This window comes from Pelobates fuscus, chromosome 4 (assembly GCF_036172605.1).
Source record: "Pelobates fuscus isolate aPelFus1 chromosome 4, aPelFus1.pri, whole genome shotgun sequence".
Taxonomy (NCBI): Eukaryota; Metazoa; Chordata; class Amphibia; order Anura; family Pelobatidae; genus Pelobates; species Pelobates fuscus.
In genome coordinates this window covers 15,676,479-15,748,567 of record NC_086320.1, presented here as the reverse complement: position 1 = coordinate 15,748,567, position 72,089 = coordinate 15,676,479, and the positions used below count along the sequence as shown (strand labels likewise).

Sequence of the window (72,089 nt, the reverse complement as noted above, 5' to 3'; positions counted from 1 at the left end):
TATTTCATTGAGAATGAATTGATTGTGTATCCCTTTAAGGTGGAAGTGATGTTGGAGAGTTACTTCTGCACTTAACATCTGATGCAATAGGTTACAATGGTAATCAATTCACACAGCAAAGAGATGTTGCTGTTTAACTAAGGGGAATTTATTATATTCCCTTTGCACATTTATTCATTTTGTGTCATTGTCTTATCGAGCATATGTATGGAGTCAAGATGCAAACTGATCTCCTATTTTCTTTCCCTTTATGTTCATCTATGCTATGTTGAATATACCTATATAATGAGTGAGTTCGGGGCTTGCCAATGACTAATATGGCGGCCACGATCTAAACGGAAGTGACGTTGCGGTATACGCGATACGTCACTTCCGGTATCACGAACTTTCACAACAGCTGATGGCAATATCCCTCGTTGTGTTCGGAAAACCGGAAGACATCATCAACCAATAGAAAAGGACTCTCTGGGTATTTAAACCAGCGGGAAACACAAGCAGGACACCGATTGAAAAAGCCTTTTGTACAAGGTGAAACGCGTCTCGGAAGAGGACTCATTTCTGCACCATTTATTTATGGGAGCTTTTTATTTGATTTTTATGTAAGTGTTTTATAATAAATTTATTTTTTAATTCAAGTCCTTGACCTGCATCCATTTTCCTGCTAACAAGAAGAGTAGTGCCCTCTTAAAGGCACATTGTTCATTAAACTGAGAGCCCAGTTCGGATTGGCTCTTTTAAAGGTGAGCAAGTTTCTGTATTTGTTCAGATCCATTTTTATGTTGAGGATAATACACTAGGACTTTGGTCCATTGTCCTTCTTTCTCCCTTTCTCTGAGGATTGACACACAGCCATTGAAGAAGCCTGGTATTTGCTTTATAATACCCCTGCGCTTATGATTTGAGCCTATCTCTTTCAGGCTCTGTACCATGTGAGTTTGTTATCATATAACTCTTCTCTCCTTATCCACCTAGTCCATATATACTACACCATCATTTCCATTATATCTCATTCCCTCCAGATTTTTTTTTTCTACATTTACATCCCTTTATAAAAGGGTGAGTTGATATATTCTTTAGCGCTCCACTGGGTCCTGTTTGTTGTGACCTTTCTACTCTCATCACCCCACTGTTTTGCTGTCACTATGTATGCCTGTGTGTCTGTATATGTGTGTATGTCTCAGTATGTGTGTGTGTCAGTATGTATGCCTATATGCGTGTATGTCTGTTTCTGTATGTGTGTCTGTTAGTATGTATCTGTGTGTGCTAGGATTTTTAGTTACACAGGCGAAGATGCAATTTGTGCCCCTCACCCTCCTTTAAAAAAATAAAAATAAAATGCATCTTCACCTGTATGTATTTCCTCCCAAGCCACAGGCATCATTTTTCAGTCACACAGTGAAAGTCACACAGATACACTGTCATACAAACACATAAATAATCATACAGAGACATACAGACACAGAAAGTCAGTCAGAGACATACAGACATACAGGCAAAAACATACATGCATACAGATACATGAAGGCATATAAAGAAATGCATACTTACAGAGGCATACCGTCATACAGACACATACATACATACATACAGGCATACAGAAACATACACGCATACAGAGACATGCATGCATACAGAGACATACCGCCATACAGACACATACATATATACAGGCATACAGAGACATACAGGCATACAGAAACATACATACAAAGACATAATACATACATAATGACATACTTACATCTGTTAAATCTTGTCCCCTGGGGTACATGCTGTCTGGCTCTGTGGAATTCCATCCTGCAGCCCAGCCCCATCACTGGGCACCAGCCGCGCTGTGTGGTATACAGGGAGCAGGGATATGATGTCATTCATATCCCTGCCCCCTCCACACAGCCTGCAGCAGACCCCAGGGTAGGAGGTGGGCGGGCAGAGCCTGGGCCACCTTATGGTAGCGCTGGCCCTGTGTATGTGTATCTGTGTCCTTTTGTATCAATGTGTGTGTTTGTGTCTGTGAGTGTATTCCTGTGGGCGGGATTTGGAGGTGGACCCTGTGGGCGGGATTGGAGGCGAGCCCCAGGGGGCCCAGACCCTGAGATGAGTTAGGGACCCGAAAATTTCTGGTGGCGGCCCTGGCTGTTACTATATGGATTGGTGGTTTGCCAGCCCTAAGTACAGTGCATCAAGGTCTATAGGTGATGAGAGTGCTTAGCTGGCCACTTCATCTCTCCAGTACCCACGTCTGCAGCTGTTTAGTGAGTTCTAGACCATTCCGTTATTGTACCTATGATAGGTGTGCAATCTGGTTATAAAATGATCCCACAGATTTTTCAAAGAGCAACATTTATAATTGTCTCATGGAATGTATAGTCTTCTTTAAGCATCTATAATGATGAACCTGTTACAGGGACGGATCCGTGTGTGAATCCATGCATTAAACAAAACAAACTGCTTTCTTTATTTCTCCAGCTTTGAATTATGTGAAGATCAGTTCGAATGAGCAAAACTGAAAACGGCCACATTTAATTCAGCAATCCAAAGAACCGAGCTGAATTTTAATTACAAGGGTTCCTATTGGCAGTTCCCAACCCACACAGCGACAGCTTACTGCCTCCATTGTGTTAGCCTATTGACTGATTTTAGTAGTCCCCGTTTCTGGCAATATAACAGCTAGGTGGGAATTACAGAGCACTTGTAATATTAACTCAATAAGGGTTATTTATGTAAAAACAAGCAAAAGCCAGAGACTGCTAAACAACACGAGGCTATATTAAGGGTTTGTAATTATTGTTTAGTCTTGTAAATGTCTGAAATATGATTTGTTTCCATTTAGAATAAACAGAAGCTGAACATTCCTGAGCTAAAAAGGAATTATTTCTTGTGGAAACATAAAAAGTTTACTTAGTACAAAAATTCGTATTAAGCAAGTTGAAACTGTGCAGTTGTGGAGCAAAATGTTAAATATTAATCAGTCACCATAAAAAAAAACAATGAAATTAATTAGTACACTTAATATCACCATATTTTGCAAAGACTCCTAAAGGTGACTTCACCACTTGCACTGCGGTGGCCTTGGGATGCAGGGAAGGTAACTTTTTCTCATCTGAAAATGTCCCTTTTGGCCAATGGCATGAGCATCCAGTGGATGCTCTTCAGGTCACAGCACTTCATCTACCTGGAGCCCACATCAGTGCTGTACTATTGCGCATGCATACAACACTAATGTCTATGGAGAATCCCTTGAGGCCACAGAAGCCTCTATAGACAGTGCATTTTTCCTCACAGCCTTCTTGGAGGCACTAAACGTCATCCCAAACTTTGCTTCGTTTGTGCGATACATTGGCCCTCACCGTGTACCTTGCGTCATATTACAACTACTATATTACAATTATTAATTACAATAAAGTAGGTATAACAATGCTTGTGTATTTTTTGTTTAATACAAGCTAGGTGTGTGTGTTGCAAAATGGGTTTGTGCTTGGTAGACTTACTGCTGTAATGTTGTTGTGTTTGACATTAAGAAACAATGCACAGTTCTCAGACACTTGCACAGCTCACATTGGACTGAACACAGTCAGAATATATATATATACACTTTTCTTTCTCCAAACTGTTAAAAAAAGCAAACAAACAAAAAAACTTTTAACACCTGCATGTTGGTAAGCTAGTCCCACACTAGGATCAGTGACCAAGGCTGGCAAAATTGTTTTTTTTCCCAACATCACAGTTCCCAATGTAGAAGGATTACGTAGAAGGATTTTCTTTCCTTCAAACAGTTAATAAAAAAAAAAAAAAAACTTTTAACAACTATATATTGGTAAAATAGCTTCCATCTTGGACAAAGACAAAAATCTCTGCCAAGAGCCAATCTCTCATCTCCCACTCAAAGTTTTAAGATCTAAGTTCTCATCTCCCACGAAAGCATTAAAAGCTAATCTCACACTAGAAACAATGTTTTTTTTCCTGATGCCACAGCCCACAGAAGAAGGCATTTCTTCCCTCAGTTTTCAGGTTTGCTACAAAACAGGAAAACTATATTCTTGACACCAAAATGGCAATCAGATTTCTTCTTGTGTCAATAAGCTTTTGTCAGGTCCCCTGTCCCCGTGCCGCTTGCGGCAACCTTGCTTACCTCATCACAGTGAGTGGCGTCATCTGGTTCTTGTCTCCAGACTGGCACTGTCTCCAGACTGCATGCTCCAGAGCAGTTTCCTTATATGTGTGCTCCACCCTGTTATGTGACCCAGCACACAGTGATGACCTCAGAGACCACAAGGGAGGGAAGAAACCCCTCCCACGTGTTGTGGTTAACACTGATTGGAGATTAGCCAATCAGACACACCCTGTGTGTATATAAGCTAACCCCTCCCTTGCCTCAGTGCCCTGTTGTGGTCTTTGGTTTATCGTTGAGCATTGTACTTTATTTTCATTTCCTGCTTACTGATATTTGGCTTTGTCTCTCGTTATTCCATCTCTGTGTTTCCCTTGACCTCGGCTCGTGTTTTGACTATCCCTTTTTGCATAACCCGACCATTCAAAGGATCGTTATTGCAATTCTATGTCCTGTCTGCGTGTTAGGGTTCCATAGTGATCGTTACAGCCTTGTTACAAACAGGATTTTAACCCCTTAAGGACGCGGGACGGTTCAGGACCGTCATCAGCATTTTCCCATTGCCGACCGACGACGGTCCTGAGCCGTCCTTAATTTAAAATGTACTTACCCGATCGCCGTCGTTCCCCCGGCGGCGATCGGCGGTGCTCCCGTTGTGGGGAGACTGCCTGCAGCCCAGACAGTCTCCCCATGGCGAATTAGGACCCCTGTGGCCATGTGATCGCCCAACAGGGCGACCACATGGTCACAATAGGTGTCCTAGTGTCTGCCTGCAGGGGGACTGTCTGTGCTGACAGGCAGTCTCCCTGCCAGTGTAAAATCATTAAAAAAAAATTAAAGTTAAAGTTAATAAAAAAAAAATATTATTATATATGTGTATATATATATGATATATAGACATATATTATACCTATATAATATATGTCTATATATCATATATATAATGTCATGCTAAGTGTATTTTTATATTAATATGTGCATATATTAATATAAAAATACACTTTTAATTAAATTACACACGTATATATATAATATATATAATAACTATATATATTGTATATATATATTATTATAAAATACAAATAATAAGTAAATTAAATTAAATAAAAAAAATTAAAAATAATAATAAAAAATTAAAAAAAATTATATATCTATACGAAATTTTATTCTAACTGTATTTTGATATTAATATATATATATATCTATATCAAAATACACTTAGAATGAAATTGTATATATATCTATGTATATATAAATAAATAAAAAGAATACAAACTATTCATATGTCCATATAAAAAATTACATAAATAATTATATAAATATACACGTAGACTTCAAATATATAAATATGCATATATATTTAAATTCTACGTGCGTATGTATGTAATATTTTTACATAATGAAGTTATTTTATTGATTGCAATTTAAGGGACCTGCCTGCCAACCCAGGCCGAAAGTCCAGAGAATTTAATTTGCTATCACTGTATTTTACCCTGTAACGTTCTACGACACCCTAAAACCTGTACATGGGGGGTACTGTTTTACTCGGGAGACTTTGCTGAACACAAATATTAGTGATTCAAAACAGTAAAACATATCACAGCGATGATATTGTCAGTGAAAGTGACTTTTTTTGCATTTTTCACACACAAACAGCACTTTTACTGATGATATAATTGTTGTGATACATTTTCCAGTTTTGAAACACTAATATTTGTGTTCAGCAAAGTCTCCTGAGTATAACAGTACCCCCCATGTACAGGTTTTATAGCGTTTTTGAAAGATACAGGGTCAAATATATGGGTCAACTATTTTTACATTGAAAATGGCCAGGTTGGTTACGTGCCTTTGAGAGCGTATGGTAGCCCAGGAATGAGAATTACCCCCATGATGGCATACCATTTGCAAAAGAAGACAACCCAAGGTATTGCAAATGGGGTATGTCCAGTCTTTTTTTAGTAACCACTTAGTCACAAACACTGGCCAAAATTAGCGTTCAATTTAGTTTTTTACTTTTTTCACACACAAACAAATATGAACGCTAACTTTGGCCAATGTTTGCGACTAACTGGCTACTAAAAAAGTCTGGACATACCCCATATTGAATACCCTGGGTTGTCTACTTTAAAAAAAATATGTACATGTGGGATGTTATCCAGAGATTTATGACAGATAATAGTGTTACAATGTCACTATTGATACATTTTAAAAATGTATGTTTTGAAATCGCAATATCCTACTTGTACTTATAGCCCTATAACATGCAAAAAAATAGCAAAAAGCATGTTAACACTGGGTATTTTTAAACTCAGGACAAAATTTTTAATCTTTTTAGCAGTTTTTTTATTCGCTTTTGTAGATGAGTAAAAGATTTTTCACATAAAAGTCAAAAAACATGTATTTTTTTTCAATTTTTCATCATATTTTTTCATTTTTTTAAAATTAAATTACATGAGATTATATAAATAATGGTATGTAAAGAAAGCCCCTTTTGTCCTGAAAAAAACAATATATAATTTGTATGGGAACAGTAAATGAGAGAGCGGAAAATTACAGCTAAACACAAACACCACAAAAGTGTAAAAAGAGGCCTGGTCGCAAATGTACAACATCGCAAAAACAGTCCGGTCCTTAAGGGGTTAAGGGGGTCTTAGATAGGTAATTGTTTGGTCCTTGCTTATCACATTCCTCATTTAACCCTGTCCCTTCCTGGTTCAGTTTATTGGACAGGAGATGGCTCTGGGGTAAAATCAAAATTAAATTACTTCTTTTGCTTCTAGTGAGCCCATAGAGTGGTGGCTTCTATTTTCCATCATAGAGCTGATGCATGACAGCAGACAAGGATACGCAAACACACTCAATACATGGATAACTTGCTTGAGTATAATTATCAAGTACCAATTCACATAGAGCTTTCATAATGTATAAACCTTGAATAACACAATGTGTTTTCCTAACATATGGATTTTGCTATGTTACATCCCTTATGTTTGCAAGTTGCTTATAGTGATGTACCGAACGGTTCGCAGGCGAATAGTTCCATGCGAACATAGCGTGTTCGCGTTCGCCACGGTAGGCGAACGTATGCGCGGTTCGATCCGCCCCCTATTCATCATCATTGAGTAAACTTTGACCCTGTGCCTCACAGTCAGCAGACACATTCCAGCCAATCAGCAGCAGACCCTCCCTTCCAGACCCTCCCACCTCCTGTACAGCATCCATTTTAGATTCATTCTGAAGCTGCATTCTTAGTGAGAGGAGGGAAAGTGTAGCTGCTGCTGATTTGATAGGGAAATGGATAGCTAGGCTAGTGTATTCAGTGTCCACTACAGTCCTGAAGGACTCATCTGAACTCTGCTGTAAGGACAGCACCCCAAAAAGCCCTTTTTAGGGCTAGAACATCAGTCTGCTTTTTTTTCCTGTGTAATCTAATTGCAGTTGCCTGCCTGCCAGCTTCTGTGTCAGGCTCACAGTGGATACTGTGCCCACTTGCCCTGTGCCACCACTCATATCTGGTGTCACAATAGCTTGCATTTAAAAACCAAAAAAATGTTTTCACTGTAATAGATTGAATAGCAGTTAGTTGTCTGCAAGCGTCTGTGTGTCAGGCCTACAGCGTGTACTCTGCCAACCTCTGCCAGTGCACAGTGCCACTCATATCTGGTGTCACAATAGCTTGCATTTAAAAACAAAAAAAGTTTTTTCACTGTAATAGATTGAATAGCAGTTAGTTGTCTGCAAGCGTCTGTGTGTCAGGCCAACAGCGTGTACTCTGCCAACCTCTGCCAGTGCACAGTGCCACTCATATCTGGTGTCACAATAGCGTGCATTTAAAAAACAATTTTTTTTTCTCTGTTATAGATTGAATAGCAGTTAGTTGTCTTCAAGCGGGTGTGTCAGGCCTACAGCGTCTACTCTGCCAACCTCTGCCAGTGCACAGTGCCACTCATATCTGGTGTCACAATAGCGTGCATTTAAAAACAAAACATTGTTTTTTCACTGTTATAGATTGAATAGCAGTTAGTTGTCTTCAACCGGGTGTGTAAGGCCTACAGCGTGTACCCTGCCAACCTCTGCCACTGCACAGTGCCACTCATATCTGGTCTCACAGTAGATTGCACGCATAGTACCACTAATAAAAAAAAAAAATGACAGGCAGAGGCAGGCCACCCCGCAGGGACCGTCGTGGTTGTGGTGCTGTGATTCCCTTTTGCCCTAGAATAATGCCCAGTTTTCAGAGGCCACGTACCCTGAACTTGAAAAGTTCTGAGGACATAGTTGACTGGCTAACACAGGACACCCAATCTTCTACAGCTTCCGCTCGAATCCTTGACGCACCATCCTCCTCCAGCTTAGCTTCAGGCACCTCTCAAGATACCACTCACCCGCCTGCCGCCACCACCAACACTAGCACCACAGCCGCTTCACTTTATCTGTCAGAGGAGTTATTTACACATCCGTTTGAAGAAATTAGTGATGCGCAACCATTACTGCCAGAGGATGTAGATAACAGGGATATGTCTCAGTCAGGCAGCATTACACACATGGACGTACGGTGTAATGATGATGATGTTGTACCCGCTGCTGCTTACTTTGCTGAGTTGTCAGATACAAGTGAAGCGGTTGATGATGACGATGCGTCCATGGATGTCACGTGGGTGCCCGCTCGGCAAGAAGAAGAACAGGGCGAAAGTTCAGATGGGGAGACAGAGAGGAGGAGGAGACGAGTTGGAAGCAGGGGGAGGTCATCGCAAGTAGCTAGTGGCACAGTCAGACAGCATGCATCGGCACCCGGGGTCAGACCGCCAGCACGCCAATCAACGCATGCTGTGTCCACCACCAGAATGCCGTCATTGCAGAGCTCAGCAGTGTGGAATTTGTTTTGTGTGTCTGCCTCTGACAACAGCAATGCCATTTGCAACCTGTGCCAAAAGAAACTGAGTCGTGGGAGGTCCAACACCCACCTAGGTACAACTGCTTTGCGTAGGCACATGATCGCACATCACAAACGCCTATGGGATCAACACATGAGTACAAGCAGCACACAAACCCAAAGCCGCCATCCTCCTCCTGGTCCAGCATCTTTAGTCAAATCAACCACTGCTGTCCTCCTTGCCCCCTCTCAACCATCCGCCACTCCGTCTCTCGCCTTGAGCAGTTCCCGCTCATCTGCCCACAGTCAGGTGTCTGTCAAGGACATGTTTGAGCATAAGAAGCATTGTCAGAAAGTCACCCCCTTGCCCGGCGTCTGACAACTGGCTTGTCTGAACTATTAGCCCGCCAGCTTTTACCATACAAGCTGGTGGAGTCTGAGGTGTTCAAAAATCTTTTAGCCATTCGGACACCGCAGTGGAAGGTACCCGGACGAAATTTCTTTTCACAAAAGGCTATCCCCAACCTGTACTCGATTGTGCAAAAGGAAGTAATGGCATGTCTGGCACACAGTGTTGGGGCAAGGGTCCATCTGACCACTGATACCTGGTCTGCAAAGCATGGTCAGGGCAGGTTTATCACCTACACTGCGCATTGGGTAAACCTGCTGACGGCTGCCAAGCATGGAATGCGTGGCTCTGCAGAGGAGTTGGTGACACTGCCACGACTTGCAGGCAGGCCTGCTGCCACCTCCTCTACTCCGCCTACTCCATCCTCTTCCATAACCTCCTCGGCTGAGTCCTCTTCTGCTGCTGCGTCTTGCTCCACATCAACGGCACCCCCCCAGCTCCCCAGGTACTATTCCACATCCCGGATACGGCAGTGTCACACCGTCTTGGGTTTGACTTGCTTGAAAGCAGAGAGTCACACCGGACAAGCACTCCTGTCCGCCCTGAACGCACAGGTGGAAAAGTGGCTGACTCCGCAGCAACTGGAGATCGGCAAAGTGGTTTGTGACAACGGAACAAATTTGTTGGCGGCATTGAAGTTGGGCAAGTTGACACATGTGCCGTGCATGGCACATGTGTGTAATCTGATCATACAACACTTTGTGCATAAGTACACAGGCTTACAGGATGTCCTGAAGCAGGCCAGGAAGGTGTGTGGCCATTTCAGGCATTCCTACACGGCCATGGTGCACTTTGCAGATATCCAGCGGCGAAACAACATGCCAGTGAGGCGCTTGATTTGCGACAGCCCGACACGTTGGAATTCAACACTCCTAATGTTCGACCGCCTGATCCAACAAGAAAAAGCCGTTAATGAATATTTGTATGACCGGGGTGCTAGGACAGCCTCTGGGGAGCTGGGAATTTTTTTGCCACGTTACTGGATGCTCATGCGCAATGCCTGTAGGCTCATGCGTCATTTTGAGGAGGTGACAAACCTAGTCAGTCGCACCGAAGGCACCATCAGCGACATCATACCATTTGTTTTCTTCCTGGAGCGTGCCCTGCGAAGAGTGCTGGATCAGGCCGTAGATGAGCGTGAAGAGGAAGAGGAAGAGTTGTGGTCACCATCACCACCAGAAACAGCCTTATCAGCATCGCTTGCTGGACCTGCGGCAACGCTGGAAGAGGTTTGTGAGGAAGAGGAGTCAGAGGAGGATTGGAGGAGGAGGAGGAGCAACACCAAACACAACAGGCATCCCAGGGTGCTCGTTGTCACCTATCTGGTACCCGTGGTGTTGTACGTGGCTGGGGGGAAGAACATACCTTCAATGACATCAGTGAGGAGGAGGAACCGGAAATGAGTAGCTCGGCATCCAACCTTGTTCAAATGGAGTCTTTCATGCTGTCGTGCCTGTTGAGGGACCCTCGTATAAAAAGGCTGAAGGAGAATGACCTGTACTGGGTGTCCACGCTACTAAACCCCCGGTATAAGCAGAAAGTGGCTGAAATGTTACCAAATTACAACAAGTCGGAAAGGATGCAGCATTTGCAAAATAAATTAAAAAGTATGCTTTACACAGCGTATAAGGGTGATGTCACAGCACAACGGGAATCTAACAGGGGAAGAGGTGAAAGTAATCCTCCTCCTCCCACGACCACGCCGGCAAGGACAGGACGCTTTACAGACATGTTGTTGATGGAGGACATGCAGAGCTTTTTAAGTCCTACGCATCGCCACAGCCCTTTGGGATCCACCCTCAGAGAACGACTCGACCGACAGGTAGCAGACTACCTCGCCTTAACTGCAGATATTGACACTCTGAGGAGCGATGAACCCCTTCACTACTGGTTGTGCAGGCTTGACCTGTGGCCTGAGATATCTCAATTTGCGATAGAACTTCTGGCCTGCCCCGCTTCAAGTGTCCTGTCAGAAAGGACCTTCAGTACAACAGGAGGTATTGTCACTGAGAAGAGAAGTCGCCTAGGTCAAAAAAGTCTAGATTACCTCACCTTTATTAAGATGAATGAGGGATGGATCCCGAAGGGACTGACAGTGGGCGATACATTCGACTAAAAAAGGCCTTATGAGATGAGCTGCCTTGGGCTAAAAATGGTCCACACGCTGCTGTATTTTAGCTCTGAATGTCAGTTGACTTGCGTGACTTATCCACCACCAACTAGGGTTCAAGCCGCAATGATTTAGGGCACTTTCTGCCTGGGAAACAAACATTAATTTTTATGGCCGCTGCTATAGCAGCGGCTGCAACAATACCTAATTTTTCAGGCATGTGTACATGCCTAATTTTTCAGCCCTCTGGTGCTGCACTGTGGCTTCAAAAACCAAACAAAAAAAAAGGCACATAATAGGGATTAAACTGATAGGAATAGTACTACTTAACACACCACTCCTATCTGGTGGCACATTAGATTGCACGCGCAGTGCCCCAAATTTGAAGTAGGAGGACCGACCAAGCATCTGTTTCCATCTCCCGGTTCCTAAAATCGATGCCATATACACGTCCCCTGATAGGGCGCCAGCTCGTTATTCTCTTGTGCGCCAGCTCGTTATTCTCTTTTTCACTTCACTAGGGACACTTTACTGCACTATGGGCACTTAGACCCACTCTTTGTCTTGCACAGTGTTATTCCTAGCCAGCATCTGTGATGGGAAATCAGGCAGTCATCTAAACGTTTAGATTGAGCTTTAGCTTAGAACACCTTTGAAGGTGTTTAAGGAGATTAGGGCTAGTTTAGAGGATTCTTCTTAGACCTCTCTGAGTCTTTATAGCCCTTCTACCTATCCAGCATTTCTGGAAACTAGCTAAGAGAAAGGGTGGCTGTGTGTCTGTGATACATTTAACTTTATATCACCTTATTGACACTTTTTATGACAGCATCACTCCGGTCTCCATACTCTCTGCCTATACCCATCTATTTAGAGGGAATTTCCTTGCCCTTGGCAATATTATATGATAGGTAATAGTATTACCATTATTACACAATTAGCCACTATAGGGGAATGAGTATAGTATCCCTTTGTTATTTATAAATCATACAATAAAGACTTTTGTCCATTACTCAATTTACTTTAACAAAGGGTACTAACCACGGTATTAGGAAGCATTACTTTGCTTTCCCTTTCTCCCTCTATTATACACCTATGCTCACTAGGATTTGTAGGTATCACTTTATTATAGTTGTCTCACCTTTTCCTATGCCAGTTTTAGATCTCCTTCTTGGGAGATTTTTTATTTTTTCAGTTTATTAGCATACCTGGGTACAAGCCCTCGGTGGGGCTGGCACCACCACCTGACCACATTTCCTCGTTTCTTCCACTCATACCGCTTTTTCCATCTTTGAAAGGGTTTGGCGAAACAAGGAAATAGTCCTCTACTAGTAACAGGGATTAAACTGATAAGAATAGTACTACTTAACACACCTTATAATAACGCAGAGAAAGGCAACGCAGAGAGAGGAGTCTGAAGAAGAGGAGTCAGAGGAGGAAGGTGGCTTTGAGGAGGTGGAAGACCAAACACAGCAGGCGTCCCAGGGGGCTCACCTTTCGGGGACCCTTGGTGTTGTACTTGGCTGGATGGAGGAAGAGACCTTTAATGACATCAGTGAGGGCAAGGAACGGGACATGGCTAGCTTGGTATCCAACCTTGTGCAAATGGGGAGTTTGCGGTTGTGCAAATGGACTGTTTGCGGTTGTTTGCGGTGCGTTAAACGGGGAGTTTGGTCTGTCACTGTGAAGCGGGCGTAACCCTTACACTACCTGATCGATACAACATCATACAGTAGGTCCCCCCCCTCATTATTTTTATGGCCCCCACCCACCGCTCACGGGTGGGGGCAGGCGGGAGGAAAGTAGGTCCCCCCCCATTGTGATTTATGGCCCCCACCCTTATCCCCCCTCCCTTATCCTTATTTACTGAATATTCCCCTGTATAACAATGTTTGGCATTTAGTGAATATTCCCTATTCTGCTCTGTGTCGGTGTGTATCAGAGTCTCTAAGGACAGGTGTCAATGCATATCTGCCAAGTGACCCTATGTAGGGGGAACAGTCCCTATTCTGCTCTGTGTCAGTGTGTATCAGGGTCCCTGAGGACAGGTGTCAATCCATATCTGCCAAGTGACCCTATGTAGGGGGAGCAGTCCCTATTCTGCTCTGTGTCAGTGTGTATCAGGGTCCCTGAGGACAGGTGTCAATCCATATCTGCCAAGTGACCCTATGTAGGGGGAACAGTCCCTATTCTACTCTGTGTCAGTGTGTATCAGGGTCCCTGAGGACAGGTGTCAATCCATATCTGCCAAGTGACCCTATGTAGGGGGAACAGTCCCTATTCTGCTCTGTGTCAGTGTGTATCATGTTCTCTGAGGACAGGTGAAAATCCATATGTCAAGGTGTCAATATGTCATATGTCAGGTGTCAATCCATATCCATTGTGATTTAGGAATGTTAGGTGATTTATGCCCTTTATGGATTAAAACCAGACTCTGCATCAACTGTGTAATTTTCCATGGGGGTTTTGCCATGGATCCCCCTCCGGCATGCCACAGTCCAGGTGTCAGTCCCCTTGAAACAACTTTTCCATCACTATTGTGGCCAGAAAGAGTCCCTGTGGGTTTTCAAATTTGCCTGCCCATTGAAGTCTATGGCGGTTCGCCCGGTTCGCCGGTTCGCGAACATTTGCGGAAGTTCGCGTTCGCCGTTCGCGAACCGAAAATTTTATGTTTCGACATCACTAGTTACTTAGTTCCATGGTCAATCCATCTATTTTATAATTGCAGATAATAGCAGACACACTGTTCTACACTCCCGACATGTTGCAGGGAGTACAGGTTATAAAAATGTTTGCATTGGCTCAATTGGTCTCGGAGATTACATATTCATGTATTAGGTTGAATAAATAAAAAAGAAGGTCCAAAGAATAGTGATAATGATAATATTCCCCAAGATTGTTTTAATAAAGCATTGATGTATAGATTACTAAAACTTAGTGTATTAGTAATGTCAGTTGTCTATGGATGCCACACCTTGTGTTATCATTTATTATCGTGTTATTATCGTGAAGATGAGGGGGGTAAACTTTGAGTGCTGGGGAATCTTCTGTTTTTGTCAAACTGCTTAAAGATGCTTTGATAAAATCTAGAGGGTTTGGAATAAGCTGTTATAGTACAATGCACTTGAACTTTACAACAAGCCATAATTATTAAAATGATTTAATTTTTTAACATTACTGTGATGGTGGAGCCCACGTATCAGACTGCCCTTCCAGTACCAATCGTTCGTTTGAAAATGGCGCAGGTTAGTATGATTATTAGAAATTCACAAGCCCAGTCCATGCTCCAGCCACCCAACGGTAGTCAAAACACTGATTATCCCCATGTTATGGTTCATTAACCACAGGCAAAACTGTTTTGAAAGATTCTTCAATAATATCCTGCAGGGATGGAGCCATACTGGACTCTCCAAAGTCAGATATCACTTTCCATATTCACATTGCAGAATGGTTCATTGTAAATTATTCGTGTAACACTTTAGTTTTACACTGTCTCAGCAAAAAGAAAGGGTAATTAGGAAACAGATGTACTATGGGACTGGCAGAGAATTCGTCTCCACACAGCACCTATAGAACAATGGGTTTCTGTCCCTCTCTGATCAGATTTAGTAAACATTTAACAGAAATAATGTCCTTTATAAATAAACCATAGCTGTGCTTTAAACATTATTACAGCTAATTAAAATGTAAAAAAGTTGTTTTGCCAACTAAAAAGTAAATACGTAATTACAGCAAAGGAAGACTGCGAGAGAGATGAGATTAGATTACGTGCTTAATTGTCTACAGAGTATAAAATATAAATGATATACAAACAGCCCATACTGGATCGTTAAATGCAGCATTTATTTGAACAGAATAGAATCACTTTGAAACATGTCCCAGATCCTTTGAGTACAAGTTGGATAAAGAATGGACATTGAAAGCAGTAGTGGATGTTGAAGCTGTATGATGGTGGAGATTCAGACTCCATTCCCCAAATTTGACTCCACCCTTTAACTCTGTAGCCACCATCTTCTGATCCGTGGGATATGTCAATTTAACCTGATGTAATTGTATTCCCCATACAATACACAGAGCTGCATACAATACCGAGGAGCCCATACCATGCTCAGAGCGAGGTATAGAATAGGAATATTCATACAATACTCATAGCTAGGTACATTACATAGATACCTAGACAATACACAGACAAGTACAACACAGAGATACCCATTCACCACACAAAGCCAAGTACGATACCTGTAGATAGATATCCATACAATACAATTTACTCAGTACAATAAAAATATATGAATACAATGCATAGAGCTAATACAAAGATGCACTGCAATGCACTATAGCTGGGTAAACTACAGATACACGCATAAAACAAGCAGAGCTGAATAATAACCTGGATAAGAGAAGAACTGGTCAACATGGATTTCAAGACCCATTAATTACTCATTATTAATGGAGGATTCCACACGAAATCCTGCACCAGAGACTATACACCAGCCTGAAGGAAGGAGGTTGGAGCGGGGCCTGATAAGTTTTAAGATCCAGACACACAAGCAGTTACTGACCAACATTGACATTGTGGTGGTAGACAAGGAACGGAAGATATTGCAGTGGTGGTGGATGTGGCAATACCCAGTGACAAATAGGACATATGAGATCGCTGTCAAGAAGAGTGCAGTTCTAGGGACAGCTAAGATACTCTTTTAGAGGACCCGAGAATGAGGAATATATAAAATAAATGTAAACATTTAAAAAATATATATATTTATATATATGTGTGTGTGCGTGTCAATATTAGTAAATTTCCTTGATTAATCAGGCAGACACTGAGGCTATCAGGTGAGAAAAAAAATTATATTACGCACTTAAATTTGGCAATGGCCACGAGCTGTCACTGGTGTACTCTTTGTGCTATTTACAAGAAGGCTACTTGTTTCTTTCTCCTGTGGGAACTGTAATCACACACTCTAGTGCTATGAGCCAATGATGGACATTGAATAGAGAGATTAAAGAATTCCCCTTCTCTTGGGCAGCTGGTAACTCAATGAGAGGCCCCTGGAATGCTTTCCTAAAGGAGACCAGACGTGCAAAACCTGCTGAACGAAGACAGATTTTCAAAGCTACCCCATATTTTTGACATGCCTACTTTCTCTAAAAAAAGCTTCTCCATGGATCCATCAATCACTATGCTGCAAGTGGGGGTATGTCTGATAAACGGCATTTAACCAGTGACTGCTTACTGTGATAAAATACTAACATCTAGACTGTTTCCCAGTCAGTAGTGTACAACTCCCCGGGGCCCCGTATAAAAAGCAGGGGGTGGACGGTTCACTGTGGAACTATTAATGAAATCATGTGGGGAGGGACATAGTGCCCCCGTGTACCGCCATGGTGGGGCTCTAGAATACCAGAGGAGCCGAACTCTGACGCAGAGACTTTTTTCCAGTTTGATCTTATATTTGTTATTCAATATGAATTCCCACTTTAGTAAACAACCTATGCCAATTTTAAAGTCAAAAAAGATTTTATTTAACATTTTGGTCAAATTAGAAAATTACTTTTATTTAATTTTTTTGTGTGTGCGGGAGGGTGCCTTTTCAATGTTCAGCAGTAACAGATATGTGAAAGACTGAACTTGATGGACTTAAAGGACAACTGTCACCTCAATGCTATTTTTAAAGGACCACTATAGGCACCCAGACCACTTCAGCTTAAAGGTGGTCTAGGTGCCAGGTCCCTCTAGGATTAACCCTTTTTTCTATAAACATAGCAGTTTCAGAGAAAATCACAGTGAGAAGACACCAGTGTCCATAGGAAAGCATTGTAAATGCTTTCCTATGAGATTGGCTGAATGCGCGTGCGGCTCTTGCCGCGCATGCGCATTCAGCCGAAGAGGAGGAGAGGAGGCGGAGAGGAGGAGAAGAGTTCCCCGTCCGGCGCTGGAAAAAGAGGTACGTTTAACCCCTTCCTCTCCATCCAGCCAGGTGGGAGGGGGACCCTGAGGGTGGGGGCACCCTCAGGGCACTATAGTGCCAGGAAAACAAGTATGTTTTCCTGGCACTATAGTGGTCCTTTAATATAATGGTCCTTTTATCAAGTTTTGAACGGAAATAGATTCTTTGTTAGGTACTGTCTACTACAAGGCACCTCTAGTGGCCATTTGCATAACTGCCATTAGAGGTGAAACTAGGAAGAAATGCAAACGCTGCTTTTTCTCTAAAAATGCACCGTTTACATCAAAAGGTCTGATATAGACACCAGAACCACTACATTAGGCTGTAGTGGTTCTGATGACTATAGTGGCCCTTTAAGTCAGGAATGTCATTCATTCGCAGCAGATGGAAAAGATTTGTCTATTACATAGTCTATTATTTACCTCCTGGGCTAATTGGTGTCCGGGGTTTGTAAAGACAGATTAGGGGGAGGAGACCATATATTTTATATAAGGGCTGGTTTCCTAGTTTGCTTTAGTAGCAGAAATTTAGTTACTTACTAACAGAAGAAATGGTGATATATAAAGTAGAGGTGATTACAGACCATGAGATGCACGTTGGAACAACAGATTTAATGTTTATCTCTATTGTTGGGGTGCATGGAGAGAGTTCTAGGCAGTGTCTTGGAGATTACTTTGCGGCTGGGTCTGTGAGTATTGTGGTTTACTGGCATATTGCTTGATATATAATCTCTATAATACTGTGTTCTTGCATGTTAATCTTTGTACACCTGTGAGGTAAATTTACGCTCCAGCTTGTTCGAAGTTACGAAGTTTCTGATGCATGTGTCAGGGAGAAACTTGCTTTGTGGAAAGATTGTGTTCTGGTAACATCTAGGTAATGTGTACCTCCCAATAAACCTGTCACGTTCTGTTCCTGGTTGCGGATCATTCTGGTAATGGCTTCTGGTATCCAGTACTCCTTTTGCTATTCTTGTTTAATATTTCTTGGTTTTTGGTTTTCTATTCTGTGTCTGGTTTTCTTTATGCTGGGATTTCTGGGTTCATTCCTATAGTTCGTCCCTGGATTTCCCAGTCTCCAGGTTTCCTTTAAATGTTTGTTTTATGTGCCACACCCTTATGTTTCCAGCTTTCATTATGTGTTGGAGTTCCTGCAGGCAGTGGCTCAAAGCTTCTGTCCTTTCTTGCAGGTAAGTGCTATATATGTGTTCTTAATCTGTGGTTGTTTTAGCATACATTAGGCAGTGTAGGACCTGCCAGATATGGGGTACATTGGCGTTGTTGGCAGGCTTATGCAATGTATGATCATATAGTGTGACTAAACCCCCATGATTTCCATATGTAGTACTTAGTTATTTCTCCTCTTGTTTTGCCTATGTTATCTTGTCGTGTCTTAGTTTGTATATACCTGTCCATGTTCAGCCCTGTCCCGTCATGCCCATGTTTAGTTAATGTTCCCTTATGTATTGTCATGTTCTGGGTTTAGCTTCCTATCCTTCTCTGGTTCTGGGTTCTACTAGTTATGTCTTGTTTTCATGTTTGGTGCCTGTTCTAGCTTTGTCTTGTTTCTAGTATTGGATACACCCTTGCTGCAGAGCCTCCCTATACAGCTCCTGGGAGGTCTGCTTATTTCCTAGCTCCTAGTTCCTTGGATCCGCAAAAGCTGAATCAGGGTTCTGGTTGTGGCTGCACAAACGCTGGTGCTCAACACCAGGGGGCGTGCGGTTACCCTGCACCAGACCCTGCTAATCCACCTCCACGCTGAAGACTCCCACTTCATCAGGCATTATGGGTCCCGGTCCATGCCCCGCCACCTGGACACTGTGTCTGGGTTCCGGGCACCGGACTACCACCCTGACAAAACCTGATTCTGGTGGGGCAGTCTTGATTTGGACTGGAATTTTGCAAGCTCAGAATGTCTTCATGCATATAAATTGCTTCTACATACCATGAGCAGCACACATGTGAAGCAGCCCACTCATATCTAATCCTTCACTTATTGTGTGTGTGACCTCGCTTAGTTTTATTTCTAGCACCTGTGATTATCCAGGTGTATGTAGCATTTGTATGCTTCAGGATTCCACTCACTGTTGTGAATCTTTCATTTTTAGACCAAAGTAGCTGAACTAGAGGCATAGCAGTCTTGAGACTTTTTTTTTTTTTTTTTTTCAATTTAGTTCTTTTGGCCTTAAATTTAAAATTCATTATGAATTCACTTTGAACTTGACATTTCTCAGTTTAGTAAACCCTAAATATATTAATGGATCACTATATCAAACATGTATTCCTGACCCTATAGTGAAAACCCAATTCAAACATAGTTACATGGTGTACTGCATCGAGTGACACCAGGGAGCTCTCCTTGGGCAGCTCAGCACAAGTGCATCTTAATGTGCTCACTGAATGGGCACTAGAACCTCAGAGCGCTTCAGCAGAGCTCCCTGCATGGTCCTGTAGGTTTGTTGGAGAACCATACAGGATTTCAGTCATCTTGACGATGGGCTCGGATGCCCCTTTTCTGAATGTACCCTCTTTGTGGGTGTCACCAGGGATTTGAGTTGTCATTGGTAATGTGACCTGTCCCCATAATTGTTGCATTGTCCCCAAATGTTGGAAGGCATGGTTAACTAGTTATCTCGGGCCACGTAACACTAGTGGCCTAGCCACAGTATGGGCTTGTGCAGCCCCTAGCTTGGCTTTTAGGAGGGGAAAGGCGACATATTGTGCAGTATGCTGGCAGATGAAGCGCTACTAAATGTTAGTGTCTGGCTCTGTGACTAGCAAACCTGCCTTTTCATATGACTAGCATGACCATGCCTGAAGACTGACTTATGTCTGTTTATACTGAACAATCATGTGGCTGTCTAGTGAATATTTTTTATAATTGGGTAATAATGTAAAACTTCAAAATAGTTTAGCCTTTCTGAACTTAAATAGTTCAATTGTGTTCTCTGGCAACACTTGTTGTTGTAGCAGGGCTCTGATAATATTATTATATTATTTATAGAGCGCTGTCAAATTCTGCAGCGCTTTACAATGGGTGGACGAACAGACATGTAGTTGTAACCAGACAAGTTTGACACACAGGAACAGAGGGGTTGAGGGCCCTGCTCAATGAGCTTACATGCTAGAGGGAGTGGGGTAAAATGACACAAAAGGTAAGGATAGTATTAGACTAGTGACAGTTGCAGAAGAGGATACAGTCAGTGTTCGTTGTTGTGGCAGAGCTCTGATACAGTGGCACACTGCACGTTATTGTAGCGGGTCTCTGATACAGTGGCACACTGCACGTTATTGTAGCGGGGCTCTGATACAGTGGCACACTGCACGTTATTGTAGCGAGGCACTGATACAGTCACACGCGGCACATTATTGTTGTAGCGGGGCTCTGATATGGTCACACGCGGCTCATTGTTGTTGTAGCGGGGCTCTGATACGGTCATACGTGGCACATTGTAGCGGGGCTCTGATACGGTCACACGCGGCTCGTTGTTGTAGCGGGGCTCTGATACGGTCACACGTCGCACACTGTTGTTGTTGCGGGGCTCTGATAGTCACACAGGGCACACTGTTGTAGCGAGGCTCTGATACAGTCACTCTGTTACCGGAGGAATAACCGGAACAAACCGCAGAAGCCACACATAGAGATAAGGACACAAGTCTTCAGGAAGTAACAGGTCTTTTATTTACACACCGATCGGGTCTCACACTGAACTTGTGTTCAAAAGGTATGAGCCCAGAGCATAGTTTGCACAGGCTATTTATTAACAATAACTCCTCCCATTCATAGCTCCACTCACACATACCCTTAGACCAATCCGTGAACAGGATATTCAGGATCACCTAACATGGGCAGACCGTATGACTCCTTTTAAGGACAAAGGAATGTGACTACAGTTGATGCACATGCTCAGTACATTGATTACCGTATCTTAGCTACATGTAACTAACAGATACAACAAACACCTGTACTTGTATATGCCACATGGAGATTTCAGGCCTACTAAATTTTGAACCATGTTGAAATTCCATCACGGCACGTTGTTGTTATAGCGAGGCTCTGATACAGTCACACGCGGCTCATTGTTATTGTAGCAGGGCTTTGATACGGCACATGTGACATGTTGTTGTAGCGGGGTTCTGATAGTCACATGCTGCATATTGTTATTGTAGCAGGCTCTGATACAGTCACACGCTGCACGTTGTTGTAGCTGGACTGTGATAGTTACACACTGCGTATAATTATTGTAGAGGGGCTGTGATACTGTTGTACATGGTGAACAGGAAACTGGTAATTCTGTAGTTCTAGTGAGGAACTCGAACAGACCCAAAACAGCTTTTAATGAATTTGTATCTAAACTGTAATCAACATTCATCAATACTCTGTCCGAGAACATAGAAAATATGCCCTATAAATGTTGCTTGTGCATGGGGTCAGCTCAAGACATTGTGCTCCTTGGGTCCAAAGATGAAACGCTGCCCCCACCTAAACCACGTCAACATCAATTATGTTATGCAGTGTGTGTTTTTTCATATTAGAGGTGAACATTTTTAACCCCCCTCCCCCTCTCCCTACCTCTTGTCTGTGAGCAAGGAGTGGGTAACCCACGGCAACACTCACAACTCGCGAGAGGAGAGGACGGTACCTGCCGCCACTTCTGGAGAAGATTAAACTTCTGGGCCCCCTCTTAATTAGTAAAGTCTGAAAGGGTCCCAGAACTGCATATATGCATAGCAGTAATTGCTATAGATGTATGCATAGGCAGCCCGGGCCCCTTACAGCAAATTTGTTAAATATACAGGGGTAGCAAATGCCACTGCTGTGAAATTGTTGTCTGGAGCCTTAATCCCATGGAACTATGGACAGGCTGGCCTGGCTTATGCATAAAATATTTATATAAAATGTTAACTACTTGTTTGTATTGAGATTACCTGCTGTCCAGAGATGTCTCTCACAGTACCCCCATTTAGAGTATTTACCTTATCTAGTTTATTTGTAAACCTCTTTCTTTAGCTTATCAATTTGGGTAATTTTATCCCACTCATGTTAACTGTCACTGAATGTTCAGTTCATTTAGCCCATAGTAAACGTCTCATAGAACATAAAACGGAGTTTGTATGATTTTTTTAAAGGTTAGACATCGCCCTCCTCTGATGTAAGCCATCCACTGCTATATTCCAGACACATAATTTGGTTGTATTTATTGTTTTGTTTTTTTCCCCCTGATCTAACTCATTTTAATAAGCGTTATTATAAGCTTACTTGCCATTTATTCTTGGCATGCAAGTGGTCAGAAGTCAGTTTGAATATAAATTACAGCATTGATTCCAAAAGTCATGCTGCAAGAAAACAGTGTATAAAATCTGCTCTACATGCCTCTTGCAAACAAGTCAATAGCTGGTTATTTGAGGCCTTTCTTTACTTGCCCATATAATCTACTGAGTTTCTACAAACGAAACTTGGTTGAGTAAATTTAGAAAATGTTGTTCCATCCACCCACTCCAGAATGTTAGTTAGTTCAATAATATTTTGAAAATGGTAGACATTGTACATTAAAGGGAGTCAACCTTAAGGTTATACTGACATGTAACTCTCTCAGTCCAAACTGCTGACGACATTGAGGTAAAGTAGATTCTAGTAAACGATTCCCAGTTTCATTAAAACCAGCTAAATGGATTTAATCAGCATTTCAGGGATTTTTTTTATTCCATATTGGAATAACCAAACTGCTATTTGTCTCTGTATCAAACTCAATAATGGCCAATATGACTTATGTTTGAGCATTTGCTTTGAGAAGAACTTTGATAACTCTCTAAACTAGCTGTAACTCTTCGTAGCTCTGATTTTGTTCAGGTCAATTATTATGACGTCTGCAGTAAAGAAGACCTCGGAGATCTCCTACTGGTTCGTTTGTGCAAGGAGAAGACTTTATTAATAGAGACTCCCTGGTGCGTACACAGTGTGACGGTGATCGGTCCAAGTGGCAAGACCAACAAGTTCCCTTGTTACCTTGAGTTCTATGGATTCACAATCTTGGAGATCCCAGAAGGGAAAGGTAAGTCTTCTAGATCTCATACATTTACTCGGGATATGTGTCTTTCATCTCTCCTGATACTTGCTACAGAATCATATTATTTAAAGGTCAACTTCCCCTTCCCAAGATTTGTAATATTTACTTATTCCCTATAGTATGCATTTTGTGAGGTCTGAAAAAAAAGTAAATGAAGAAATCCACACGGTGTCCTGGAACAAAGAGGCTCTATCCTTACAATGCTTTGCAAGAAGCTGCCGTTGATCATCCAGTTAGGTAGTCTGCTTGTGTACATATAAAGATTTAATCCATCCTGAACTGGTGTGCAAGGTTGCATATGTCAGAAACACATAAAGCATGCATGATCACATGCAAGGTCCTCCATAAAAGTGAGAATTCAAATTGCTTTTTTAGGTTTTAGGAAGGATAGCTGACTGATTTGCTTTAAATTCTCACTTTTAGTGAGCAACCCAGACTGTGTGATTCAGGCCAGTTATAGGACAAGGCAAAGCTGACCATGGCAAACTCTTGCACTGGGAGTTCTGGAGGTGGTAAGGAGAAACAATGGACAAGGAAAGGGCTAGTGAAGTATGACAAATATGGACTCTACTCAATGCATAGTATCTCCCTGTCCAGACACTCTACCAGTGGAAAGGGGGCCCACAAATAAAAGTTCCACTCTGGGGTCTATTGTAACATTAAAACTGCCCTGTGTGCATATATTGAAGGCAATGTCCACATATTGGAAACTAAATAGATTCTTTAAAATGGACCTTAAGAGGCCAGAAATCATGCATACAATACAGTGTAATGTTAAGTCTGTTATTAGATTGACATGTTTTTTGTTTCAGGGATAATCTTGAAAGATGATATAAACCCTGTCATTCTACAGCAGAGAAAAGTCGAACTAGAGAGGAATAGAGAACTTTATAAGTAAGTATTGGTAAGTCACCCAAACTTCTAGTTACTGCTCTGCACCATCTGGTTGACTGGTGTAATGATGAAATAATTTGTAATATTTTTATGATTTATTTTTTGGTTTGGAGTAACCATTCTTAAAATGGGGTGATGGGACAGAACATGCTCCTTACATTATGTTTCGGAGTGTATTATGCAGATATGCATGTATATGAATGTGTACATATTATAGGCTTAACACACTTTAATATATATTCTAGCTGGAAAAATCTACTACGAGATCTCTTGCATGTCAATTAAGTCTTTGACATAGACTCCTGTGCTGAACAAGGAGAAAGAGGAGAGCAGTTCTGCTCTCCAAGCACAACAAATACTGTGCATGAGCTTTGCTATGGATCCCCCCTGGCCATTGCTGCTGACATTGGTTAGGAAGTATAGGTTCAGGTGCCAGCATGCTGATAAAGCTAGTCTATTGTCATGGTAGAGGATGGTCATACTGGAGAAGTGTCCGAAGCAGGGCAATTGTATAGGAGGTGGGTTTGTGATATCTATTGTGGCAGCGATAAAGGCTGTAATGTAGGGCACGTTAAAACATTATTTCGTGTGGGGGGGGGGGGGAGGTAGGGGCAGTATAGTGGGGGGATTTAGGTCTTTGGTGTGGGACATAGTGGCAGTATTGTGGAGATGCTCAAGCCATGTAAGAATGTCCACGTATTAGTTTTTGTTTTTAGATCAACCCAGTCCTACCTTTAGGAGAACAGAAGCAGATCCCAAGCCACAGCTCAGTACAGGTAATGTTCATATGGATTGTAGCCTCCACCCTCTCCCCCCCCCCCCCACTGGCCATACCCTACCCCATAAAAATATTTGAAGCAGGCAAGTGACACTTAACACCAAGAAGCATGTTTCAAGTAGAGTAACACAGTGCTGCACAAAGGATAGGCTGTAGAGCAACTTGTATAGTGCAGTAGGACAGGGTTGAGTCACCAACAAATATTATTGTGGGAGAGTCTGACAGGTGGCCCTGGACAGCATTTCATTTGTGGGGGGCACAGCTTGATGTGAGTATTATGGCCCCCCTAGCAATGTCACTGACTCTGCATCAGCACGGTTTTAAGCTAAAACTCTGCACAGCCTGACTGCTTCCTCCATGATCACTTCAAAAAGCAGAAGTAGTCATGGATGTTGGAGTAAACCTTTAATAGACAAATGTAACAAACAGGTGAACACCACAGTCCAATTACTATCTAGTACCAGTCTTTCAAATGGCCACTGATTTACTCTTAAAGCTACAACAGCAATAAACGGTGGTCAAATATAACTCAACTTGAGAGGTAACTTCCAAAGGATAAAAATGATATCCAAATCCAGGAGGGGGACAAACTTGTTAAGTACAGCCATTCAAGGTGCAAACTGACTGGGCTGTCAAGAGAAAAAAAGCTTTATACTGAAGCCAAGCATCAAATGACAACTGAGTGAAACCCAGTGATCTGGTCAATGACCTGTCAGAAGGCAGAATGCAGCAGAGACTGGCTTCATACCATCTGTTAATTTTCATATATTCAATTGGGCTGTTGATATGTCAAAAGTGACCTCGCCACTGGTTTTTAGAGAGGCCTGCTTGCCAGCATCTTACCCTGGGACTGTGTTCAAAAGTACTGTTTCTGCCCCTTGGACTTTGAACTGGAACAGATTCAAACATGTTATGGCAGCCATCTTAAAAAGTCGAGTGTATGGAACTGTTTTAGGCATGGGACCATGTGCACGGTGGGGCAAAAATAAGACTTCCAGGAAATTCATGAACCAACCTGGGTGATTTTTGGATATGTTGTTCACCAAGATCGGGGCTATCAGTGATTTTGTGGGGCTATGTTGTATTTTGGGGTACATTTTGGGATTTGTAAAAGTTTTTTTTTTTTTCTGCTTAGTTAATAGAGTTAGTCCATTGTCTTTGTTAATTATATCACAGGCAGAGGGAAGGGTTTTTATTGGTTTATGTTCCTTTTATCCATGTTTTCAATCAGGTCCAGGGGGTGTGCCTCTGGCCTGAGAAAAAACTGTATGTATTCCAGGCTGTGGCAATAAACCTGCAGTTCTACTTCACCCTCAATCTAGAGTCCTGTCTCTTATTGGGTGAATCTGCTACAAGGGATTCCTATGCTCTTCATACTCCCTTGAATAATCACTAGGCTCTTGTAAGAGCTTGTTCCTGCTTTGCTCTCTGGGGAAAGAGGCTCACCCACTGCAACCTGGAGCCTTGTTGTAGGTTCAGGGTGGGTAGGAAACGGCAAGGCACCAACCAAGCTGCTGCTGTTCGTGGGGTCTGCAGTGCTTATGGTGTCAAGTAGAGTGCCCGGAGCTCTTGGGAAGCACTAGGAGCATCTGTCAACGGAGGTACCCAGTCGGGGTGCCAGGTGATCCATTACAATATAAATCCCAGAATTTCTTTCTGGCTATTAAGAGTTGAGCTTGCTACTGCTCACCTGGATACCTGGGAAGACTTTGTTCTGCTTAATACCCAATAGGTGCAGGGTGAACTAAGCTGCAATTGATATCTATTCCAACTTGACTTGGGCCTTTATTGCCTTTCTACCCAGAGATGCTCATTCTTGGTCACCTACCTTCTGTACTAGTCTGTTTTCCTGGATGCTTCCATTCTTATTCTTCTCCCTTTGACAAACTATGTACAGGGAAGAAGTTTAATATTGTTACTCTTTAATCATCTGATGTACTAGTTTTTGCTTGTTTTTTTCTTATGTTTAGTTATTTAATTTTAATCTACTATATATCAAATGTACAAATGTGTATCAAGACCACACTTGTGCATTTTCTTTTTGTACAATTACTGAAGTGATGGGAACTTCTCAACTTTTTCCTTGCAGAGGTCACATTTTAAACCTATTGCCTAATGCACTGTGAATTTAACTGCTTAACATCCGAGTCTTACTCTACATATGTCTCTGGCACCCCAATAAAACACCATGCAGGTCAAACCTTCTATCCCAAGTTTAAATATACAAATCCCTCCATGAGTGTATCCACCTAAAAATCCTTCATGTTTTGTGTTGTAACAGTATGTCTTGGTTCCATAGCTGCGATAGTTCTGCATGTATCAGAATACTGTAATCTACTTATGACTTCTGCTTAAGTGACTACTGTAACTTTTTCAACAAAACTCACACTAGGGAAGTATCCAGGCAAGGTTTGTATCTTTATTTTATTTTTTACCCCTTTAGAACAAGCTGTATAGCATTTTGGATCTGGAAAATGACATTGGATATCAAAGATGACCTTTTGATTCTGTTCTAGAAGTCTGTCCTATACAGAATTTGAAAGTATTTATGTAGTTACTATAACTGCAGTAACCTGGAATTGGTAGTGTTTGACAGATGTGATCTGTTTCTGCATGAGGCCATTTTGCCATTCACATAACCTCTTCACCATGTTGTACAGGTGGATAGCTTATAAGGAAGGTACTCCTTACAGTACTGAAGTGGAAGAAGACTATGACCGATATTGGATGCAGAAATCCACCAGCTTTGGCTATACCGTGGCCTCAACGTATGTATTTAATAAATAGTGCTTGTATAGTTTTAATCTGTTTTCACTACTTGCTTACTGAGCTATTGACTTAATAGGAATAAAGGTATTCCAAGTAAATTTTTACATGAATGATTTCCCAACATTGTAACTATAGGAAAGACAAAAGGGAATTGGGGAGGGGGAGGGGGAGGGGGAGGGGGGGAGAGACAATTAAACATGGCGTTTAGATCTTATTTAATTGCCTAGGCTTTATTTCAGATATCTGGATACAGAGCTTAAAGACTTCATAAAGTGTGAAGATGCATGGACTGATCTGAATGATATCAAGAAAGTCTTGTACTTTGAAAAGTCCCATAGCTCCGGTTTGTCTGACTAACAGCCTTTTTTTTTTTTACTGAATATTGCAAAAGTTTTTGGCTCGCTTTCCTTAATGTCATACTGTATATAGATCCGCAACTGTAGTTATGGCTATAGTTGAGAAAGATTGTGATAGACTTGGATAATCTGTTGTGATCTGTAACTTGCTGAGTTTTGGCTGATCACTTGATAGAATTCACAAACCGGGAGTCAAAGAGCAATGGCAGCACATGTTAATTGGGATTTGAGATTCTGAATTCTGCCCATGGCACTAAAAAGATCATTGATTGGAAGGGGAATTTGTTAGAGGACCAACACTAAATATTGTGGTGACTTTTTTTTGTTTTGTGTTTATCTTCCCGCCTCCCATCATTGTACCCAACTTCCATGCCCATACTAGAGATGGTATCTCAAATGTGGAAGGAGGATACTTTCTTTGGCTACCAGTATCTGAATGGACCAAATCCTGTAACTATCCAGCAATGTCTCCAAATCCCTGACAATTTCCCTGTGGATGAAGAGATGGTGGCTGCATCTTTGGGAACATCCACAAACCTCCAGACTGAACTAGAGGTGAGCAACGTCTGAATGGGGTTAACCTGTGTCACGCTTGTTTTCCACATTCGTCCATTTCCCTTTAACAATATAAATTGTGACTCTGGTGGCTGTCATTTCCACTATGTTTAATGCTCCTGTGAGCTGAACTAGTTCATTAAATCAACCAGTGCTTTGTTAGCGGATATGGTTCTCTGTGTATTACAAACACATCTAGACTGTGTAAGCTTATTTGAATAGGATCCTCATCACCCTATTGTTGTAAAAATGGTTTCTCATTTGTTACATTTTCCCTTAATACTTTAAAGTGCTTCATAATAAGCTGGAGCTTCATAGATGCGTAATATAATCATCACAATGATATCTATCCAGAGGAGCGGAAACCAGAAGACCATTCAAAGACTTTTTTGATCGTTTTTTTTATTTATATTTTGAATCTCCCCTTCCCCTGTCAAAGAATGCCAATTCTAATATCCATAGAACAATTCAGATTGCACAAAAATGCCACTTTTTCTGTGCTGTGCAATATCCATGAAAAATGTAAATGTAACTTCTCCCAATTTGTGCCAGGGGTCAAGTCGTGTGGGAACTTACCCAAGATCCACCTGTATGGGGATGATGCACGAGTCGGGGGGAACTGTGAGTGGGTAGGGGTGCTCATACACACACTGTTTTTCATTTTAATTTAAATCCACCCAGCCTGCCTACCCTTGGGAGAGCTGCGTGGATTTTTTATGTGGGGCTGCTGGGCGGGCGGCGAGTGAGCACTGATTTGGAAGTTCTCCCTGCTCAGCATGCCGCAGAGTGATGCCGGGATCATTCCGGCTCCCGGCATCACTCTGCTGATTTGTGAGCAGCCACCTGCCTGGAGTTCAACTGGCCATCTACCCGGCGGCAAATGCCATGTTTGCCTCAAAGGTAAACAAGTTCTGCACATAATGGGAACTGCGTTCCTGCTGTGGAAAAGTGCAGAAACACCGTTCCCACACCATATTTTTCTTTCTTTAAACTACATGTCTTCTATGTCTTGTATCCAGAACACACATGTGCTAACATGCAGTTTAATAAGGGCTTGGTGAGTCTGGGACATGGGCAGTATTTAATTTTTCCTTTTATGGGGGCATCACTAATGGGAAAACTGATACAGCTGCAAAATCAGACTTCCAAACACTTCAAATGGACAAAGAGGGACTGGGGGTGTAACCAGGCATAGGGCTGGCCAAACAGAATATTTGAGTAACTTTCTAATTTATAAACTAAAATATAATTTAGAAATAAACAATGTATCTTGGTTACACAGACTAGTGATGTCGCAAACATAAAATTTTCGGTTCGCGAACGGCGAACGCAAAGTTCCGCAAACGTTGGCGAACTGGGCAAACCGCCATAGACTTCAATGGGCAGGCGAATTTTAAAACCCACAGGAACTCTTTCCGGCCACAATAGTGATGGAAACGTTGTTTCAAGGGGACTAACACCTGGACTGTGGCATGCCGGAGTGGGATCCATGGCAAAACTCCCATGGAAAATTACACAATTGATGCAGAGTCTGGTTTTAATCCATAAAGGGCATAAATCACATAAAATTCCTAAATCACAATGGATATGGATTGACATATGACATATTGACATGTGGATTGACACCTGTCCTCAAAAACCCTGATACACACTGACACAGAGCAGAATAGGGACTGTTCCCCCTACATAGGGTCACTTGGCAGATATGGATTGACACCTGTCATCAGAGACCCTGATACACTGACAGAGCAGAATAGGGACTGTTCCCCCTACATAGGGTCACTTGGCAGATATGGATTGACACCTGTCCTCAGGGACCCTGATACACACTGACACAGAGCAGAATAGGGACTGTTCCTCCTACATAGGGTCACTTGGCAGATATGGATTGACACCTGTCCTCAGAGACCCTGATACACTGACAGAGCAGAATAGGGACTGTTCCCCCTACACAGGGTCACTTGGCAGATATGGATTGACACCTGTCCTCAGGGACCCTGATACACACTGACACAGAGCAGAATAGGGACTGTTCCTCCTACATAGGGTCACTTGGCAGATATGGATTGACACCTGTCCTCAGAGACCCTGATACACACTGACACAGAGCAGAATAGAGACTGTTCCTCCTACATAGGGTCACTTGGCAGATATGGATTGACACCTATCCTCAGAGACCCTGATACACACAGACACAGAGCAGAACAGGAAATATTCACTAAATGCCAAACATTGTTATACAGGGGGATATTCAGTAAATAAGGAAAAGGGGGGGGGGCTACTCTCCTCCCCCCTTACCCCCACCCCTGCGCGGTGGGTGGGGGCCATAAAACTTCTCACGACTCAGTTTCTTTTGGCACAGGTTGCAAATGGCGTCGCTGTTGTCAGAGGCAGACACACAAAAAAAAAGTCACACTGCTGAGCTCTGCAATGACTGCATTTTGGTGGTGGACACTGCATGCATTGATTGGCGTGCTGTCGGGCTGACCCCGGGTGCCGATGCATGCTGTCTGACTGTGCCACTAGCTACTTGCGACGACCTCACCCTGCTTCCAACTTGTCTCCTCCTCCTCTCTGTCTCCCCATCTGAACTTTCGCCCTGTTCTTCTTCTTGCTGAGCGGGCACCCACGTGACATCCATGGACGCATCGTCATCATCAACCGCTTCACTTGTACCTGACAACTCAGCAAAGGAAGCAGCGGCGGGTACAACATCATCATCATCATCACACCGTACGTCCATGTGTGTAATGCTGCCTGACTGAGACATATCCCTGTTATCTACATCCTCTGGCAATAATGGTTGCGCATCACTCATTTCTTCAAACGGATGTGTAAATAACTCCTCTGACAGATAAAGTGAAGTGGCTGTGGTGCTAGTGTTGGTGGCGGCAGGCGGGTGAGTGGTATCTTGAGAGGTGCCTGAAGCTAAGCTGGATGGTGTGTCAAGGTTCCGAGCGGAAGCTGTAGAAGATTGGGTGTCCTGTGTTAGCCATTCAACTATGTCCTCAGAACTTTTCAAGTTCAGGGTACGTGGCCTCTGAAAACTGGGCATTATTCTAGGGCTAAAGGGAATCGCAGCACCACGACGGCCCCTGCGTAGTGTTGTCGCGAACCCGAAATTTTCGGTTCGCGAACTTCCGCAAATGTTCGCGAACCGCCATTGACGTCAATGGGCAGGCGAATTTTAAAAACAGGGACTCTTTCTGGCCACAATAGTGATGGAAAAGTTGTTTCAAGGGGACTAACACCTGGACTGTGGCATGCCAGAGGGGGATCCATGGCAAAACTCCCATGGAAAATTGCACAGTTGATGCAGAGTCTGCTTTTAATCCATAAAGGGCAGAAATCACCTACCATTGACACCTGTCCTCAAAGCCCAGCCCTGGTACACACTGACACAGAGCAGAATAGAGACTGTTCCCCCTACATAGGGTCACTTTGCAGATATGGATTGACACCTGTCCTCAAAACCCCTGATACACACTGACACAGAGCAGAATAGGGACTGTTCCCTGTCCACAGAGACCATGATACACACTGACACAGAGCAGAATAGGGACTGTTCCCTGTCCACAGAGACCATGATACACACTGACACAGAGCAGAATAGGGACTGTTACCCCTACATAGGGTCACTTGGCAGATATGGATTGACACCTGTCCTCAAAACCCCTGATACACACTGACACAGAGCAGAATAGGGACTGTTCCCCCTACATAGGGTAACTTGGCAGATATGGATTGACACCTGTCCTCAAAACCCCTGATACACACTGACACAGAGCAGAATAGAGACTGTTCCCTGTCCACAGAGACCATGATACACACTGACACAGAGCAGAATAGGGACTGTTACCCCTACATAGGGTCACTTGGCAGATATGGATTGACACCTGTCCTCAAAACCCCTGATACACACTGACACAGAGCAGAATAGGGACTGTTCCCCCTACATAGGGTCACTTGGCAGATATGGATTGACACCTGTCCTCAAAACCCCTGATACACACTGACACAGAGCAGAATAGAGACTGTTCCCTGTCCACAGAGACCATGATACACACTGACACAGAGCAGAATAGGGACTGTTCCCCCTACATAGGGTCACTTGGCAGATATGGATTGACACCTGTCCTCAAAACCCCTGATACACACTGACACAGAGCAGAATAGAGACTGTTCCCTGTCCACAGAGACCATGATACACACTGACACAGAGCAGAATAGGGACTGTTCCCTGTCCACAGAGTCCATGATACACACTGACACAGAGCAGAATAGAGACTGTTCCCCGTCCACAGAGACCATGATACACACTGACACAGAGCAGAATAGGGACTGTTCCCTGTCCACAGAGACCATGATACACATTGACACAGAGCAGAATAGAGTCTGTTCCCTGTCCACAGAGACCATGATACACACTGACACAGAGCAGAATAGAGACTGTTCCCCCTACATAGGGTCACTTGGCAGGTATGGATTGACACCTGTCCTCAAAGCCCCTGATACACACTGGGGGGAGCTACAGTCCTCCCCAACCCCTGCGCGGTCGGTGGGGGGCATAAATCACAATGGGGGGGCCTACTTTCCTCCCCCCGACCCCCATCCCTGCGCGGTGGGTGGGGGGATTAAATCACAATGGGACGGACCTACTGATAGGAGTGGAGTATTGTTCATATCAGTTTAATACCTTCTGCGTCTCCTATCAGTGGACGTGTAAATGGCAGAGATTTTTAATTGTTGAATCACCTCCCCTTTTTAGGCCAAGGTGGGAAGATGCTTAGACCACTGGTATATTGGTGCCATCTTGGAGGATTTTAATTTTTGGTTTGGTTTTTGAAGCCACAGTGCTGCACCAGTGGGCCTAAAAATTAGGCATGTACACATGCCTGAAAAATTTGGTATTGTTGCAGCCGCTGCTGTAGCAGCGGCCAGAAAAATTGTTTGTTTCACAGGCAGAAAGTGCCCTAAAACATGGCGGCTTGAACCCTAGTTGGTGGCGGATAAGTCACGCAAGTCAAACGTCATTCAGAGCTAAAATACAGCAGCGTGTGGACCATTTTTAGCCCAAGGCAACTCATCTCATCAGGCCTTTTTTAATCGAATGTATCGCCCAGTGTCAGTCCCTTCAGGATCCATCCCTCATTCATCTTAATAAAGGTGAGGTAATCTAGACTTTTTTGACCTAGGCGACTTCTCTTCTCAGTGACAATACCTCCTGCTGCACTGAAGGTCCTTTCTGACAGGACACTTGAAGCGGGGCAGGCCAGAAGTTCTATCGCAAATTGGGATAGCTCAGGCCACAGGTTAAGCCTGCACACCCAGTAGTCAAGGGGTTCATCGCTCCTCAGTGTCGATATCTGCAGTTAAGGCGAGGTAGTCTGCTACCTGTCGGTCGAGTCGCTCTCTGAGGGTGGATCCCGAAGGGCTGTGGCGATGCATAGGACTTAAAAAGGTCCGCATGTCCTCCATCAACAACACGTCTTTAAAGCGTCCTGTCCTTGCCGGCGTGGTCGTAGGAGGAGGAGGAGGATGACTTCCACCTCTCCCCCTGTTAGATTCCCGTTGTGCTGTGACATCACCCTTATACGCTGTGTAAAGCATACTTTTTAATTTATTTTGCAAATGCTGCATCCTTTCTGACTTGTTGTAATTCGGTAACATTTCCGCCACTTTCTGCTTATACCGGGGGTCTAGTAGCGTGGACACCCAGTACAGGTCATTCTCCTTCAGCCTTTTTATACGAGGGTCCCTCAACAGGCAGGACAGCATGAAAGACCCCATTTGCACAAGGTTGGATGCCGAGCTACTCATTTCCGGTTCCTCCTCCTCACTGATGTCATTGAAGGTATGTTCTTCCCCCCAGCCACGTACAACACCACGGGTACCAGATAGGTGACAACGAGCACCCTGGGATGCCTGTTGTGTTTGGTGTTGCTCCTCCTCCTCCTCCAATCCTCCTCTGACTCCTCTTCCTCACAATCCTCTTCCAGCGTTGCCGCAGGTCCAGCAAGCGATGCTGATAAGGCTGTTTCTGGTGGTGATGGTGACCACAACTCTTCCTCTTCCTCTTCACGCTCATCTACAGCCTGATCCAGCACTCTTCGCAGGGCACGCTCCATGAAGAAAACAAATGGTATGATGTCGCTTGTGACGAACCCTGCTACCTAGACCTGTATTGCGGGTTCATCTGTTTCCATTGGATTCGTGGATTTCCTGTCCGTACGCTGTTGGTTTTTCGTTTCCTAAAGTACCGAGTAAAACTACCGAACATCGGCCACCCAGGAGAGGAGTGTGCGGCTCATTAACACCTTGACCACAAATTAGAACGCTGTGGTTAACCGCAAACACCTCTCCATTCCATCGTACGGGTGGTCGCCGTTCGTATGCCGACCACGAGGCGGCGGCCATTTTGGACACGAGGCGAATCAGCGGTGTTCGGTGCAAAACCCATGGATATAAAACGGACTCTTTATCTACCGAACACCGCTGGAGACGGCCGTCTCCCCTTCTATTCCCTTGGAGGCATACGAACACTGTCCCGTTCGGGGGTTTTCGTCATCCGTATGAACTTACCCAGATAGCCGTCCCATGGAGTCATTCGTACACCGAAAGACTTATGAGAGACTTTGACTCCATGGCGATTGGACTGTGTACTTCGGATCTGAGCGCTATTCGGCAGGAACATGCCCTCAGATTTAGGCTATCTGGGGATACGTTGCACGAACACTATATCTTCGGTACTTCGGATTTTATGTATTTTATTGCATTTTGTGTGTTGTGTTTAAAATGGCGATGGTTCCTATCCTCGGAGTTAATTAGGTTTCTCCCTAATTATCTCCGGGATAGGCAGAGATGTATTATGGGTAAAATGGGGAGGGCTTGTGTTATAGCCACTGCGATTGGCTACTGTTTAATATATTTTACAGTCTTCCACCAGGTCCCCTAGGGGAGTGTCTACCTGGTGGAGACCTGCATAAATACTGGGCAGGTAGCCCCCATTAAACACATTCTGCTTGACCTTCAAAACGGAGCTTTGTCTCGTTTGTGGAGGGATTGACTATTGGGACAGCGTTTTCGTTTATTTCTAGCTGTGGAAGGATTTCGGATGGATTGCTGATCGGGAGAGACCGTGTTCGTATGCTCCGGTCGGGAGTCTTATGATCGGTTATGCTGGAATTGCATTTCAGGAGAAAGGGGACTATCGGCTAAACGGCGGCTTCACTCTCCAGGCGGCGAGTGTCGTAACAATTGGTGGCAAGCGGTGGGATGGCGTCCTAGTGCGAGGAGAAGCAGCTCAGAGACACCAGTAACTTGTGGAGTTGTGCAGCGTCCCTATCTTCAGCAACATAATGGAACCAGCAGTGGCTACAGCAAGCATGGCGTATAGCTACTCCGTACTAGAGTTTGGCACGATGGTAGGGTTGCGCCTGAAGTTTTACGGACCCAATCCAGAGGAGAAATACGTGCGGTTTGTGTGGGACATGGTGACCCGGAACCTACAACACAGGGCGTTGAGGGAAGGCCAGTGGGCACGTTGGGAGAAACTCCAGCCACAGGTAGAGTGGGACGAGGAAGAAACCGAGGTGGCCGGTGGAGATGGGACCGAGGTCTCTCTACCGGCCCTACAGGGATGCTGGGCACCCGGCCCAGATCCCCAGCGGCAGTATGTTTTACAGGGAGGGGAGACAGTCGGTCTCACTCCCCAGCGGCAGAATGTGTTATTGGAGGAAGAGACAACCGGTCTCCCTCCCCAACAGCAACCAGAGGTACCCGAGGTAGAGGACCTCATAGACTGGTCCTGGGAGGACCCCCTGCAGGCAGGTGGAGATGGGACCGAGATCTCTCCACCGGCCCTACAGGGATGCTGGGCAACCGGCCCAGATCCCCAACTAGAGCTGGAGTTACAGAAAGTGGAGAGCATCGACCTCCCCCCCCAGCAGCAGCCGGAGTACCAGGGGGAGGTAAGTGATATTTCTCCTCCCCAGTCAACTCCTTTGTTCCCTGACCCCCCAGCAGAAGAGCTGGCAACTGGGCAGAGCACCGCTGGCCTCTGTCCTCCCTTGTTTCCTTCCCCTGAGCCTGACTTTCTACAGGCTGCCTCAGCGGAAGAGCTGGCAACTGGGCAGAGCGCCGCTGGCCTCTGTCCTTCCTTTTTTCCTTACCCTGAGACTACCCCAGCTCTGACCCCGGAGCAGAGCACATCGGGCATCTGGCCCCCAAGTACTCACAGCCATTTGCCCAGCAAGGCCGAGGGTGCCACAGTTTCACCCCACAACTTGGGACCTACAGGCCAGTATGACTTATTGTTGGGGGGCTATTCTGTGAATTCTTTATTGTGGGGGGGCTACACTGCTAAATTTGTTTTGTGGGTTAGACCCTCTGTGAACTATGTACCGGGGGTGGGCCATTCTGTGAATTCTTTATTGTGGGGGGGCTACACTGCTAAATTTGTTTTGTGGGTGGGCTACTCTGCTAATTTTGTTTTATGGGTGGGCTGCCCGACTAATCTAGGTACTGACCGGCAGAAGGTCAGGTACCTGGTTAGTCTACCCCCGAATGGGAAGATATGTAGCGAAAGCCACTTCGCCACTGTGTTTTGGAGGGGGCTGCTTGCCCGCCTCTTACCGTGTGACTACGGTCCCTGGGCGATTTAGCCCTTTATGCACGGTATTTGGGCATACTGTGTTTTATCGTGCGGCTACTGGCCCTTTAAGCACAGTGAATGGACTTTTATTGTACTGTGCTGGCCTTTTAAAAACAGTGTATGGACATACTGAAACTTTTTGGACACTTCCTCTTCCCCTCCCCCGGATCCATTGTTCTCCAGCAGGGTGTTGTCCCAGGGACAAGGAAAAGCCATGCTTGCAAGTGAAAACAAAGGACTTCGACCTAACCGTTAAACCCCTGAACCTATTCAAGTGAATTTTGGATATGTTTGTCCCCAAGTTATACTGGTTAAAATAATATAAGTTTTATGTATGTACGATGTTAACTCACAAAGTTATAAAAATGTATAAAAAGTGTAACTTTTCAGCTTGGAGATAATTGAGTAGATACAGTAATTGACTCAATTATCTCCTAAGCAGAGGGGAGGAATATGCTGGGTGTGTTTCTATTGTCCCATTGTGTCTGATTGGCTGCTGTACTTGCATTGTATGTGTTGTAATGTGTTTATTGGTTGTTCTGCAAAACCCTGTGAGCAGTACTAGGTTTTGTGGATTGTGAATAAAAAGGGCTGCAAGCTAGCAGCCAGAGAGTTCTATTTTTACCCTCAACTTGAGTCCTGTCTCTTATTGGGGGAATCTGCTACAAGGGATTGCTATGCTAGGCATATTCCCTTGCTATAATCACTGAGCTCTTGTAAGAGCTTGTTCCTGCTTCGTTCTGAAGGGAGATAGCTGCAGCCTGCGGTGCTTATGGTGTCTGGTGGAGTGCTTGGAGTCCTCTGGAAGCGCTAGGAGCATCTTTCAACGGAGGTACCCAGTCGGGGTGCCAGGCGATCCGTTACATTGGTGGCAGCGGTGGGATCACCCAAAAGGTAGGCTTATGTCGATGCCTATTATTGGGGAGCCCTTTGCCCGCATAGCCGTTGATATTGTGGGTCCACTGGCCAGGGCTAGTCCATCTGGTAAGAAATACATTCTCACCGTGGTGGACTATGCCACTCGCTATCCAGAGGCAGTAGCGCTGTCTAACATAGAGGCAGAGACAGTTGCTGACGCCCTGGTTAGGATTTTTACCAGGGTCGGGTTCCCTCAAGAGATTCTCTCCGACCAGGGAACCCAATTTACCGCTGTGCTCACCCAGCAGCTGTGGAGGGTATGCGGCATTAAACCGATACTTAGTTCCCCATACCATCCACAGACTAACGGTCTCTGCGAGCGATTTAATGGCACCCTCAAACAGATGCTGAGGACCTTTTCTGACACTTGCCGAGACTGGGAGCGATTCCTGCCTCATCTGTTGTTTGCCTACAGAGAGGTGCCCCAGGAATCTACTGGGTTCTCCCCCTTTGAGCTGCTTTATGGGAGAAGGGTCCGCGGACCTCTAGATCTCATTAGAGGCCACTGGGAGGGGGAGACGGAGCAGGAAGGTACCCCCATAGTACTGTATGTTCTGGAACTTCGGGACCGCATGGAGAAACTGTCTCTGATGGTAAGAGAGAATCTCCAGGTGGCCCAGGGGAGACAGAAGGAATGGTACGATCGGGGTGCCCGACAGCGAGTATTCCAGGTTGGGCAGAAGGTACTAGTGCTCAAACCTGTGAAGGCGAACAAGATGCAGGCATCTTGGCAGGGCCCGTATAAAGTATTAGCCCAGGTGTGCGATACTACGTACCTTATAGCCAGCTGTTCAGACGACAGGATCCAGCGATCCTTTCATGTGAACATGCTAAAGGAGTATCAGGAACGACCTGAGGATGTAGCCGCAGTGTGTGCCCCCGCTGCAGACGATACCGAAAGCTTACCCTTACCCGACCTATTAGCCAGAGGTGCCCAGACGGATCTGACCGAGCTCGTACAGCTAGGGGACAGGTTAAGCCCCGCGGAGAAGGAACAGGCGAAACAGCTTCTGTGGGAGAAGCAGGCGACGTTCTCCCAAGAACCCGGCTACACTACCCTAGCTGTACATAAGGTAGAGACCCCTGGACAGAACCCCTTACGACAACCCCCTTACCGTATCCCTGAAGCAGTCCGAGAAGGAATGCGGAAGGAGATAGAGGAGATGACCCAGCTTGGGGTCATCGAGCACTCCGATAGCCCTTGGGCCTCCCCTGTAGTCCTGGTGCCTAAGAAAGATGGGACCACCCGGTTCTGTGTGGACTACAGGAGGCTCAACGAGCGGACCACCACTGACGCCTACCCGATGCCACGGGTAGACGAGCTATTAGACCGCATTGCCAGGGGACGCTACCTGACCACCATAGACCTGTGTAAGGGCTACTGGCAGATTCCCCTGGCCAAGGACGCCATCCCCAAGTCGGCCTTCGTCACCCCCTTTGGCTTATACCAATTTAAGGTTATGCCATTTGGGATGAAGAACGCCCCAGCTACCTTCCAACGGATGGTGGATAGGCTCCTTGATGGCTTCCAGGAATTTGCTTGTGCATACCTGGATGATATTGCGATCTACAGTGAGTCCTGGGAGGAACACCTGGTACACGTAGGGGTAGTGCTGGATAAAATTCGGGCTGCTGGCCTGACGTTGAAGCCAGAGAAGTGTCATCTAGGCATGGCTGAGGTACAATACTTGGGTCACAGGGTGGGGTGTGGGAGCCAGAGACCAGAGCCGGCCAAGATAGAGGCAGTAGCGAACTGGCCCACACCTATAACCAAGACCCAAGTATTGGCCTTTCTAGGGACTGCAGGATATTACAGACGCTTTGTCCCCGACTATAGCTCGATAGCTAAACCCCTGACAGACCTGACTAAGAAGAACCTCCCTAAGCAGGTCCTGTGGTCTCCAGCTTGTGAAGCTGCGTTTCGAGCACTTAAGCAGGCCCTCGTGAATGCCCCTGTCCTGGCTGCCCCCCTGCCTAACAAACGTTTTCTCGTCCATACAGATGCTTCCATGTATGGACTGGGGGCTGTGCTAAGCCAGGTCGGGGAAGATGGAGGAGAACACCCTGTCGCATACCTCAGTCGAAAGCTGTTACCCCGGGAAGTGAGTTATGTGGCAGTGGAGAAAGAATGTTTGGCCCTGGTCTGGGCATTGAAGAAATTGAGCCCCTATTTGTATGGACAGGAATTTTCCCTTATCACGGACCACAATCCCCTTGTTTGGCTTAACCGGGTCTCGGGAGACAATGGTAGACTGCTGCGGTGGAGTTTAGCATTACAACCATATAACTTCACCATCAGCTACCGACCCGGTAAGCAGAATGGGAATGCAGATGGGTTATCCCGGCAAACCGACGTCCTTGCTACTTCCTAGTCCGGTCATCCCCACGTTGACCCGCTAAAGGGCCAAGCCGGGTCTGCCGGAGTGTTCCACAAGGGGGGAGCCGTGTGACGAACCCTGCTACCTAGACCTGTATTGCGGGTTCATCTGTTTCCATTGGATTCGTGGATTTCCTGTCCGTACGCTGTTGGTTTTTCGTTTCCTAAAGTACCGAGTAAAACTACCGAACATCGGCCACCCAGGAGAGGAGTGTGCGGCTCATTAACACCTTGACCACAAATTAGAACGCTGTGGTTAACCGCAAACACCTCTCCATTCCATCGTACGGGTGGTCGCCGTTCGTATGCCGACCACGAGGCGGCGGCCATTTTGGACACGAGCGAATCAGCGGTGTTCGGTGCAAAACCCATGGATATAAAACGGACTCTTTATCTACCGAACACCGCTGGAGACGGCCGTCTCCCCTTCTATTCCCTTGGAGGCATACGAACACTGTCCCGTTCGGGGGTTTTCGTCATCCGAATGAACTTACCCAGATAGCCGTCCCATGGAGTCATTCGTACACCGAAAGACTTATGAGAGACTTTGACTCCATGGCGATTGGACTGTGTACTTCGGATCTGAGCGCTATTCGGCAGGAACATGCCCTCAGATTTAGGCTATCTGGGGATACGTTGCACGAACACTATATCTTCGGTACTTCGGATTTTATGTATTTTATTGCATTTTGTGTGTTGTGTTTAAAATGGCGATGGTTCCTATCCTCGGAGTTAATTAGGTTTCTCCCTAATTATCTCCGGGATAGGCAGAGATGTATTATGGGTAAAATGGGGAGGGCTTGTGTTATAGCCACTGCGATTGGCTACTGTTTAATATATTTTACAGTCTTCCACCAGGTCCCCTAGGGGAGTGTCTACCTGGTGGAGACCTGCATAAATACTGGGCAGGTATTCCCCATTAATCACATTCTGCTTGACCTTCAAAACGGAGCTTTGTCTCGTTTGTGGAGGGATTGACTATTGGGACAGCGTTTTCGTTTATTTCTAGCTGTGGAAGGATTTCGGATGGATTTCTGATCGGGAGAGACCGTGTTCGTATGCTCCGGTCGGGAGTCTTATGATCGGTTATGCTGGAATTGCATTTCAGGAGAAAGGGGACTATCGGCTAAACGGCGGCTTCACTCTCCAGGCGGCGAGTGTCGTAACATCGCTGATGGTGCCTTCGTTGCGACTGACTAGGTTTGTCACCTCCTCAAAAGGACGCATGAGCCTACAGGCATTGCGCATGAGCGTCCAGTAACGTGGCAAAAAAATTCCCAGCTCCCCAGAGGCTGTCCTAGCACCCCGGTCATACAAATATTCATTAACAGCTTTTTCTTGTTGGAGCAGGCGGTCGAACATTAGGAGTGTTGAATTCCAACGTGTAGGGCTGTCGCAAATCAAGCGCCTCACTGGCATGTTGTTTCGCCGCTGGATATCGGCAAAGTGAGCCATGGCCGTGTAGGAACGCCTGAAATGGCCACACACCTTCCTGGCCTGCTTCAGGACGTCCTGTAAGCCTGTGTACTTATGCACAAAGCGTTGTACGATCAGATTACACACATGTGCCATGCACGGCACATGTGTCAACTTGCCCAACTTCAATGCCGCTATCAAATTTTTTCCGTTGTCACACACCACTTTGCCGATATCCAGTTGCTGCGGAGTCAGCCACTTTTCCACCTGGGCGGACAGGAGTGCTTGTCCGGTGTGACTCTCTGCTTTCAAGCAAGTCAAACCCAAGACGGCGTGACACTGCTGTATCCGGGATGTGGAATAGTACCTGGGGAGCTGGGGGGGTGCCGTTGATGTGGAGCAAGAAGCAGCGGCACAAGAGGACTCAGCCGAGGAGGTTATGGAAGAGGATGGAGTAGGAGGAGTAGAGGAGGTGGCAGCAGGACTGCCTGCAATTCGTGGCGGTGTCACCAACTCCTCTGCAATGCCACGCATTCCTTGCTTGTCAGCCATCAGCAGGTTTACCCAATGCGCAGTGTAGGTGATATACCTGCCCTGACCATGCTTTGCAGACCAGGTATCAGTGGTCAGATGGACCCTTGCCCCAACACTGTGTGCCAGACATGCCATGACTTCCTTTTGCACAATCGAGTACAAGTTGGGGATTTGTGAAAAGAAATTCCGGCCGGGTACCTTCCACTGCGGTGTCCCAATAGCTACAAATTTTTTGAACGCCTCAGACTCAACCAGATTGTATGGTAAAAGCTGGCGGGCTAATAGTTCGGACAAGCCAGCTGTCAGACGCTGGGCAAGGGGGTGACTTGGTGACATTGGCTTATTACGCTCAAACATGTCCTTGACAGACACATGACTGTGGGCAGATGAGCGGGAACTGCTCAAGGCGGGAGACGGAGTGGCGGATGGTTGAGAGGGGGCAAGAAGGACAGCAGTGGTTGACGTGGCTGAAGATGCTGGACCAGGAGGAGGATGGCGGCTTAGAGTAGGCGTGCTGCTTGAACTCATGTGTTGATCCCATAGGCGTTTGTGATATGAGATCATGTGCCTATGCAAAGCAGTTGTACCTAGGTGGGTGTTGGACCTCCCACGACTCAGTTTCCTTTGGCACAGGTTGCAAATGGCATCGCTGTTGTCAGAGGCAGACACACAAAAAAAATGCCACACTGCTGAGCTCTGCAATGACGGCATTCTGGTGGTGGACACAGCATGCGTTGATTGGCGTGCTGTCGGGCTGACCCCGGGTGCCGATGCATGCTGTCTGACTGTGCCACTAGCTCCTTGCGACGACCCCCCCCCTGCTTCCAACTCGTCTCCTCCTCCTCTCTGTCTCCCCATCTGAACTTTCGCCCTGTTCTTCTTCTTGCCGAGCGGGCACCCACGTGACATCCATGGACGCATCGTCATCATCAACCGCTTCGCTTGTATCTGACAACTCAGAAAAGGAAGCAGCAGTGGGTACAACATCATCATCATCACACCGTACCTCCATGTGTTTAATGCTGCCTGCCTGAGACATATCCCTGTTATCTACATCCTCTAGCAATAATGGTTGCGCATCACTCATTTCTTCAAACGGGTGTGTGAATAACTCCTCTGACATACCAAGTAAAGCGGCTGTGGTGCTAGTTTTGGTGGTGGCGGCAGGCGGGTGAGTGCTATCTTGAGAGGTGCCTGAAGCTAAGCTGGAGGAGGATGGTGCGTCAAGGTTCCGAGCGGAGGCTGTACAAGATTGGGTGTCCTGTGTTAGCCAGTCAACTATGTCCTCAGAACTTTTCAAGTTCAGGGTACGGGCTTCTGAAAACTGGGCATTATTCTAGGGCAAAAGGGAATCACAGCACCACGACCACGACGGCCCCTGCGGGGTGGCCTGCCTCTGCCTGTCATTTTTTGGGGGATTAGTGGTACTATGCGTGCAAGCTACTGTGAGACCAGATATGATTGGCAATGTGAACTGGAACAGTTCTGCAGAGCACACGCTGAAGGAAGGACTGACAGAGCCGCTTGAAGACAAGTAACTGCTATTCAATCTAGAACAGTGAAAAACTAATTTTGGTTTTAAAAGCACGCTATAGAAACACCAGATATGATTGGCAATGTGCACTGGAACAGTTCTGCAGAGCACACACTGTAGGCCTGAGACACCCGCTTGAAGACAAGTAACTGCTATTCAATCTATAACAGTGAAAAACAAATTTTGGTTTTAAAAGCACGCTATAGAGACACCAAATATGATTGGCAACTGTCAAAGCACGCTGGAACAGGTCTACAGAGCACACGCTGAAGTAGGCCTAACACCCAGACGCTTGCAGACAACTAACTGATCTTCTATTACAGTGAAAAAAAATGATTTCTTTAAAATCTAAAGCTTAAGCTATTGTTAAAACAGATATGAGTGGTGGCACTGACTGTGCAAATGGGCAAGGCATCCAACCTGACACAGAAGCTGGCAGGCAGGCAACTGCTCTTCTATTACAGTGGAAACAAAATTTTGGTTGTAAAAGCATGCAATAGAGACACCAGATATGAGTGGCAACTGTCAAAGTACGCTGGCAGGGTTGTGCAGGGCACACGCTGAAGGAAGGCCTGACAGAGCCGCTTGAAGGACACTGACTGTCTGCTATTAGCTTACACTGGAAACCTTTTTTCTTTGTAAAAGCACGCTAAAGAGACACCAGATATGATTGGCAACTGTCAAAGCACGCTGGCACAGGTCTGCAGAGTACACGCTGAAGTAGGCCTGACACCCAGACGCTTGCAGACAACTAACTGCTCTTCTATTACAGTGAAAAAAAAAAATATTTATTTTAAATGTAAAGCTTAACCTATTGTTAAAACAGATATGAGTGGTGGCACTGGGCAAGTAGGCACAGTATCCAATGTGAACCTCACACAGAAGCTGGCAGGCAGGCACCTGCAAATACATTACACAGGAAAAAAAAAAAAAGCAGCCTGATGTTATAGCCCTAAAAAGGGCTTTTTGGGGTGCTGTCCTCACAGCAGAGATCAGATGAGTCCTTCAGGATTGTAGTGGACACTGAATACCCTAGCCTTGCTATCAATTTCCCTATCTAATCAGCTAAACTTTCCCTCCTCTCACTAAGCATGCAGCTTCAGAATGAATCAAAAATGGATGCTGGGAGGGAGGTTGGAGGGTGTGGAAGGGAGGGAGTGCTGCTGATTGGCTGTAATGTGTCTGCTGACCGAGAGGCACAGGGTCAAAGTTTGCCCAATGATGACGAATAGGGGGCGGATCGAACTGCGCATGTGTCCGCCCGCCGCGGCGAACGCGAACACGCTAATTTCGCCGGGAACTGTTCGCCGGCGGACAGTTCGGTACATCACTACCCCTGCGGGGTGGCCTGCCTCTGCCTGTCATTTTTTCTGATTAGTGGTACTATGCATGCAAGCTACTGTGAGACCAGATGAGTGGCACTGTGCACTGGCAGAGGTTGTCGGAGTACACGCTGTAGGCCTGACACACACGCTTGAAGACCACTTACTGCTATTCAATCTATAACAGTGAAAAAAGTTTTTGGGTTTTAAATGCACGCTATTGTGACACCAGATATGAGTGGTGGCACTGGGCAAGTGGGCACAGTATCCACTGTGAGCCTGACACAGAAGCTGGCAGGCAGGCAACTGCAATTAGATTATACAGGAAAAAAAGCAACCTGATGTTCTAGCCCTAAAAAGGGCTTTTTGGGGTGCTGTCCTTACAGCAGAGATCAGATGAGTCCTTCAGGACTGTAGTGGACACTGAATACACTAGACTAGCTATCCATTTCCCTATCAAATGAGCAGCAGCTACACTTTCCCTCCTCTCACTAAGAATGCAGCTTCAGAATGAATCTAAAATGGATGCTGTACAGGAGGTGGGAGTGTCTGGAAGGGAGGGTCTGCTGCTGATTGGCGCACAGGGTCAAAGTTTACTCAATGATGGCGAATAGGGTGCGGATCGAACCGCGCATATGTTCACCCGCCGTGGCGAACGCGAATTCGCTATGTTCGCCGGGAACTTAGCCGGCGAACAGTTCGGTACATCACTAACATAGACTGTCTAAACATTTATTGTATACACATTACGGGGAGTATTATTGCTGTGGAGCTCTGTTATATACCAACAATATAGAACTCCTGGAAAAGCAATATTGGGATACAAAAGATATGGACACTTGGGAGGTTGGGGCGTACAATCCCTGAGAAATTGGTGTCTATGCATGCTTGAGTTTGTTGCACCATAGAGCTGTGTAGTTAATAGAGATGTTTGGTAAATTGGGTATGTGTGGGATGTTTGGCATGGTGGTGGTTGGTGCTAGGAGGGCTTTGGAACATGGATTTTTTTTTACCACCTTTTATGGGTTATGCCAAAGTTGGGGGCTTTATTCTGTTAACGTACCAGAAAGTCCTAAAATGTTTTGGATCTACCCGGCTTGGTGTATGTTTTTACAGAATAGAAATATCTTCCTAGCAGACTATAAGATTCTAGATGGAGTCCCTGCCAATACCATTAATGGCAAACCGCAATACCTCACTGCTCCTCTGTGCCTTCTGTGGAAAGATTCTAAGGATCAACTCGTCCCAATAGCCATCCAGGTAAATCTCCATCTACCCAGTAAAAATTATACATTCCATGCAGTACTAAAAATAAACAGCTTAAACCTTTGAGAGAGAGAGTTGCCTTTATAATAGCAGGCTTTAATAATGTCTCCTGTGTCACCAGCTGGGTCAAACACCTGGACCTCAAACCCCTATCTTTCTACCAAATGACCCAGAGTGGGACTGGACGCTTGCCAAGATATGGGTGCGCAATGCTGATTTTCAGGTGCATCAAGTGAGGTTTCATATACTCCTCACCCACCTGCTTACTGAGGTATTCTACATTGCAACCTGCAGACAACTTCCTATGGGACATCCAGTATACAAGGTAACGATCGTCGGTCCAAGGAACAATCCGACATTGTTGGACCCCATGCTGTTACTGTGAGAACATTATGGAGTTGTTGTATTGGCACACTTATGAAATAACCTTATTTATCCTGTCCATTCGAATAATCTTAATAAAAACTAAAATCCGTTTTGGATATAAAGCGTTTTACAGCTGACAATAGGGAAATTTTAAGAAATCCTCTGCACCAAAAACACTTTCTGAAGCTGCTGGAATAGGTATTTAAGCACCTGAACACTTCAGTCTGACACAATGGTTTATCAGTTACAGTACTGTGTACATTTTTGTAAAATCACCCCGTGTGGTGGTCCATTAGACTCCCCATTCCACTAAGATGATTTCATCTCTGCACCTTCAGTGTCATAATGCACCGCTCCTCTTGGCTTTGGAGAAAGTTTTGGGGTTGTCTCTTGCTTGGCAGGAGTGCCTGTGTAGTATTAAGTACATCTCTGAGAAACATTTGAATGGACAATAGTAATAAACATTGTTGGGAGCATTTTTACATCTGTCCAATCCAGGGGTCCTCAAACTCCAGCCCCTCAGATGTTGCTGAACTAAAACTCCCATGATTCTCTGGCTATCTATGTAATTCAAAGAATCATGGGAGTTTTAGTTCAGCAACATCTGGAGGGCCACAGTTTGAGGACCCCTTGTCCAATCCATTGAATCTCTCTCCATGCATTTGTACACCTATCTATGGTATTCCTGTTTAAGTCAACCGGCAAATTTATGTATCATTGTTTAAAATGTTTGCAATGCCTTGGGATTCTCAGAGGCTAACTCGGGTCAATAAAATATTGCTCTTAATGTTCCCATAGCAACAGAGTCTTTAAGCAGGTAAATTATGCAACATTGCTTATTCTAGATGTCCTACCAATGGCTGCACAGCTGTATGACTAACACTTTATAGAACAACTTTAGCTCCCAAAGATTATAGGTAATTCTTGTTAATGGACTATATCCTCCTGCTTGGGGGACTAAACAAAAAACCTGCCTGGGATTTCTACACGTAGCCACCAGTATTGCTGTTAGATCACCTCTTTCAAACACTGAAGTAGAGCCACTTAAAGGCACACAAAGTAATTTTACCACTTTAACCTGGCTCCCTTCCAAAGTAGCCAAACTGTTAAAGAATGAATGTACTACTTACCTAGGGTCGGCTTTTAGTAATGGTGCTTTATTTTTTTTAATTTTTTTTTTGCTTTCCTGAGAAGTGCATTTTCCCACAATACAGAGATCAGATGAGTCCTTCAGGACTGTAGTGGTTCATGGTTTAGAATTGTTGTTTTTTTTTTTTAATACCTTATGCTGTGACTTAACTTCTCTCCCTGTTAAATTTAACTTTTCTCTTTTTAGCTCATTATCCCTTACCTTCGTTTTATCTTGGAAATAAATCCCCTTGTTAGAAGTCAACTTATCGGTCCAGGAGGCCTTTTTGACCAGGTAAGTCCTCTCCATGGTCATGGCTCTGCCTGTAAGAGCCAAGAAGCATTGTCCCTTGTGGTGGTCTAGCTAGGATTCTGCTGAATCAAGAACACACGATTAAGAATAACCTCTTCAGGTTAAAAGCATTTTGATTTCTTGCACAATGGCATCCTACTGAAATGATATCGCTAATGCTTTTGATCTACATAGTACCAGCAATGTACCTTCCTGTGACCTGTAATACACATTGCCATAGTACAAACCGGTTTTAATCACCCAAATAGTGGGTCGTGAGATATATATTTTCTTTCTTCAGACTGTTGCTATTGGAAATGAAGGATTGCCAGTTCTCCTAAGAAAAGCAACAGAAGACTTGACTTACAGCTCCCTGTGTCTCCCTGATGATATCCAAACCAGAGGAATGGAGGCTATCCCAAATTACTATTATAGAGAGGATGGTATGAAGATATGGTCTGCCGTGGAGAGGTAGTTAAAAATCAAGACCTGTTTGCATTGTATAGCTTTTCAGATAAGTATGCAGAGCTAACGTTTTTCTATTGGTATTGCCTTTCCAACAGTCAGGCACAGGGAAATGAAGAAGACTCTGTGCCTTCCTTATTGTATGAGCACTGTACTTGCATACTGTAACGGAGCTCCGTGTACTCCGACCGAGTACCCTCCGTTGATGGATGCTCCTAGCGCTCTCAGAGGACTCCAAGCACTGCAGACGACACCACAACCACCGCAGGCTCCACAACCGCCGTAGCTTAACTGGAGCCGCGCCGTCTTCCTTCCACCCTGGATTGGCTTCTGTCCTCCAGGACCGTGTGGGAAAGACCTCTCCTCCAGGATAGCGTAACAGGAACAAGCTCTTAAAAGAGCTAAGTGATTAAGAGCTCAGGGGAATATGCAGCGCATAGCAATCCCCAGTGTGATATAGCAGTTCCCTCCAATAACGAGACAAGGCTACGTATTGAGGGTCAGAAGAGGTCTGAGATGCTGGAACACCCAGACTGGCTTTTATTGAGGTTACATGCAAATAGGACACTCCCAGGGGGAGGCATAAAATCACCAATCACACATCTGGTGCAGCCCACATGTTCCCTCCCCTCAGATAAACAGTTAAACCAATTATTACATACAATAAAAATACAGTTTTTACACACACACTGTAACTTTAAAACCATACATTCAATTTCAATAAAAGTTGCATATTCAGACTCAGCATACATCAAACATAAACCCTTCCAAAAATCAGCCAAATCCCTCCAGTGGATCAAAAGTTAGCTGGAAGTACTTTATGACCGACCGCAAGCATAATTTCCTGCCCAAAACAGTTCCATAGATTTGGGCTGTGCGGCCGATCAATTTCATGCCGAAAAACGACTAAGTCCCATTTCGAACGGGAGCTGCAAGTTCAGTATGGGAGAAGGTAAGGGTCAGCGGTGTTCGGCAAAATGTGTAGCCGATTTTGGTTCCACAGAATCTTTAGCATACACCGCTGACCGCATTCGAATGACTAAAATGGCCGCCGCCACGTGTTCGGCTGCCGAATGGCGGCCACCCAGCGCTCGGCAATTAACCTGCAGTAACCTCACAGCCTGGGAGGTAAATTGCCTGCACACTTTAACTTCTGGGTGGTCCGCCTGTGTGGTACTTGGTTCAGTAAGCCCTATTTACTGAACCAAGTGGGAGAAAGCCAGGGGCAAGTTATTTTACAGGTCTGGGGACATAGTCTTAAAGGGACATTGTTCAGCAAAGTCACAATATGTCCCCAGACGGTTCTTAAAGGGCCATACACACCCAATAAATGTTAATAAGTTTTCAGGGGCACAATCTTCCAGGGGCCATAGTCATGAGGCAGGAGGCTGGCAAACATGCTTCTCCACAATCCAGGGAAGCAGGGCAATTTCTCATTTAAAGGGCCAGTTACAAATAGCGATTTGTAACACATACGATTGATGTTTTTAACATATTGGTGTCACTGGCAATAAGGCTTCCTAAAGAGCAAAGTCTTGTTTTTGTTTGTGTGTGGGTGGTTTTTGTTTTAACCTGTGATTAAAATGTATTTTTGCTAGTTATGCGCGCAATGTTTCAAAAATCTTCTGCTAAGAGTGCTAATGAATAGGATTAGTGGAAGGCGATCTTCTAATTTAATCTTCCAATTCTTTCTTTGCCTTGAGCCAGACTTGTATTTGACATTGTTCAATACTATTATAAGAACGATGATCAAGTGAGTGGAGACCCTGAACTACAAGCCTGGGTGGCAGAAATCTTCACAAAAGGCTTCATGAAGAGGGAATCCACAGGTAAGTGTCTGTGTTGTGACGTATATCGTGTATTCAATGATTCAGTGCATCATGGTGAGTGCCGTGCATGCAACTACAGTCCTCAATGCGCTTACAGGAAGATCATTGCATTGAACACCTCCAGCATCACATCAGATGAGGCTTCAGCATGGCCGATGACAACTCTGTCTGGAGAGAAAGGGAGTTATTTTAGTTTTCATAACAAACATGGTGGGGGCCCTGAAACTAAGGAACATCTAGAGTGTAGTGTTGGATATAGATGTGTATTCCTAACTAAAGTGTTACTTCGATAAAACATGTTATCATTATGCCATAATGTAACTGATGTAAATGATCTTTGAAGATGATTGGGTAACATTCCAAGTTTCAGAGCTTAATAGTTTCACAAAGAGTACAGTTTGGTCTTTAAAGAAATTTCCTCTGGTATGAATTGCATCTTTCTCCCCATTCCTCCAAACCAGCTGGTAGCCCATGTATGTAGTGCAAGTGAGATCTTTGCCTCATGTGGTTGCTACAAGTGTCACAACCTTTATTTTAAGCTCCTCACACTTCATCCACCAGGAGTGAACGTCTGTGCACTGTTGCATAAGTGTGAGAGTATAGCACTGATGTCTATGGAAGATCTCATAGAAGCCTCCACAGATATTGTCTCAATTGTCAAGAAAATTCATTATGAAATACTTTATGAAGGGGGTAGGGTTGACAGCCATTTGCAGCAGACATAACCATAAATGTTAGCGGGTGGTATTTTTGCCAATAACCGGACAAATTGATTCATTAGCTGTGATGGAAATAAAGTTAGGTGCAAATATGCTAGAACTGTAGGTTTATCATACCTCTGTGCTCACACAGGAATCCCATCTTCCCTGGGGACCCGTGATGAGCTGATTAAATACCTGACCATGGTGATCTTCACATGTTCTCCACAGCATGCTGCCTTTAGCAGCGGGCAGGTAAGTGAAACAAAAGACTATCAATCTACAAAGTTTATTATAAAAAGGAGGGGAAATGGTTACACCAGCTAATGCAGTATATTAAGTAGATATATACTGGATTATCCTGGTTATGGGAGGGTTGCTTTATGTATTTTCTTACAAAAGTGTTTTTTGCAAGAAATTAATGCATTTAATTTATAAAGTAGTAACATCTGACACCCTGTGGCACATGGATACAACTTGAAACTACAAGGCCGGGTCCCACTTTTCAGTCCACTAACAAACGATCATCCAGCACAAGTGTCAGTGTTTACGTTTAAGAAAATGGACTGTAAAGAGTTGAATTACACTGGCAAATGGATAAAACTAGGAAATGTATAGAAAATCCCTCAAATAAATCCATATTCTGTAAAATCCAGGAAAGTCACAAATACTGATCCTTCTTTCACTCTCCCTTCAATTTAGTGGTAGCCACATCAGTCCATTCTTGCAAGCGCACGATCTTGGTGTTGGATTTGATTTTGGCCTCACCTTTGAGCCGCACAGCCAGTATGTTGCCAAATCCTGTAAATTTTACCTTAAAAAAATTTCCCTAACCCTAGAAGTGTTAGGGGTAGGGAATTACCAACGTGCCTGATTTAGTATGTGCTGAACACAATTTTTTGCCCATGCACACCCCTAGCTTGCACCCATATGGCCAACTCACACTTGCAAGACTTCCTTTGGAATAGCCTGCCTAGCCTTGGAATTGCAAATGTTGTGCATTGAAGTGGAATCCTACCAGAGCATTCCTGGCTTTCAAGCCAACCTATCGGAGTGCTCTGAGAATTCTAAGCTTGGGAAAGACTTTATAAATATTGAAGTATATGCTGCACTTTGCCTTATGGGGCAAAGATGGAACTATCTTTGATTAAGCTGGATTTCTTTTTAGGTTTGTCACAGTATTGTTTTTAATTTGGCCTTTCTTGGGGGCTGATGAAAGATTTACAAGAAGACTTCTGATGACAAGTAGCTATATTTTTAATTTTCGGGTATTGGTTTAGTGCCCACCCTCAATATTGAGGCAAGGAGGGAGGATAGACTAGGTTGATGTATTTCAATGGAGTTGTCTAGAGGATTGAGGACCCCTAGAATGGCATGTACACCCTCCTTCTCTAACTATTTAGAGCCCCCATGGGTGGGAGCTGGTAGACATTAAAGAAATTGAGTAGATAAAAAATTCCTGGCCTGGCCGTGTGTTCCATAAACTTAGGCTTGTCCCAATACCTGATGAACTGAAAGGATACAAGACATTAATGAATCATCTGCTTAGATTATTTCAACTCACTCTGGTCATTTTTGGAAGTGCGTTTGGGTGTATCCCCAAACATCTCATGGTGGAAAGCTTAAACTGAAACAGGATTTTCTCTACCTAGTGACACTGGTATCCTAGTTTAACCACTTAAGGACTCATGACATGTGTGACATGTCATGATTCCCTTTTATTCCAGAAGTTTGGTCCTTAAGGGGTTAAGTTAGAATTGCGGGAAAGTAAAAGTGCCAAATTAGCTAAATTGGAAATTCTCAACTATGTTTCCAGTTTAGATATTTTGGTCTAAAATTTGAAATTTTCTTTAACCCTATGTGACAGAGCTCCAGTACTCTGACAGAGTACCTCTGCCCAATTCACTTCTTAGCCACTTGCAGGAACCCTGGAATGCTTCAGCCCCAGTCACTGGTGCTTGACTGGGGTCTCAGGAGCTCTTCTACCCAACCAGGCTGCAGCTCTCCTTCCAGGCAGGTATTGTCTCCTTTGCCTGTTCCACACAGGACAGAAGTTCCAAAATGAACAAAGATACTTTTACTTGGGACTAGCCCATACGTTAATTACATAAACATTGCTGTGAGAAACATAATCAAATAACCAAAACATGTCAACGAAATATACAGGAAATTATAATATATTTAGAAAGGGGTGGGAAAGACTATTAACAGAAAATCTCTTCTGCCTTTATAATTTGCATATCCGGGTAGATTTGCAAATTGCAAATTAGCAAGCCTTGCTATTCAGGTAGTTCAGCCTCCACAACCAAATTCACCTAGTTGATGTCAAGTATTGGCAAGACAGAGCACAATAACCAGTGTCTACATAAAATGTCTATGAAACCCCAGGTGATGACTGTCACACCCTACAACTTTCACTTTAGCAGAAAAAAGCTTGATATTGTCCAAAACCTATTCGTGCTTCCACAGTATTGTGGTAAATGCCTGTTATCTGGACCAAACTCTAGTTAAGGGAACCAACAGAGTTGCCATTTAGACGGCTTGGGCTTTCACTCTTCAAAATCTATCTTAGACCTGCACATTAGAGACCGGATGCATTTTAAGAAAGTAATATTGGCTTATATTGATTCTGTTTTAAGTTAAATGCTCTCCAGGATGGTTTGTTAGATAATCTGCTGCACACATCTCGGCTCTCTCCTATACACCATCCATTAAATTGAGCCTTCTATGTTGTCCTGAAATGCTAAATATATAGTTAACAGTTCTCACTCTGTAGTTTGACTTCTACTCCTGGATGCCTAACTCTCCGTCATCCATGAGGCAGCCACCTCCCACAGAGAAGGGTGCCACATCCTTACAGACCATACTGGATGCTTTACCAGAAGTTAATACAACCACCACAGCAATAACCATGGTTTGGCTGCTCAGTCATGAACCTGATATGGTAAGTACTTCAATGGCTGCAGTCATTATGTTGTGGTTTGGGACCACTTCCTACAGCTTGTGTGATGTATCTAAAGGCTAGGCTGGTAGTTGGGTGGGTTTCATTTTTTTCTAGCTCATTTAGAGCCACTTGTGCTCTAGAACATTCAATGTGTCGTGCCTTATAATCATTTAGGGCAAGTGGCTACTTGTCTTCAAGGAGTGGTGGGCAGTAACGAATATGACTCAGTCAAACAAGGACAACCTCTGTCCTTAACTCAAATGTAAAGACCCACTAAAGCTATGGGGCATGAACTTCAATCCCCACATCGCACCACACTTCTTAGGATTACAGGGCCAGTAAACTAAACGATTTTAATTGTTTGCAATCACCCAATAGTTTGTGGTTTGTTTTTTTGAGTTTTTACACAACTTAGTTGTACAGTGAGGGGAAAAACGTATTTGATCCCCTGCTGATTTTGAATGTTTGGCCACTGACAAAGAAATGATCAGTCTATAATTGAATTTTAAAGGAATGTATATTTTAACAGGCAGGATAACAAAGTGAAATTGTCAATGAATGGAATAAGTATTTTACCCCTTTGACTTGGCAAAATCCTTGTTGGCATCAGAGGGCAGATGTTTCTTGTAGTTTGCCACCAGGTTTGCACACATCTCAGGAGGGATTTTTTCCCACTCCTCTTTGCAGATCGTCTACAAGTCCTTAAGGTTTCGAGGCTGACGTTTGGCTCCCACCATAGATATTCTATGGGATTAAGGTCTGGAGACTGGCTATGCCACTCCAGGACCTTAATGTGCTTCTTCTTGAGACACTCCTTTGTTGCCTTGGCTGTGTGTTTTGGGTCATTGTCATGTTGGAATACCCATCCACAACCCATTTTCAACGCCCTGGCTGAAGGAAGGAGGTTCTCACCCAAAATTTGAAGGTACATGGCTCCATCCATTGTCCCTTTGATGCGGTGCAGTTGTCCTGTCCCCTTAGCAGAAAAACACCCCCAAAGAATGGCACTTCAGATATATGCTGTTGCATATGGAGGTTTAAACAGACTGGGTACCTCCATCAGCGACCAGGAGTCCCTCAATCAGGGGATGAAAGCGGTCCACTGCATACATGAGGCCTAGCTGAGGCTATGCCTCTTTTCCCTGAAGACCCAGTAATCAGTACTTCCATAAGGTGACTACCTGGGTATAAAAGAAACTGAAACACTCGCACACCAATTAACTTGATCTGTAGGTGTTAACTGGAAGGATAATCAACAATGATGGATTATGCCAAACCGTATAAAAGGTCAGGTGTTAGAAATCCAAAGTCCCTAGGCTAAGCCTTGGACTAATAGAATCTTTAAAACAGAACCCCCTATATTCTTTGCTTTATTAATGATTGCCAGTCTATGGGAATTAACTAGAGATAGTATTCAAATAGTCCAGATCGCTGTGCTATTACAATTAGGAGATGAAGCTATGTCTACTTGTCACATTTGTGTGAGCAAAAATCTCCAATATGTGGATAAAGATTATGGATTTACATTTGAGAGCTGATATGCTAGAGTGCTTGCTCATAGGTTGCAACTGTATGTGGTTTAGGATAGACAGAGCGAGGTAGCGTTTGATCTTAAATAAGTAGATCTTAAGTCTATCTCCTCTGTATATCCACAAAGTTGGAAACTGGTTTACCAATTACCGTATTTTTCGCTCCATTAGACGCACCTAGTTTTTAGAGGAGGAAACCCAGAAAAAAATATTCTGAACAAACTGCCCCATGTGTTTCTTACTATGGGACAGTTTGTTCAGAATATTTTTTTTTCTCCCATGTCACATAGTGTTCCTTACCACCCACTCCCCTCTCCTGTCCCATAGTGATCTTTAACCCCCCTCCCCTGTCCCATAGTGATCTTTAACCCCCCTCCCTTGTCCCATAGTGATCTTTAACCCCCCCTCCCCTGTCCTATAGTGATCTTTAACCCCCCTCCCCTGTCCCATAGTGATCTTTAAATCCCCCTCCCCTGTCCCATAGTGATCTTTAAATCCCCCTCCCCTGTCCCATAGTGATTTTTATCCCCCCCTCTCCTGCCCCATAGTGATTTTTAACCCCCCCTCTCCTGCCCCATAGTGATATTTAACCCCCCTCCCTTGTCCCATAGTGATCTTTAACCCCCCCTCCCCTGTCCTATAGTGATCTTTAACCCCCCTCCCCTGTCCTATAGTGATCTTTAACCCCCCTCCCCTGTCCTATAGTGATCTTTAAATCCCCCTCCCCTGTCCCATAGTGATCTTTAACCCCCCCTCTCCTGCCCCATAGTGATTTTTAACCCCCCCTCTCCTGCCCCATAGTGATTTTTAACCCCCCCTCTCCTGCCCCATAGTGATTTTTAACCCCCCCTTCCTTTGTCCCATAGTGATTTTTAACCCCTCCTCCCCGTCCCATAGTGTTCTTTAACCCCCATCCCCTTGTCCAAGTGTTTTTTAAACCCCCTCCTCTGTCACATGGTGATTTTTACCCCCCCTCCTCTGTCCCATAGTGATTTTACCCCCCTCCTCTGTCCCATAGTGATTTTTACCCCCCTTCCTTTGTCCCATAGTGATTTTTAACCCCTCCTCCCCTGTCCCATAGTGTTCTGATCCCATAGTGTTCTCCCTCCCTTCCCATAGTGTTCTCCCCCCTTGTCCCATAGTGCACTTTCCCTCCCATAGTGTCCCCACCCCCCTTTGACCCCCCCCCCTTGTCCCATAGTGTCCCATAATTACTTACCTGTCTTGTAGTGTGGTACGGCTTAACAGCCGCACCGCGGTACAGGAACTTCAATTTCAGGTTCCGGTTTCCGGCGGGACTGAAAGGAAGTGTGCACACTTCCTTTCAGTCCCGCCGGAAACCGGAGCCTGAAATATAAGTTCCTGTACCGCGGTGCGGCTGTTAAGCCGTACCACACTACAAGACAGGTAAGTAATTTACTGCAGTACAAGGCTAAATAGGGCCCTGGGATGAGACACCTGTGACCGATGAGGATTTTTTTTCCCTAAGTAAGTGGGTTAATCTCATAAGAGCTATTGATCATGTCTGGTGTGTTCTCTAACTTCCAGTCAATCCATTCTTTTTATTCCAGAGATCTTTGGGAAATTGTCCAGACATCCATTTTATAGAGGAAAAGCCCCAGGAATTCATGAAGGAATTTCATACAAGGTTGGGGAATATTTCCAAGCAGATTCAAGAAAGGAGCAAGAACCAGACCTTAACTTACCTGTATATGGACCCAATGCATAAATTCGGAACCAACACCAAAAGGCCAATTGAACAAGTGATGGATGTCTATCAATGATACAAGAGAAAGGCCTATACAACATTATTTAACCAGGACCTCCTAGTGAACACTATGTAATTGCTGATGTCTAACTGAAACATTGAGTCCACAAAATAAACCCAATTCATTCCATGTCTATTGCCTTTACTCATGACTCCATAATTTATCCTTTTGTCCATGAAATAAGGCTGAATGTAAAACTGCTTACCTAAAATATAGAATATTTTAATGAGACAAATCCTAGAATGGGGCCTTCTGCAAAACATGCCTGTATATCCATGTGGATTCTGGTCTGATCTTTCATACACTAAATAGCTGGCTTCACAATCCTGAACAACCTGAAACTTACAGGTTTGTATTGTTTTCGGATAATATTTCAAAATGGAGGACCAATATCTTTATAGACAAGGACACATTGCAGTATTAAAACCCACCATGCCCACCAAACAAGACTGGTTATACTTCTGTCAGGGTTTTAGGAAATCAAAAGGTTAACAAGGTGGGCCAGCCAAAAGCACTGTCTGGATATCACTCAACTTTAATTGTGAGGTATAAGCATGGAGACGCTTTGGTCTCAATGAGATGAGACAAGTGGGAATTTGTCAACCTGATATATGTTGACAGGTTTTCTGTCCCTAACATTCTCTCCATTCACAAGATTGTTTTTTTTTTTATTTTTACCTTTCTGTGGACTCCTAAACCAGTGGTGGGCAAACTTCTGCACTCACATGTATTGGACTAAATCTCTCCTGATGCTTGCCAGCACTATGGTAGATGTAGTCAGCAACATCTGGAGTGACAAAGGTTGTCTAACTCTGTCAGAGTAAGAGTGATTGGCTATACAATGATGGCTTTACTCTCTGATCGCGTAACATGCCTAATATGGTAATGATTAAACATTACTTGTCACAGTAAGTGCTGATGGTGAGGTCTTCTATATGAGTGAAACGGGTCACTTGATGCAGGCTATGAAAATGTTCTCTAAAGTCGTACAAAGTGTGAATTAGTGCTTGTGCCAAAAGAAACTACAAAGGGAAAGTGAAGGGACAACACAAGTGGATCCTTGCCCTCTGATACTCTATAAAGCAAGAGTGTATGTCAAACAGAAGTGCAAGTGGGGCACAATAACTTAGCCAGCTTTACAAAAGTCTGTCCTTCCAACTTGATTTGGATTGCCAAAATTGTTCAGTTCTGCAAATTCTGAAGCAAATATGACCAAGGAAGACCTAAAAGACCTGGCTATTATGGTCCATTACCAATACAAATTGGTTATTCAAAGTTGGTGTTAAATGGCAGTGGCTACTAGCAGCCACCACAAAACGACTTTAAAATCAATCAAAGACGCTATTGTGCTGTTCTGTTTATTTACAATTTCAGATACATTTTGTTTTTGGAATTCAGAAGGGTGAATTTAAACAAATTTCAATCTCTTTAGATAGAGCCCCAAAGGCAAAATAATTTTTATAGCCACAATATAGGCTCTATTGTGTTCCATTTTTACATAATTATAAGTTGTGTATATGTAGCCATATTAAACTATTCCTTTAGTGTTATTTTCTGTTTAATGCACTAATGTGAAATAAGAAATGCGTACTGAGGTGTAAATTTAAATAATTGCTTTGAGGTGTGTGATTTAAAAAAATAAAAGAAATTAAAAAATCCCACTTCAGCTGGTTTCTGTGTAGCTGCGGATTGCAAGTGATTACAGATGAAGTGTATGTAGTAGCAGTTGTAAACTAAATATGATAAACACATTAATTTATTGTAAATTGTAGAAAAAGCATAATATAAGTCCATAAGCCCCAACTCAGTTCCTTAAAGGGCAATCCATCCCAGGGCCATAGTCGCAGGGCAGGAGGCTAGCAATCAGTCCTCTCCAATGCCCAGTGGCAAATGGTAGTTTGTCACATATCTCCCCTTTGGGGGGGAAGACTAACCAGGCACCTGACCTTCTGTCGGTCAGTGCCTACGTTAGTCGATCCACCAACCCACAATAAACAAGTGCCAGAGCAGTCCACCCACAACAAACAGTTACTGCACCTGGGTATCTCTCTGGGGTGATCGGAAACACGCTGTGGGGACTTGAGGGGCAGAGGCCAGTGGCGCTCTGCCCTGATGCCAGCGCTTCTGCTGGGATGAGGGGGTTCCAGGCCAGTCCTGTAACAAGGGGGTCTGTAGGGCAGAGGCCAGCGGCGCTCTGCCCTGATGCAAGCTCTTCCGCTGGTATAGCCTGCAGGACATCAGGCTCTGGACAAGGGACAAAGGGAGGGCAGAGGCCAACTACACTCTGCCCCGCTGCCAGCTCTTCTGCTGGGGTACTTGGGACATAGTCAAGCTCAGTAGCCAGGGGAACATGGGGGTCAGTGGGGGTTAACATTGTGACAAACTGCCACTGGGCATTGGAGAGGACTGATCGCTAGCCTCCTGCCCTGCGACTATGGCCCTGGGATGTATTGCCCTTTAAGAACTGCATTTGGGCATAATGGATTTGTATAATGCTGTTCCTGGCCCTTTAAATACTTTGGAGCAGTGTTACAACTTTTAAACTGGCACTTCGAATGCAGTCGAAGTGCCGAAGTCGTCGAAGTGGCCGCCATTCGACAAACTAACACATGGCGGTGGCCATTTTAACTTATTCGAACGCGGTCAGCGGTGTGTGCAGCCAAATCTATGGAACTGTTTTCGGCTACCCAATTGCACGAACACCGCTGACCCGTACCTTCTTCGACACTGCGGCTGGAGACTAGGTCCCGTTTGAAGGTTCGAATGGGACTTTGTCATTTTCACTGTGTAAAATAGACCGACCGCACAGCCCAAATCCATGGAACTGTTTTGGGCATGAAAATGTAAAAAATGTCGGTCAAAAGTGACTTATACCTATCTCCCGAACGGATTCAAATGATTTTTGGGTATGTTTGTATTTGGAATGTGCTGATTAATAATATGTAACTGTTATTAATATTGGATGTATGGTTTTAGAGTTATGAAAGTTGGGTAAAAAGTATGTTTAAATTGTACGGATAATTGGGTTACTTCTCAGGCTAAGGGGAGGGAATCTGTGGGATGTAATCATTGTGTGATGGGTAATGTATACTTGCATGTGTATGTATAATTGCAGGGGAGAATTGCATAAAAGCAGAGTGTGTGCCATTAAACCAGAGTTCTACTTCACCCTCAATCTAGAGTCCTGTCTCTTATTGGGGGAATTGCAATATCACTACAAGGGATTACTATGCTCTGCATGCTCCCTTGGATAATCACTTCTAAGCTCTTTTAAAGAGCTTGTTCCTGCTTCACTCTCTTGGAGGAGAGGTTCACCCACTGGAACCTGGAGCCTTGTCGTAGGTCCAGGGTGGTTAGGAGACGGCGAGACCCCAACCAAGCTGCGGCGGTTCGTGGGGTCTGCAGTGGTTGTGGTGTCTGCGGAGCGCTTGGAGCCCTCTGTAAGCGCTAGCACCATCCTTCAACGGAGGTACCCAGTCGGGGTGCCAGGTGATCTGTTACAGTGGTGGCAGCGATGATATGGCATCCTAGTGCGAGGAGAAGCAGCTCAGAGACACTGGTATCGTATAAGAGGATATTGAGGGCAACTGCACTGCACAGCATCCCTACCTACAGCAGCATGGAGCAGGCATGGATAGAGCCCTGCGAAGAGCACCTCAACATAAGTCGCTACGAGGACGACGCTTACATTGAGGAGGTAAAGAGGCGGTTGGTCTGTTATGACCCAGACCCTTCAAACGAGGTGATCTACCAAGTAATGCGCCAGTTGAGTGCTGAGAACAGTGCGGCAATGGCCTTTGAGTGAAAACTTTGGAGCTTGAGGATATGGACACCCAATCTCCAGTGGCGGTTGGCGCCCCAGGGAGTCGAAGGTGGCGTCCTTCCTTCCCAGCGGCAGTGTGAGTTCTAGGGAGCCGAAGGTGTCGTCCTTCCTCCCCAGCGGCAGTGCGAGTTACAGGGAGCCGAAGGTGCCGTCCTTAATCCCCAGCGGCAGTGTGTGGTACAGGGAGCCGAAGGTGCCGTCCTTAATCCCCAGCGGCAGTGTGTGGTACAGGGAACCGAAGGTGCCGTCCTTCCTCCCCAGTGGCAGTGTGAAGTCCAGGGGGCCGAAGGTGTCGTCCTCCCCCCCCCCCCCCCATCAGCAGTGTGTCCTACAGAGAGCAGAGACAGTTAGTCTCTCTCTCCAACAGCAGGACAATATTATGGGAGTGTAGACCGGCGGTCTCCCTCTCCAGCGGCAGCCTGTGTTTCAGGGAGAGGAGCACAGCACCCTCTCTCCCCAGCGGCAGCTTACCCTAACAAGGGGAGACACCAATCTCCCAGATGGCGCAGATGGGACCGTGTTCTCTGTGCCTGACCTACAGGGATGCTGGACAGCCTGTCCAGATCCCCAACTACCCTCACAGGGACAACAGGAGGAGGGGGTAAGTACGAATTCCCCTCACCAGCTAACTCCTAACTTGGCCCCAGGGTTAACAGAGGAGATGTTAACCCCCACTGACTCCCATGTTCCCCTGGCTACTGAGCCGGACTATGTTCCCAGCACCCCAGCAGAAGAGCTGGCAGCTGGGCAGAGTGCAGTCGGCCTCTGCCCTACCTTTGTCCCTTGACCAGAGCCTGATGTCCTGCAGGCTATACCAGCAGAAGAGCTGGCATCAGGGCAGAGCGCCACTGGCCTCTGCCCTACGACCCCCTTGTTACAGGACTGGCCTGCAACCCCCTCATCCCAGCAGAAGCGCTGGCATCAGGGCAGAGCGACGCTGGCCTCTGCCCTTCATGTCCCCACAGCATGTTGCACCATCACCCCAGAGGGATACCCAGGACCAGTAACTGTTTGTTGTGGGTTGGTGGATCGACTAACGTAGGCACTGACCGACAGAAGGTCAGGTGCCTGGCTAGTCTTCCCTTAAAGGGGAGATATGTGACAAACTACCATTTGCCACTGGGCATTGGAGAGGACTGATTGCTAGCTTCCTACCCTGCGACTATGGCCCTGGGATGTATTGCCCTTTAAGAACTGCATTTGGGCATAATGGATTTGTATTATGCTGTTCCTGGCCCTTTAAATACTTTGGAGCAGTGTTACAACTTTTAAACTGGCACTTCGAATTCAGTCGAAGTGCCGAAGTCGTCAAACGAACACGTGGCGGCCATTTTAACTTATTCGAACGCGGACAGCGGTGTGTGCAGCCAAATCTATGGAACCGTTTTCGGCTACCCAATTGCACGAACACCGCTGACCCGTACCTTCTTTGACACTGCAGCTGGATACTAAGTCCCGTTCGAAGATTCGAACGCCCGTTCGAATGGGACTTAGTAATTTTCTCGGTGTAAAATAGACCGACCGCACAGCCCAAATCCATGGAACTGTTTTGGGCATGAAAATGTGCTTGCGGTCGGTCAAAAGTGACTTATACCTATCTCCCGAATGGCTGAACGGATTCAAATGATTTTTGGGTATGTTTGTGTTTGGAATGTGCTGATTAATAATATGTAACTGTTATTAATATTGGATGTATGGTTTTAGAGTTATGAAAGTTGGGTAAAAAGTATGTTTAAATTGTACGGATAATTGGGTTACTTCTCAGGCTAAGGGGAGGGAATCTGTGGGATGTAATCATTGTGTGATGGGTAATGTATACTTGTATGTGTATGTATAATTGCAGGGGAGAATTGCATAAAAGCAGAGTGTGTGCCATTAAACCAGAGTTCTACTTCACCCTCAATCTAGAGTCCTGTCTCTTATTGGGGGAATTGCTATATCACTACAAGGGATTGCTATGCTCTGCATGCTCCCTTGGATAATCACTTCTAAGCTCTTTTAAAGAGCTTGTTTTTGCTTCACTCTCTTGGAGGAGAGGTTCACCCACTGGAACCTGGAGCCTTGTCGTAGGTCCAGGGTGGTTAGGAGACGGCGAGACCCCAACCAAGCTGCGGCGGTTCGTGGAGTCTGCAGTGGTTGTGGTGTCTGCGGAGTGCTTGGAGCCCTCTGTAAGCACTAGGAGCATCCTTCAATGGAGGTACCCAGTCGTGGTGCCAGGTGATCCGTTACAAACATCTCCTCTGTTAACCCTGGTGCCAAGTTAGGAGTTGGCTGTGGAGGGGAGAATTGGCTTACCTCCTCCTCCTGATACTCCTGCGATGGTAGCTGGGGATCTAGACAGGCTGTCCAGCATCATTGTGGGTCAGGCACACAGACCACGGTCCCATCTGTGCCATCTAGGAGATTAGTGTGTTCCCTTGGTAGGGTAAGCTGCAGCTGGGGAGAGAGGGGGCTGTGCTCCTCTCCCTGAAACACATGCTGCCGCAGGAGAGGGAGACCGACTGTCTCCACTCCCATAACATTGTCCTGATGCTGGAGAGAGAGACCAACTTTCTCTGCTGCCTGTAGGACACACTGCTGCTGGGGGGGAAGGATGACACATTCGGCTCCCTGTAACTCATACTGCTGCTGGGGAGGAAGTGATGTGGGATTATTAAAAATCTTTATTGTACTTGTATTGAATTATTGTACTAACTCCATTTTAACTTTATACTGTGACAATCCTCCATTTTGTCCTCCTAACCTGACTTCTTCAGTCCTCCATTTTGTCCTCCTAACCTGACTTCTTCAGTCCTCCATTTTGTCCTCCTAACCTGACTTCTTCAGTCCTCCATTTTGTCCTCATGACTTAACTTGTTCATTTGAAAACCACCTTACGTGACTGAATTTCTCAACCCAATTAGTATAATAGACAAAGACTGTATTTCCTGCAAAGACATGATTAACACAGGAGTTGCTGACTACTCCTTAAACTTGTAAGATAGTATAGTTTGAAGGCCATGAGAACACAGTAGTAATGAAATGTTCTATTCATAAGAGACCTTGCACCTGGACATGAGGCCTGATATCACTGACCGTGTAAAATGACGCTCAAGACCCCCTTATCCCCACCCGTGTCCAGAACAATCCCACCTCTGGTGGGTGGGCACGGGACTAACCTCTTAATTTTTTGAACCAATAAGTAAGACACTAACCCCGACACTTAACAATTAATCCAATTGATGATGTTTATTTGCTGATATTCTAATAATCAATGATGACGCAAAATGCCTCTTAAAAGGGCCTGCGCGCCCGCTTTTTACTCACTTGCCAATAAACTTTCTCGAAGTTATTTTAACCTGAACCGTGTGTGTCAGACTTAATCACTTCAGCGTATATACGCAATTCAATTTTATTAATTTGGACAGGAACAGATAGACATTTAAACATTTTGGTTTACTTTTAAAAGTACCATAACAACTTGGCGCCCAACGTGGGGCATCGGGCTATGTCCGGCCGGTGAGCCGTCCTAAGGAAGACAAGGGTGGACGGAGGAATCCAGGGGGAAAGAAAGGAGACTGATCACCTCCAGGTACACGGTAGAGACTTCTGCAGAGCCACCGGTATGTTCCGGCCCCTTTGATTGACCCGTCCACGTGTCTGTGACTGCTTCCCGGGAGGACATCAAAGACAGGTAATATCTTGCCCGGTGTCTCGTTACTCACTTGTTTACCTGCATTTTAGTCTATCTGTTGCCTGGGTGTGTTTGAATTGTTTGCCTGTTTCCCCATTTTGAGATAAAGGGGGGTGGACCTGCAGGGGATTTGCCTGGGGTTCTCTGTTTTGCTTGTTTTCCCCTTTTTGGGATAAAGGGGGGTGGACCTGAGGGGATTTGCCTGGGTCTTCAGTTTGTCTGTCTATCTGTTTGTATTTTACCCCTTTTGGGATAAAGGGGGGTGGACCTGTGGATGCGTTCCTGGGGGTCTTCTGTTGCCTGTTTTACTCCTTTTAGGAACCACGGTGCTGTGGTTGTAGGGAAAAAGGGGGGTTGACCTGTGGATGCGTTCCTGGGGGTCTTCTTTGCCTGTTTACCTCTTGTAGGAGCCTCGTGGCTGTGGCTGTAAGGAAAAAGGGGATTGTTGGAACTGTGGATTTTGTGTAGACTCATCATTTCCTGTGATCCTTCTTGTGTCACTTTGAGAGCCTAGCTAGCTTCTTTGTGCACGTGGTAACCCGCAGCTTCAAGTGTGGAGGCTGAGGGAATTCCAATTTTCTTTTGGTAACCACAACCCCGAGCGCTGGGGCTGGTGGAATTCCAGTTTTCTGTTTATTTGTGGTAGGGGACTTAATCTTGTGGCAGGGGACTCTGTTTCCTGGGGGGATTCAAGTAGGCATTGCTTGTTTTCCGCATCACGTGGTAGTGAGACTTATAAGTGGGTTTTATAGGGGCACTACGGGAGTGAGGATAGAGGTGGCCACATTCTTGTGGACTGCTGTGTAGAGGGAGGCTGACGGAATTCGGACCGGTGTCAGTTGTTTTCCGTGGCCGCTGGTAGTGAGACTTATGAAAGTCGTTCTCCGAGCGGAGACACTACGGGGTTGAGGGAGGTGACTTTGGAGTAAGCACACGAGTAAAGGAAAGGTATTATTGTTGATTTCATTTGAACTGTGATGCATGCACTGTATTTCAACTGTATTGTTGTCTTGTTTGTTTAATGAGGAGTCTCATGAACTCCTGTGTCTGTCTCTAAGGATTTTTCCTTGCCTTTCATCTTTTCTGTACTTCCTATATTATTATACTATCCACTCCCATTCCTCTTCAAAGAGAAGTGATTGGTCACACACTTCTCACCTTGCTCCAATCCGTGTCTACCACCCCGGGTAGGCGGATTCAGTGACTAGTCTACGTTTTGGGAAGACGCACCTGAGAAGTTTTACGGTCCTCGGGTGGCAGTCGAGCATTGTAGACGTTCTTGTTCAATTTTCCTTCTCTCTCCCTGTATCTAGGACGCTGGTATAGGGGGAAAGGGATTATGGGGCAGGATTTAAGCAAGCCCAGTAAGGGCTGGTTAGCATGTGATTTGGTTGAGGACAGAGAGGGCGAGGAGATGGTTAAAGGTGTTGAAAAGATTGCAAAAGTATGTAAAATTGCTGTACCAACATGTGGAAGATTGCAACCAGAAAGTTGGCGTTGGTTACTGACAGAAAAGAAAGGCAAGCTTACAGATAATGGTTTATTAAAGACTGCTGAAGCATGGTACAGAGTAGCGAAGGCTATTCAGCTAGAAGGTTGGGTTGAGGAAGAAATAAATCACAAAGGTGGGAAATTGTTTGTGTATCATAATAATTGTGTTACTGGGGTTTACCCTCAGCCAGCGCCCCAAAATGGCGCCCAGGGAATGTCTATCCCCAAGGTTCAGTCAGCAATAAGTGATAGCCAGCTGACTATGTTCCCCATTCCCAATCCTCCTAACACCCATCCCGTCACCTCCCCTGTCTGCCCGGTCCTGAACTCTGATGGATCTTTCTTTTCCCCTTCCCCGTCTCTAACATTCCCATCATCCTCATCCATCCCTACGCTACCTGCTGTACCTCCTCCTAACATTTCATCTGCCATTCCTTCCCTACATTCTCTCTCCGTTAATGATCCCCTCCCCTCTTCATCCGCCCAGCTAACCACCTCCTCCACCCTTGCCCCGGCTCCTCCCTCTACACCCACCTCTACCAATCCCTCTCCGTCCCCTCCCATCTCCACCCCAGTCCAATACCCCACCTCCTTCCCCTCCCCAGCCTGGCCCTACCCCTTCCCATATCCCATGGCCCTGCCCTATCCCGGGTATCCACTACCCCTTCCCCAAGCCACTCCCCAGGTTCCGGTCATGCCCAGTCCGGCACAGTCTGCCCCGGATGTGCCCACATCCAACATGGCCGCCACTTCTTCCCTTAATCCTAATGCAGTACCTTTTCCGGCCACCAATATGGCGGCCCCCAGTACAGCCCTGATGCCGGTAATCCCCGGTGACTACCTGTCCCCAGGTTATGACTCGCTAGCCACCCCTGCATCTGGGACCCCCTCTCATCCTCCGGTCCTGTCACCTCACCCGGGCCCTGCACGCAAGAGAGCCCAGATCATAGAATTAGATGAGGAAGAGGAGGATAGGCTATCCCAGGACTCATTGGAGGCTGCAGGAGCCGCTGCAGGAGCCTCAGCCCATCGTTCTATCGATGATCCCTTTGGACACAAGGGTCGGGGAGAACGGACCCCTCCTAAGTATGTTGCTTTTAACCCCACCCAAGCTAGTGCATTAATGAAATCGCTCCCTGACCCAGAAAAACAGCCTATGCCTTTTTACCGAGGGATTGTTCAAATTCAAAAGACTTATTCCGCCGCATGGCGTGATTTACTGAGCATTTGTGCTATTAAAGCAGGGGATGCATATTGGCCGAGCATGGCCCGTCACCTCAGTACAGATCTGCTTTCCAGTGATGTTGATTACCCCTCCGGGGTAACCTTTTGCACCCAATTAAGAGAATGGGCTAAGGACAAACTTGCAGATCAGGCTGCTGGCCTTACTGATGTTATTCAAGATAAAGGAGAATCAGTGGAAAGGTTTCATGCAAGACTGTATCAAATGTTTACAGATTTGGGGTTTGATCTTACTGACAAAATTCATTCACAAATGCTGTCAGGTGCGTTTGTCCAAGGTGTTAAAGACTCTATACGCAAGAGAATCATTGCTGCACGCCCTGAATATAAGGTTGTTCCCCTGGATACCCTGCTTTTAGTTGCTAGAGGTTTGGAATCTGTTCAGACCCCAAGAAGACCCACTTCAGCTCCTCTCATGGTATCCCGCTCCACTCCAGTCCCAAGAGGTACCAGACCGGAGGAGGGGGGACATTGCTTTAATTGTGGAGCAAAAGGGCACTTTAGAAGTGACTGTCCAGAACCAAAAAGGGAGCAAAGGGAACCCAGAAAGCCACCCAAGCCTGCCCCGGCTCCCAAAGCCACCAAACAGGTTCCAATAGTTGAGGAACCCGATGACTAGGAGATTGGCAAGCCTGTGTCCGTAACCCCTGTCATGGCAGTGTCTACAGGGGATAAGGGGGGGCCACTTGCCACAGTGACTTTACCCATTGAAGGCCACCCTACCACATTTCTAGTTGACACAGGTGCAGCCCGTAGTGTTCTGCGAGAACAAGACCTGCCAGACCCATCCTTCCTGTCCAATATTGATGTCTCTTGTGTTGGAGTGGATGGCCAGCCAAGACATAGCCCTTTAACAACTCCACTACGAGTTGGCTCTAGCCTGCTTGCTCGCTTTGTGGTATCCTCCACATGCCCAATTAACCTGTTAGGTGCTGATGTTCTCTCACGCCTGCAAGCATCCATCACCTTCACCCCAGACGGGCAGGTAGAAATGTTTACACCTCTATCTGTATCAGACACCTCAGCCCTGTGCTCCTTGCCTCTGATGCTGCATTTAGAAAAGCCCCGTGAGGAAGCAGCAGAATTAAGGTCCAATTTCCCCGAGGAATTAAAAACACAGGTGCCCGCCAAGTTATGGTCCTCAGGCCCAGAGGACATAGGTCACCTAAATGTTCCCCCTGTGGTGGTAAAGCTTATTCCAGGAGCTAAATTACCAAGAAAGCCACAATATCCATTAAAACCAGCACAGTCTGCTGCCATTTCTATCCACATCAAGGCACTCTTAGAGAAGGGTGCCCTGGTAAAATGTAAATCTGAATGCAACACCCCATTATTTCCTGTGAAAAAGAAAACTCCAAAAGGTGAGCCAGAGAAGTACAGGATGGTCCAGGATCTCCGTGCTGTCAATGAAGCTACCATCCTGGACACCCCTCTTGTACCAAATCCCCATACTCTGCTCTCTGGAGTCCCACCATCTGCAAAATTTTTCACAGTCATTGACCTGGCCAATGCCTTTTTCAGTGTCCCACTGGACCCATCCTGTCAACACCTGTTTGCTTTCACTCATGAGATGCAACAGTATACCTGGACTGTCATGCCCCAAGGGGCACAAAATTCTCCAAGTCAATTTGCAAAGGCCATGGGTACCATCCTTGACCCATGGCAAGCTGAGCACCCAGAAGTTGTCTTGCTTCAGTATGTGGATGATCTACTGCTCTGTGGAGATGATATACCCACTACTGAAAGGTGTTCAATTAGTCTTCTTTCCTATTTGGCAGAACAGGGATGCAAAGCTTCACTCATCAAGCTGCAATTCTGCCAATCCTCAGTGATTTTCCTTGGACATTGCCTATCCCAAGGCACCAGACACCTTACTCGGGACCGGGTAAGAGCTGTACTAGACATTCCACCTCCAAGGACTTCAAAGTCTCTTCATGCCTTCCTAGGCCTCATTTCCTACTGCAGAGCATGGATCCCAGAAGCCTCCCTGCTTATGCAACCTCTCTATGATGCACTTAAGTCTGACCCATTCTGTCTGACCAAAGAAGCTCTGGACAATTTCAATGCTCTCAAACGTGCCATTGCTTCTGCTCCTGCCTCGGGCCTACCTGACTACACCAAACCTTTCAAATTATTTGTCTCTGAAAGACAAGGCCATGCAACAGGAGTTCTCACCCAAACTAATGACTTAAGAGGCCGCCAGAGGCCTATTGGATATTTCTCATGTCAACTGGACATTGTGGCCAGAGGGACCCCTTCCTGTCTCAGGGCTGTTTTTGCTGCAAGAGAGCTCATAGAAAGAACCTCAGACCTGGTCCTTGGCCACCCTCTGGTTGTTTTGGCCCCTCATGACATTTCTGCCATCATCAACCAAGTCCAGCTCAAGCACGTGTCTCCAGCCAGACACCTGCGCCTACAGTGTCATCTTCTTTTGCCTGACAACATTTCCATCCAGAGATGTCAAGTGCTTAATCCATCCACTCTTCTTCCACTCCCTGAGGGGGGTATCTATTATGGATTTATCACGGATGAAACCTACATTTACCTGCTCTGTGGATGTATCAAGAAAGTCATGCATCCACATTTGTCATTTTATGAAGATGAGACACCTCTTTGTGAAGGCCCGGATTACGCCTTCTGTACCATGTGGTACAAGCCGAACATTTCTCCTGAACCTTGCTATGAAGATGAGCTTTACCACTGGACCGATGTAAAGCTCACTGCACAAGATTTCTATTGTGACTCTGAAGGCAATAGCATGGTCTTGGTCCAACTACCTCAACAACTCAACTACCTCTACCGCCATTGGGATACTGCTATCCCACATATTCCTGTTACCAAGTTGAAGACAAGGTCATGGAATGATCTTGGGCCCATGGCAAAGCTATGGGCCACCATGGATGAAGAACAGCTACAGGAAAATGGTGTTTTCAAATACCCAACAACTGACCTTCTGGAAGCATGGCCACGCCACTTCCTAGAAAAAGAATTTCAAGATCTGGTCATAGTGAATGATTATGACCCTGAAACACCTCATGACTGTTTTGAACAGATGAAAATGGAGACAGTGCACCTACCAACTGTGCATGAGAATCCATTACCAGATCCGGATTTTACCCTGTTTGTGGACGGTTCAAGATATGCTGATGAAGAAGGAAGATATCATACAGGATATGCCGTAACCACAACAGACGAAGTCATCAAATCATCATCCTTACCGCCTGTGACGAAGTGCCCTTCGCCACTTTGTCCTGGAGAGGCCTGCTTGCCTGCCTCCTCCCCTGCGACTATGGTCCTGGACTATAGTGCACTGCAAACCCGGTATTCAGGCATATGGACTTGTATTAGACTGTCTTTTTCCCTTTATCTATGCTGTAGGTTTGGACTGCTAATATAACCTAACAGCCAGGGGATTTAGGCGAATATATTACATGAGAATGCCATTACTGGAGAATACAGCCGTTCGTATGATTTCATGCGAATTCTTTGTGCTCTGAATAGGTGGCCGCCATTTCGGGACTTTTCCACGTGTTCGCGGCCATCTTGCGTGCGAACAGCGGTGTTTGCCTGTGAACGCATGGAACTGAAATCGGAAGCACAAACAGGCGAATACCGCTAAGACCTCCAGACATCCAGAATTACGCACGGAAACTACCGAACGACCGGCCGTTCGGTAGTTATACTTAACTTAGTATGGGGATTCTAGCGACCACAAAGATGCGAATGGATGGCAAGAATTTCGTCTATTTTACCGTGCGAACGGAGACCGACCGCAAGGCCAAAACTCATGGAACTATTTTCGGCTAGTTGGTCTGTGCGGTCGGTCAAAACTTTGGAGCCCTGTATCTCCCGAACCATCCATCCGAATGGGCTGATTTTTGGACAGACTGTTCCCCTGAACAAGGGCTATTTGGGGATACCAGATTTAAAGCTGTACCCCCTGTTTTTGG

The 72,089-nt window shown here is 45.2% G+C and overlaps 1 protein-coding gene across 1 annotated transcript; it reads left to right on the top strand.

The window, feature by feature from the left end:
- Window positions 1-18,049: 18,049 nt before the first annotated feature.
- On the top strand, window positions 18,050-57,973 carry LOC134609301 (polyunsaturated fatty acid lipoxygenase ALOX15B-like). Its single transcript, XM_063452980.1, has 14 exons — window positions 18,050-18,136; window positions 23,286-23,503; window positions 24,331-24,412; window positions 27,851-27,958; window positions 28,199-28,302; window positions 28,698-28,870; window positions 46,741-46,884; window positions 47,012-47,215; window positions 48,593-48,679; window positions 48,978-49,147; window positions 50,849-50,970; window positions 51,823-51,923; window positions 54,445-54,612; window positions 57,713-57,973. Exons 1-14 carry the CDS (start codon window positions 18,087-18,089, stop codon window positions 57,923-57,925), a joined length of 1,944 nt encoding a protein of 647 aa, XP_063309050.1. The 5' UTR covers window positions 18,050-18,086; the 3' UTR covers window positions 57,926-57,973.
- The last annotated feature ends 14,116 nt before the right edge of the window (window positions 57,974-72,089 follow it).

Bases quoted from the DNA above. Each gene is read 5' to 3' on its own strand.
- LOC134609301 (XM_063452980.1), top strand. From the start codon at position 18,087: ATGGAGAGAGTTCTAGGCAGTGTCTTGGAGATTACTTTGCGGCTGGGT. The intron at 28,303-28,697 runs GTTTGTCTGACT...TGCCCATACTAG, and splicing joins TGAAAAGTCCCATAGCTCCG to AGATGGTATCTCAAATGTGG. The intron at 48,680-48,977 runs GTAAGTCCTCTC...TTCTTTCTTCAG, and splicing joins CAGGAGGCCTTTTTGACCAG to ACTGTTGCTATTGGAAATGA.